We start from the raw sequence: 72,089 nt of genomic DNA, 5'->3' as shown, positions 1-72,089 counted from the left end.
AACAATAAATTCTGTGAAAAGAATTTTGCTTTCTGCAGTATGGAAAGATGGTGAAAAAAATATAAACATGCAGGAAAGGGACATTTCCACCATACTTCCCAACTTTACTAAAGATTGTGTTCATTGAGACACCTGAATATCGACATTTTCTATGTGCCATAATATGAGGACATTGCAGTTTCATAGGGCAAATTGTTGAACTTTTGATCTGACAAAGGGCGAATTCCCACTGCCTCCTTAGCACGGTTTCGGGCCACTTACTAACACAGTTTCATCGACGTCCTCCCCATGACTTCTGTGGCAGCAAACCGCTTCTACTGCTGTTAAGCCTCTGTTAATCCGCAGATTCTGGCAGAACCTGGTTGTAAGTGGTTCAGGCCCCGCTTATCGGCTACAGTTCTACGGCTGTTCCAAGGGAGGACAAGGTTTGGAACCTGAGTCGATTCCTCGCCCCAGAGCGTGACGGCGCATTGCGGTCGCAGCCAATCTGCGCTCCCCAGCAAAGCGCTGTTAAGCTGTGCACTCCATTATCGCTTAAGTTGCTAAGGGGACTGTAGGGAAACAACGGTGGAAAGTTGACCGTTTAAACGGTCGCCTGTTCACCGATTTAACGGTAAAACTTTCAGAAAATAGTTGTTATACAGTAAATAACAAGTATTTATAGAGGTTGCACTTTATCGTTCGCACGGGTTTTTTAATGGGTAAAAATGGGTAGTGTTTCTGAAGTGGCTAACAGGTCCCGCCCAACTGAACACCGACCAATCAGGTTAGAGCAATGAAGCGCGATCACATGGCTGTGGGGATTGCAACGATGCCTGCACCCAGGAATGTCTCCTGCCTGCTCACTGTCAGTGGGGAGGGAGAAACTGCGATGAGAGGACACAGATTCGCAAGGAACAGGTTTGGATCCGCTTGCAGTTTTCAAGTGGGAATTCGCCCAAAACCTCACAGAAAAAACTAATTAAATCCCACTGTATCTGTAAAGAGCCAAAGAACCAAGCTAGAATTTATCTGTAGTAATGTATAACATTTGTCTGACTTGAAAATGAAAAGAAGCCTCAAAAGATTGTAACTGGGAGCAGAGGAGTATTTATCCACATAGCACACAAACAGCTCCGAGGCTATTTTGAATGGAAAAATGGTCAGAGTGATGGAGGAAATAAATTATTTTTATACAAATCCACATGCAGCACTGTCAAATGACAAGAAATGCTACCTTTCCAACAAAAGCCTAGTCATCCTTTCTTTTATCAATACATTTATAAAATGACTAAGAATCCTTCTTTCCCATTATCACCTTGAGGTTCTCTATGTGTGATCTCTTATTAAAACGTGTAAATTTATTACTATTGAATGCCTTTGAAGATGCTTTGCCAACATTAATATGAGAAGAACTTGAAATCACCCCATGTTATCAGATGGGGCATCTGAAGGAGATTTGATGGAGAGAAGTGGCTACCAGCACAAAAACATCAGTGTGCCTTTCCATATAAGAATTCTCAAAATGATTTTCTCTTTGCACATCTGAATATCTGAATTTTCAGAGGAGGGGCTGCTGTTCAATAACAGAGTATCTGCCTGGCATAGAGAAGGTACCAGCTTCAATTCCTGGCATCTCCACTTAAAAGGACCAGGCAGCGGGTGATGTGAAAGATTTCTGCCTGAGACCCTGGAGGCTGTGTAGACAATAGTTACCTTGATGGACCAAGGGTCTGTCTCAGTACAAGGCACCTTCCTGTGTTTATGTGTACTCAGAAAAGCTAATATTGAAAGAAATGTTATTAGTGTTTATAACAGCACTTGACTTTTGTTTTGCTACCCACCTGCATATACTGATGTTTATACCCAGCTCTCCCAGTAGTAAAAAGCCAAAAGAGTTTGATTGAAGATAGCATTTATATTTGTCATGGTAAAGCCACATTTACTGTCAGGTTCTGCTGCTGTCAGGTCTGAGTCCAGGGCTGTGTCACCCTCTAACTCTGAGGTTGCTTTAAGTTAGGCAAGAACCCCAAGATAGAACAAGAGGAGGGTGTTCCTCTTTACCCAACTTACCCACTCTCCTCAGCTATTTACCTATTTCCTACTGCCTTGGAACAGGTCTGGCTGTACCTCCCTCGCTGCTACTGGGCACACCCTTTAAATGCTTTCCCAAGAGAGGGCCAACCTTGGGCTCTGCTAATCCTCCTCTCCTAATCCAGTCCTATGGAGTGACAAACCCCTGGGCCAATGAGTACTAGTGAGCTCACTGACCTTTCCCCCCTGAACTACTTTAAATAGTTGGCTACCCCACCCAACCTCCTCTGGGAAGGTCATTTCTGCTGAGCCTGCTGCTGTCAGTTGGGCTACTTCAAGCTAGCCAGTTCCTGGGTAGATTCTGCTAACACCAGGCCCTGCTGTAATCTGACAGGCACTTTCCTCCGTCGTGCGGCTTTCATTCTTCTGGGATAAGTGCAGGGGCAGAGAAATCACTCCAGACATTAACAAAGCACAAATCTCTCTGACTTTGGTAGTCCCAACCCCCAGCTAAATATGGAGTTGGGCAACGGTTTAAAATCCAGGCATGTGTATATAGAGTACTTTAAAAAATTCTCTGCCATCTCAATGGCCCAGGGTAGGCAAAGAGAAGATAGTCTCTCTAAAATCAATTGGATAAAATATCAGCGGACTATAAAGTATTGTTATTAAGTCAGATCTTCCAGAACAGTGATCTAATTCTACATGGGCCTTATGAATTGGCTCTGACATATACAAAAAGCAGCTATGTTAAATGGTCTACTCATGAATAGTCTTACATCTGAGATGCTTATTCAAGGAAGATTCACTGGCGCCTTCTGTAACTGGGCATACTAGGGATGCAGAAATCTCTGTTCACACATGCTTTCCTTGCATATATGAAAGTATCTGTAAATGAGTTTCTTAGGTGTCACATTGTTCCCGTAAGTAGATTGCTTGCATTAAAGCTATTTGCATATGCCAGCTGAGTCATAAGATATGAATCAGATCAGTGACTGCAAAAGATCACCCATCTTAATATTAGGGTTTGCTGGTCTCTTGAGTATGAAAATGGCTTGACTGATTTCCTTTGTTTTAAAAATTGGTTTGCCCTTTCTGGTTTAAAAGGAAATGTGAAACTGTCTTTGGGAAGTTTAATTTCATTAAATTTGGAATAAGATTTCTAACATGGTTTGCCGTTGTGCTTAAGAAATAATTAGACTATCTGGTGAATAAGCCTCAGCAGAATAAAGAAGATATATCTTTTTATGACCCTTAAGTCTTAAAACTTAAGTCCTAATTATATAGCATGAATAATCGCTTCTGCACTGTGGACTTTCCATTTTGCTGCATATTGATATTACAAAATTGTCTCCACTTCTCAAATCAAAGTAGCAATTTCCACCCAGTTTACCCATTAGCAATGAATACATAGCATAACCAATTCTTATTTGAACAGGAGCTGGTCTATTAACAACAGGGAGCATATTCAAATTAATTAACTTGCATGATTTCTTCAGACAGTAAGGAGAAGCAGTTCACAGAGGTTTTGCAAGGATTGGCTACATATAATTTAAATTATTCTAAGGCAAACGCTTATGTGCAAGAAGCCAATTTTGCAGCTACGCACACAAAAAAAGATAAATGGTGGGTAGGCAGGAGCAGGGACATGGGAGGCATAAAATCACTTCCAGGAATAAAAAAATGCAAAAGTGATGTCACATTGTTCCAGAGTTTATAGTGATTCCTTGGGCAGTGTGACACCATGTTATCTCCTACATGACACCTGAGGACACTGGCTGTAAAAATTCTTTTCTCCTTTCACTGCTGAGAACAGTGATGGGCAACAGAATTTCCTCATGGGAGGCCTTCAACCCCATCAGGAGGCCTGGAACACTCAGTGTGGAGGCAGGCTCATGGGAGCGAGTGGGCTGGCACAGAAAGGTTGTCAGGCTCTGCTTGGTAGATGAGAACATAGGGCCCCCCGGTATCATGCGTGCAGTGATGTCATTTCGGAGGAAACCTGGCAGTGATGACAGGTAGCTCTAGGAATCACTGGAAACTCTATAGTTTTTCCCAGAAGCGATGTCATGGCACACACACTGCCCACTGGTTTTTAATTTTTTTCTCACCATGCCACGTGGAGCAGTGACAGGCAAAGCAGATTGCCAGCAGGAGGTCTAGCACCTCTGTACCTAAGTCACGATCAACATATGCACAGTCGGCTCATGCAAGGTCGAGGCCTTCAGCCTGCTGAACAAAAAGACTTTCACAACTATAACTGGATAGAAATAAAGATTTCTATGAGCAATGAGAATGATATCATCCTTACACCTAAAGCTGAACTAGTGCTGTACGGTTTGTATTCAGTGAGTAGAATAGCAATTTCAGATCAGATGATAGTGCAGGGGTGGGGTGGGAGAGCTTGAGCGCACCTCCCTTTACAGCAGTCCTGATCTGAAAGATTGAGAAATGGCTGGAAGCTCCAGAAATGGGCACATCTGGTTAGAGCTAGAAACTCAGGTTCAGACTGGAGCCAGCCAACGAGCCCCCCCCCAAAAAAGGTGGGGGTTGTGAATTAGGTAGAACAAAGTCCCCAACATGATGCCATGGTGCTCACCAAGTGTTTTTGGAAAGTAGATGAGGCTAGCTGGGCCACTTGCCCTGTAAAACTATTGATTAACCACTGGAGAACTGATTGACAGGCAGATTAAAATGTTATTTCAGTGACAGCTGCTTCCACAGTGCTGTTTTTCTTCTCATTCCCTCCTCTTTCCCAGTGGTATTTTTAAAGTTACACTCTTTCTCCCCAGCACTTGAGTTTTCTCTCTGTGTGTGGCTCCCCCTTCTCCAGCAGCCATTTTGTGGCTGGGCCCATTACCATGTCTAAATTCCAAATGTGCTCACAAGGTCAAAAATGTTGAAGACCCGTGAAGTTGAATAAAACACATAAAAAAGGAAGAGGGTGGAAGGTCCAGGGGGCTTTTGTGCTGGCCATGATATCACAGCAGTTTAAATAGATACTAGGAATCTCAGCAAACATCTTAAACTTAATGTAAAACAGGATGCCAAATTAAATCTAGTGTTTTTGTGATATCAGAATTTCCCCCATGTTCTTCAAATATAAAATCAAAGCCTTGTGAACCTGAAAAAGGTGTTAGAATTACATTTAAATGTCTCTTATTTTTATTTTAATGCAGCAGTACAGACTAATGCAGTAGTACAGTTTATAGATTTGGATAATTCTTCGAAGACTGACAGGGCAGAATAAATTCTTCAAAACTAGGCAGTGGTACTACAGGAAGCAAGGCTAATAATAATCCTGTACTACTGAACTCAGCCAGCAAGCCACTTAGGATTCCAGTAGATATTGTTTCTGCTTCTGGGCCAACCAGATTATTGCGGATAGTATTCTCCATCTGTTCCTAAACCAAATGCCAGGACAGCTGAGATATGACAACTTGCTACTTGAAGTCACGATCAAAAGGCTTATCTGAGCCTAGGTGCCAGCTCTTTGTAGATAGAAACGAATGTTGGGTTTAGTTCAAAATTTAGACTGTATTACTTGTTTTTTTTTAATACATATCACCACTGTGGCCGTTCTGTTTGGATCCAATTACCTTTCACTTCAGTCCTACAAATGTTGTCAATTCAATATTATATCCTAGTGCTTGAAGAAAGCAAGAGCTGATAAAAAGAGTCCGTGTGTGGCTGGATGCTTTTTTCCAGTCAAGAGTACATCATGCATAAGGCAAATGAATCATCTGTAGTCTGCTATGGACACAACCTCCCCCCTTTATTTTGTGCATCACCATTGCTTCTAAAGTGGTGGAGCAATGTTTCTAAAGCGGTGGAGCAATGTTTCTGGTTGAAAATGAGTACCAGAACTGAAGTCTGTGCTCCTGACTGATACATCACAGGCTGAGTGTCTCCTAGACTAGTAAAGGAATGCAACTTTTGATGTTCTGTGAATTAGCCCGAAGATATTAACTCCAAGATTTCACAATTTCCTGTGTTCTGCTACCCATTTAGCTTGTCATAGCTGTTCTTAAGGTTGATTCACTCAGCCACTCTTATTCTGGTCAGATGCTTATTATTTTACAGTGTGATTTACAACATGCTTGTGCTTATTATGTCATCTAAATAACTGGATTTCAAACAGTTTCTAGGAAAACTTGGGATTCCTTGGAAGCTTTTTATTCAGCTCATACAAAAAATGTAGTGGGGTCAAATATCAATCAACTCACATTGGGTATGCTTTAAAACCCACAAACCATTGTTTTTGTACATAGTTCCACTGAGATCAAATGCAGTTGCGGAGCTACAAGGAGATGGGGGGGGTGCGCCGTGCACCGGGCGCATACCTGGGGGTGCGAAAAATCACCCCAGGCCCCTCCTCCTTTTCCCCGCCCCCACAGAGCCCCCCTGTAGTGCCCGCCCTTCCCACACTTACCTTAGTTCCTTTCCTTTTCAGAACTTTTTCAGGCTGCAAAAGGCCTGTTTGCAGTAAAAACGGCCTGAGGAACTGCAGTTCACAGGAGACCTTGGGGCTCACAAGGTCTCTTGGGAAGTATAGTTCCCATCAGGCCATTTTTACTGTGAACAGGCCCTTTGCAGTCTGAAAAAGTTCTGAAAAAGGAAAGGAGCTAAGGTAAGTGTGGGAAGGGGGAAGCAAGGAAAGGGGGGGCGCCGTGAGGGGGGCATGGGGGGCGGAAAATTAGAATGCGTACCGGGCGCAGTTTGGCCCAGCTACGCCTGTGATCAAATGGAAATTCTCTCATTTATGGAGCCTGTGGATCATACTATACCCTGTGGATCATGCTATACCCTGTGGATCATACTATATCATACTACAGCCCAGAAACCACACAGCACCCAAATACTATACCCTGTTTAGGATAAAGATAACAAGAAAATTCATCCTGAATTCATCATTCATTCACCCTGAGCCCTATGCGGGAAGCGAGTTATAAATCAAAGAATAAATAAATAAATCCACCATTTTCTGAACGCTTTTTGTTTTAGAATGTTCTACAATTCTCCGCTTTGTTCTAGAATGCTCTGCTAGGGTCCTACAGCCTACCTAGTTCTGTCTCCAAGGCACTAAAGGCCAAGTGGAGCATTTTAGAACAAAGACAGTCCAGGAAATGGCAAATTACAAATCTCCTGTCATCTTTATCCTGAACAGAGTATAGCCAGGAAAACAAAACAGAAAATTACCTTGCATATTGCCCTGCAAAGTATAAAAACTAATTATAAATTCATGGTGAACCAAAATGACAGTCATAGTAAAATCACAGAAAGAATATCTAAAATGATTGTCCTAATAGAGCCCTACTTTTGCAAAGTGCTTTTTTCCCCTAACAACTACAATGATTGAACTATCTAGTTATAGAAATCTTGAGGACCATCCAGTCTATGGTCTGAAATATCTGGGGTGATATCATTCCCCAGATATATTTTTCGATACAGTAACATGGTTGCCTTTGAATTTATCACTTGAGTTGGAGGAGGGCTTATCATTACTAAGTGGAATGTATTATCCTGCTTAATCTCTATTCTTCATGGTTTGCCACTTTTTATATCAGTGGTGTTCTTTTGTAAGCATGATAGATTATTCAGAATATTTATCTGGACTGGAAACAGCAGGCGTAAGGGGTTTTTTTTCCTTCTGAATTGCAGCTCCCAGTTCAGAACATGGCCTGCTTACTATGTATTCATCTTCTATCCTTGGAATTTCAATGGTTCTTGGAAAACATTTCTTTGGAACATTTGGGTAGGTTTCTTGTACATTAATAACTTACTTACCCTGTTGAATTGTCTCTTTTTCAATTCTCTTCAGGACACAAACTATGATTTCAGCTTGATATGCATGGCTGTAGATGTCTACAGTGCCAAAGACTGACCCATACACCCTTATGGAACAAATGTATATGATTGACATGGGTTTTTTTAAGTGGAAAGAGCTAAATGTTGTCAATATTTTGCAGCCCAATCTGAATCTGTTTACTTATAAATAAGTTTCATAGCTTTAAATAGGATTTATTCATGTGTAAATGTGTTTGGCACTGCAGAGTTAATTGTTCATTGAATTATAGTGGTTAAGGTGTCACAGCGGATTAAGATCTGAAAGGTCCAGATACATTTCACCATTCTGCCATGGAAACTTGGGCCAATCATACATTGCCTAACCCACTTCATATGGCTGTTATGAGGATAAAATAGAGGACAGAAAACTATGTAAGCTGCTTTGGGTCCTCATTAGCCACACAGATGCCTAAATTTAGCCCTAACCTTTGTTTTATGTCTACTCTTCATTGATTATTTTTGTTATAGTGGCATTTTCATTGGGATATCCAGTGAACATTCAACAGGGTTGATTGTGCAAGGTAGTGGAGTCTTGAGTGCTTGTGTTTAACTGGGAACTGGGTACCACTGTTACCCTTAGTCCATGGAAGATATTATTGAGCCACATTTCTTATGCAGCATTTGATGTGAGGCTTCCAGTAATTTAACTGAAAATTGATTTCAGAGCTTATCCTGACCTAATGCATTTAGACAAACCTGGGATTACTGTATATTTTGTTGCTGGCACTCCAATGCTCCAGGAGGAGATCTGCTGCACATCCTTTAGGGATGTAGAGCAATTAATACATTATGGACAACCATATTAACTTGGTTTTGGCCACTGTCTGTGCATTGACAGCAGTTTATCTGTTGCTAGGCTGTTTTCCAAATATTGAGCCTTTCAGTAAATACCAGAAAGCATGGATTGCTAGGACTGCGTTGATTGCTAAGCAGATTGCATTAAGGGTTTGGCAAACCTGATCACTGCTGAGCCACAAATGTGGCTACAGAAGATAATGAAAATGTTTGTAAAAGAGAGCTGAGGATGAAGCATTTCAAGTTATTCCATCCCTACAATGCTTCACTTACTAGGAATACCACTGATACACGGTCCCCTCTTTTCTTCTTCTTCTTTTCTTTAACAATGTGGTTTGGAGATGGTGGTCTTGGGAAAATAAGGATATTACATACTTGCCATGTGATTTTGTGAAGGCATAAATGTGTATTTATTTGACCATCATGAATTGCTTTTTTTTCTTTTGTAAACCAAGCACAATAAAAAGAGGATATAACAGTGTTTCCATTCTAATTTAAATTTAAAATAGTGTTCCTGTCTTAATTTTGATTTATTTGGAAACAGAGTTCTAATGTGGGCTGGGATTCAGTATCAAATGTTGTCCAAAATGAAAGAAAATTACACAGAATCAAAGGCTTCGAGCTAATTGTGACAGATAATGTGGCTATTTATTCTAAATGTTATCTCCTTATGTTATAATCCTGTTCCTTCTCACAGTAATATACAGGTAAGTTGCTGAACACAATCTTCAGATTTAAATAAAAATATGTTTTCAGAACTGTGGGAATGAAGGTAGCTATGCAGTTATTCAGTTACAAGAACATAATACTGTGACAGTTAATTCCAAAATAGTACCAACAATCAAATGTTTAAAGGCTCGCCTTGATTATTGTACAACTTGTACAACAGCAAGGGAAATTCACTCTTAGAAGGCATGTAAGTGTTGTTTTTTGAAATAGTCTTATGGATTCCATTGTAATTGGCTGCATCTATTTATTGGGATATAGGTACACTGAGTAGAGTGCCATGACTCTACTGTGACTCAGTGGTAGAGCATCTGCTGTGAATACAAAAGGTCTTGGTTCCATCCCCAACACATCCAGTTAAAGGTGGTAGATGATGGTGAAGAATCTTATCCTGAGGCTTGCTGCCTTAGAGAGCTGCTGCCAGTCACAGCAGACAGTGCTGACCTTGATAGGCTAATGGTCTGACTCAGAAGCCCTGTTCATATTATAGTGAATCAACATACCTTCTGCCTGTACAAACCATACAGCTGTTTGTAAGAAAGTGAATGAACTGGAGACCAATGCCTAAATAAAAATAGGGTTTATTTCACATATTCAGCTGTGCATGGGTAGTCTGTAACATGAAAATTACTCAACCACATACAGAGAAAAAGCAAGTATATACTATACATGGATTGTATGTGTGTCCACGGTAACTAACGAACAAGACTAGTAAAAGGCACTTTCATGTGTTCATCAGCTTGTGTACAGCTTGTTACCCATTATTAGATAGGTATAAGGGACTGTGTCTTCCAACATTCTTGGTTTGATATTATAGTATGACAAAGAACAATGGAAAATCAGGCACCTTCTCTTGACTACTCACCTCTGCTGAGCACGGCATGGCAGCCTTATACACAGATGAGTGTCCCTTTAAAGTGCATCCTGTAATACTATTGAACTGTAAAAATCAACAGGGTTGATTTCTGAAATAAATCATCTGAAATAAAGGCTATTTTAACAAGCTGCAAATGTGAAATTTCTTTGCAGCAACCATTTTAAAAATGTGTATTCTCTTATCAGTCATATGAACATATGCCTTATGGAGCATTTGTTGCTTTTCCTATCTTCAAATGTATATTATTGTCAAGAAATATTACATTCATTATCAGTTTGCGCTATAAACACTGAAATCATTATTCATCAACATTTACTTAGGAAAATCTAATCTTTCCAAGCCTGATCATACGATGATACAGCTGGTAATGTCCAATCTTAAACAACGAGTGGGAGGAAAGAAATGACGGGGACGTACATACATGGAAAATTGGAAGACATATTTAGAAAGAAATAAGTGATGAAGACGCAAAAAGAATGATCATGCCAGATACCTATAGGAAGAATTAGCCCAGGAAGCTGCCAAGAAAAAGGAGACCTGTTTTTGGGAACTGGTCATGTCTGGAATGGGCTGCCAACTGCATCTATTAGATGCCCAAATACCTGGGGACACCTGGTATAAGCTCTTTGCAAAAATATCTGAACCCTCCCCATCCTTTTTTCAAACTTTACCAGGGTGGCCACCAGTAAGTGAAACAGAAATTGAGAACCTGTTCTGACCCGGAAGTTACTTTTTGAGTAGTGACTAGTTATTCTGGAATTATTTTAAAGTTTTGGTTTTTTTAATGAAAGGATGAGTATTTACCATTTTTTAATATACAAATATGTCCTCAATTTTTAAAAATAATGCACAATCTACACCTCCATAACAGTGCTCTACTATTTTATATATTATCATTTTTGACAATATGTGTTCCCCTTTTCTAGCACAACAGGGATTTTCCTTTTTTAAAATGAGGTTATATATAGAGAGTATGATTGCATGCATGTATATAGGAGACATCATGTTACAGGTGTGTACTAAGCCCAGGGGAAAAAAAGCTACTTGAACCCTGGTTTCATAACTTACTACCAGGTTTTATGTAGTGCCAGTTGCAATTTAGGAAGCCATTGCATACAGTGTTGCCTTAGGAAATCCTGCCAGCAGAACTATTTTGTACCATGTGCATCCTGCTGAGTGTCACAGTGAGCATGAGCCAAACATTTTCCCCCAGTGGTTAAATGTGATTAGTGAAAACTCTGATGAGCTTTTTAAAAAGTACTTCTCATTCAGTACAAGATTTATTTGACCAGGTTACTGCGATTTGTAAATTACAGAGTTGTGCTTCCCACTTGTGTTTGGTTAACCAAAACAATTTAACTTTTATCCCAAGGCAGGTATTTCATATTATTCTTAGAAAGATGAGATCATGTTAAGCAGACAATTCAGCATCCACCTGACCTTTGAATACATCAGTGTTTCTTGGAAAAAAATATTACGGGCAGAATGCCTATAACGGTAAACAATATTAGCTGCTCCAACCCATTGTTGATTCATGCTGTGCTGTGGCTTATCAAAATAAGGGGTTGGAAATCAGCAGGGACCAGAGATCTTCTGACTAACTCCACAGGATATGAGGAACAATGTAAATGCTCCAGCCCTGGCAGATATATTTCTATATTACTGTTCCAGAGATAACAGCTAAGGTGAATCATTTCCCACCACCTACAGTACCAAATAATTTCAAATTCTGAAGGGACCATATTTATTTCATTGGTAGCTAGCAATTTACTTACCCGAAGATCATTATATTTATGTGTCTGTGAAATCCTCACAATAATTATACATTTGAGGTGTCTCTGAAGTGCTATATATATTCTCATTAGTCATGTACTTCCAAGGATATTATCATTTTTTCTCCAACAACCTTTGTGATACAAGTGGAAAGGACTCTACAGCACATGAATCTGGATTCTTATAGGCTTTTTAAAAAGCTTGCAGTTTAATCAAACAGCAGGGTATCTCATATTCACATGCAAATGCTGCAAACGGTATCGGGGAAAAAAGGACTTAAATTTTTTAAATGATTTCATTGTTGCACTTATTTAAAAACAAATCACACTGTGCAATAGGAAGGAGAGAACATGGAGCAACTTTACATTCCCTTATGCTTTCAAAGGGAGTCACAGAAATAATCTGAATAAGTTCAAAGAAACTGGCTGGGATCCAGTATTGGTTGGATTTCCGTATATTAGTGGGAAGTGCTTCTGTGCCTGTATAGGTTAGGGGTGGGGTAGATGCTGTAAATTTTCCTTCTGGCTGAACTTTCTTGTGCTTTATCAAATCTGGTTTCAGAGACCCCTTCAGCAGGATGTTTGGGCGGGGGAAGGGATGCAGTTAAGGGAAAGGAAGAAATCCTATGTCTGGTGCTCTTTGGATTCTAGCCTCTGTTTGGGTGTGGGGAAGTATTGTGGGGTCAGGGATATCAATTTCATTCCATGATGAAGCCACTGAAAACAAGTTATACGGCAGAAGAATTGTGAGATACCCTAATTAACGAACCATTTAAATGAAAGCATTTGAACTAGAATCCATGGAACTGAGCCCCAGTCCCAAATATATACACTCCTGAGGTACCGGTTTTGTAATGAAAGCATGTTTACAAAGCCTCTCTTTGCAGGCTGTCTCAGCAGCTCCATAAAGATATGCATAACTTCCTTAGGGGGCTGGCAACCCAATCCTAAATCCATTTGTTTGCAAATATGTCTCCTTTGTTTCCATGGAGCTTAGAAGTAACTTGGTCTAGAATTACACTGAATATAGATGTTTCAGTAGTGTGATGGATTTGTACATCTCATCTCCCATTTCTGATATACTGCCTGAAGTCAGAAGTGACAGTCCTCTCCCTTGGTGAGATCAGTGAGCCACTTCTTTAGATTATATACCTTAAGTGAAGGATTAGAAACCCCATGACCACAAACCACTATGCTGGAAATTCCAAGACAGTCAGGTGCAGAGTTAGCCAAGCAATTCTTTTGCGTATTGTTAGTCATAAAATAGGTTAGAAATGACTTGGATGTCTATTTTCAATTACAGGATTAGATTTTATTGTTTTACTACTTATAGGGTATGCACAGTATGTCAGCCAGGTTAACATAATAAAAAAGACCCAAGGCAGCAACTGACAAATAGTTTTAAACTAGTTGTGTTTGATCTCATATTTAGACTGTTTGTGCAGTAGTGCATAAAATATTAATATTAAAAGGCACAGTGACTGATGGGAAGAAAGAAACACAACAATTTTAGGTTCTGGAAAAATCCATCAATATGTAACATATTTGCATACTGGAATCACAAGGAGATTGATTTAGCATGTCTATTGATTTGGGTATTTTTTTGATTAATGATTAAGCTAGGACATATTCAGAAAGTGGATTGAGATTCGGTACAGCTTAAAATGGGAAAGGTTGATATTTATGCACACTTCCGTTATGCAAATGGGGGAATATTTATTAGACATTGGCTATATCAGAGCCCCAAGAACATTCTGTTGTATACTCAGGATAATTTGGGGCCATGCTTAATACAAAAATGCTGCATAACAATTACTCTCTTCTTCATTATGAATGATTTCCACTATATCACCTTGGACACGGGAACAAGCTTGAATTCCCACTGCATCTAATTTATTATTACTGCTGTAGATATTGTTTTGTGTTAGAGCACATAAAGTATTTCTAGAAACATATTGCAAAAAATCTACAGGGGAGGAAATAGCAAAATATAACTGCTTTGGAAGTTATTGCATTTCTTTAATGGATCAGCACATTATTCCCATAGTAAAGCACTTTAAGAAAATGGGCTGGACATTTTCATCAGAAAAAGCTTTTTGCCGGCACATTTTATACAGACTTTGTCCTAATGAAAAGGTACAGATATTTAAAATAAATTACAAAAATGAAGAGATTCTGGTGGATAAACTGGGTGGGATTATTGTGATGGGGAAAAGGCATTATTCATAAGTCTGGAGGCACCTTCTTTTTTAGAACCATGTTTCTAAAAAAAGAACCATGTTTCTATGATTGATCGGAACCATGTCTCTATGATTGGAAAAAATTTATGTTCGCTAGTTACGTAAATTATCTTTTGGGCTGGTGGACTCAGCTATAAAGACATGTGTCTTTTGGGTAATAAAGAAGAAACTACAGAACAGTTTTAAGTAGTAAAATTTTGCTTCTCTTTACATATGGAAATCATTAAGTTTTACTGAGCTTTATTATGAACTGTATCAGTAGTGATGGTGACATGTCAATTCAGTAGGTCAGTGGTACTTTCCTTTTTAGAAATCTGAGTATATGCTTCATATTCCATACATATCTATGGTTTTCTTGTTCTTCCTCTTTAAGTTCAGGAGGGGGAACTTGCACTTTCCACAAGTCCAAACACAAGTTACTTTTCAAAGTACAAATTCTTTTTTCATTAATTACCACTTGTTCACATTGAAAAAATGGGATCCACAAACTTTTCAATATACTAGAATGGGAAAAAATTAACAAATTTAGATTGCAGAGTGCTAGACAGAGTTAATGCTAGAAGGCATAAAGAAAGTACACTTCACTACATTCACTTGTAACATTAGACCCAAGATAAGCATTACAAATGTAGCAAGAATGCGTTTCTTTCCTTCTGTAGGAGGACCAAGATTGCCCTCTCGAGTGTGCCAAACAGCATGGGGTACTTCACATATTATATGATTGGCGTGCACTTTGTTTTGGAATCTGCTTGGGGATGAAACTGTTGGCTAATGCTGTGGAAATTTGGATTCTGCAACAGACAAGCTGCTTCTATCTGCCTTGCAACAAGAAATCACTTTTTTTTAATGATGCCATGCTCTTGGCTTTGATACTGCTTAATGATGTCGTTAATTGTTTTGCATTTCAAAATGTTGTGTAGCAGCACCCTGAGCATCTCAGCAGGGGGGACTTTTTCAAATAAAATCATCATCATCATTATTTCTGTATTTGCTGATAAACTGTACCAAACTATTTTTGAAACCTTACACAATAACTTATTTTGACATGGCATCTCAACTCAGAAGAATTTTTAATGGGCTGGAAAGTAGAATAGTGTCCTGTTATTTAAAGCTGCTTTTGATCCATCTGTACAAAAATAATGAAAACACAGTAAATTGATTAGGATCCTGATCATAAACAGGTAGGTTGTCTCATGCCAGCATAACGTATCTAAAAGGAGCGTACAATGTTTTCCAGTTCATGTTTATGAAACATTATTTGTTTTTCTTGTTTTTATCATTAATCCTGCTCATATTCCCATTCCCTCCCCTGCTTTCTACATAGAAACAGAACTGCTAATGCTGTCTCAACCTGGCTACACTAAGGCAGCAGACCAACACAAACTGGACAATCTCCACCACCACCTGCCATTTCCTCTGGCACGTTTGATGTTTTTTTGGATGCTCCTTGTCATTTTGAGCAGCGACAATATTTTCCAGGGTTCAGTGAGGTTTCATGCCTTGCACAGATTAGAAGGAGCCTCTCTGAAGGGAGGTGGGGCGGTGTTGGGATTTTGCAAGTGTCTGTCACAACTCAGTCATAAAAGGGTTAACTGTTTGTATGTAAACGAGTTGCTGAAGTCCCTGTTTATGACCTGATCTGCTGGTTAGCTATTGTTCAATGGGTAGCCATTGCTTCCATGTTCGTGAGCACATACATCTGAAGTTATTAAGTTAACTCTGTTTCTTTGTTTAAGCACACCAGCACCACCATGAACATGACACATCAGATGGGTACCAAGATGTAACCAAACGTACACTAATGTAGATGTGTAACAGGAAAGAAAAGATTTCTTATTTTATCTCCATGTAACCCTTCCTTTACAGTTACTAAACTCATATATAAAAAGCAACTGAGAATCTGTCTCTTCTGTTCTACTCTACACACACACACCCAACAGGAGGAAGAGGAGTTTTTTATTTGTTATTCTACACTGAACCCCTGCTTTGCCAGCAGCAGAAGCAGCAGACCCCTAGCCCTGATATTACACCACACTAAATAAAGCTAGGAGCCACGTGGCGTAGTGGTTAAGTGCTTGCACTGCCACTCACATGGTCAGGAGTTCGAGCCCCCTGTGGGTCAGATATCCTGGCAGCTGGCTCATGGTCAACTCAGCCATCCATCCATTCCTTGGTCAGTAAATGAGTACCTAGCACATAGCTAGGGGGTAAAGAATAGCCGGGGAAAGCAATGGCAAACTATCCCACAAAAACGGCTTGCCTATGAAATCACTGCTTGCAGTGGTACCTCAGGGTCGAACATGACTGAAGGGGAAACTTTTACCTTTTTAAAATAAAGCTGGAATGCGGGGTGGGGAGGGAGGAGCCTTCATTGAATTATATCTTCTGCTCTTCTCTTCCCCACTCTCTGTTTTTGCTCCATGAACTCTAAACTCTAGGTGGCTTACAATTAAAAACTGCAATATTTTTTTTAAAAAACAATAAGCCATTAGACAAACGAAGCATAATAACTATCTGTAAAACAGAAGCAGGACATTAAAAGGCTTAGAAGATAAAACTCCTAATTAAAATAGCTGCATGCTTGAAGCAGATGTGCTGAGATGGAATTTTTCTTTGTACAAGAACACAACATTGACAGCTAGTTATCAGAAAGCAATGAGTTCCCTACTGTAGTTTAGAGCACATCAACCGCTAATGGAGTGTTATGGGTGGGTGACAGCCAGCTGCAGCCAGGAAGTACTGATAACAATCCAGGAGACTCTGTTTATGTACTGGCCCAAAACTATCAAGAATAAAGAACACTTTGCCTTCCCATCTGGATTGTGCAGTAATATATGATATATAAAATGCTACAAAGCTGAGATCTATATCTAGGGTTCCAGAATAAAGGGTATTCCCATAATATAAAGGTGGTTTGATTGTGAAAGATGAAGTAAAATGTCAATTGATAGATTTCAATAGAAACATCTGGGAAATATGTAATAAAAATATTATCCATACATTTTTGTTAACTTCACAGATGGCCAAAATAGGGAAAAATGAAGAGCTAGTGCAACATAGGCTAAACTCCTATGCATACTTCCTAAAGAGTAACTCAGTGTGGTTTGCTTTTAAATAGGCATGTTTAGAACTGTAAAGCTAGACTTGGACTGGGGATACCTGGGCTCAAAAATGGGGATACCTGGGCTCAAAAATGGCCAAAATAGGGAAAAATGAAGAGCTAGTGCAACATAGGCTAAACTCCTATGCATACTTCCTAAAGAGTAACTCAGTGTGGTTTGCTTTTAAATAGGCATGTTTAGAACTGTAAAGCTAGACTTGGACTGGGGATACCTGGGCTCAAAAATCCATTTAGCTGGGTGCTACTGAGAAAATCTTATCCTCACAAGATAGATGATGATGGTAAAATGAGGCAGAAAATAAGCATGGATGTCACTCTGAGGTCCTAAAAGGAAAGGCTGGATAGGATATACAAGAGCATACAGAGGGTGACAGTCACTGACAAGCTTTCCACGTTTTCTAAGATTAGAAAGATTTAAAGATGAAAATACTGTCTTCCTCACCGCATCTCGTTTGACAGAAACACAGTCTATATCAAATGCATTAGAACAATAGTTCAACTTATTCCAGGCCTCTATATGTACAGTGGGAAATCTGAGGGTTTGTCCAGAGGTAGGAAAATTGAAAGCAATTTTATATTCATGCAAACATAAAATGTCTTTCCACTTTTCCAAGTATTTTGGTCCTTGTAAAAAAAAAATTGGCTGTATAAATGTTATTATTCTAGTTCTGTCGCTTTCATGTCACTCAGGTTCTTAATTTCATTTCTGTTCCAGGAAAAGAGAACAACCATCAAGGTAGAATTTGCTAATCTTAAAAAGATTCTTGTAAATTCAAACTGGAATGTGCTTCAGTATTCATTTGATATGAACATTTATTCCATCATCTGTTGATCAGGCAGTTCCTTAGGATCAGGGAGAGTACTTGTAACAGGATCATCAGGAATTAAATAATTAGGACTAGTACGGCATTCTGAAAACCATACGCAATCATTCTTAGAAGCAGGATTTAAAGCTTTGGCTCTCTCTATGTGACTTTTGGGAAATCGGCCTGGAAAGGGCTGTTCTGTGTTTGGGTATGGAACAAATGATGTTTCATACACGGTACGATAGCTAGTACTGCTCAAAATGGGTTCATGGATCAAAAAAGAGTCCTGCACATAGTGCTGACATGTCTCGCGCTTAAATTTTCTTCGTCCTTGCCCCTAAAAAGGAATGAAAAAGTATACTTCAGGAAGATTCTGTTGGTTAAAGTAAATAACACCATATCTTGTCTATGTTATAGGGCAGTGATGGCGAACCTTTTCAAGACCGAGTGCCCAAATTGCAACCCCAAACCCACTTATTTATCGCATAATGCCAACACAGCAATTTAACCTGAATACTGAGGTTTTAGTTTAGAAAAAATGGTTGGCTCCGAGGCACGTGTTACTCAGGAGTAAGCTTGGTGATGCTTCAAATGGGTGAATCACGACCCTAGGAGGGTTTACTCAGAAGCAAACCCCATTGCCAGCAACCGAGCTTACTCCCAGGTAAAGGATTGTGCCCAGGCCAGCCTAGATGTGTGTGTGTGTGTGGGGGGGGTGATTTTGCGCGTGCCCACAGAAAGGGCTCTGAGTGCCACCTCTGGCACCCGTGCCATAGGTTCGCCACTGCTGTTATAGGGCCTGCAGAAAATACCAGATTATATTAATGATTGTCTATTTCTTTTTAAATATTTTATTCTTATTTATATTTTTGAATATTTTATTCTCATATTGATGACTGTGTTTTTGAATATTTCATTCTTATCCTGTACCAGAAGAAGTAAGTACACCACTTCCTAATCTACCCACAGCAGACCAATGCACAATTGCAAACACACACATTAGGCAGCCCACAGAAATTATGTCATATGATATGGCAAATACAATGGTTGGATTCAAATAAACATAAGCAAAGCAAACCTCATGGAATGGGACTTTGATGCCTTCTCCCTCCCATTGCAGCTCATAGGGACACCCTGAAATTCTATTCCTGGGGGTCGGCCAAAGATCATGCATAAAAGTCTGCATAAAAGATCATTCCCCTAATCCACCTACAAAATGGTATCCTGCTAATGTAGTACAGGTGCCATAATGTCACTGGAACTGTATCTTTATACCCAGTCCTACATTTTTAAACATGTACCAACTTCTACTCTAATAAACATCATAGCCAGCTTATCACCTTTATAATACATATCAGAGAACAATTCTGTTGAGACTTGCTTCTAGATAGCCTTAGACTTATTAAAATTTCCTATTTAGTGCCATTATTCTGATGTTGCACAGACTTCTGTGTACTTTTAAATTCTCGAATAAGAGCTTGAGGATTGCCTCAGGTTTTGATGAAAGGCTTCTCGGAGCTCTCTCAGCCCCACCTACCTCACAGGGTGTTTGTTGTGAGGGGGGAAGGGCAAGGAGATTGTAAGCCCCTTTGAGTCTCCTACAGGAGAGAAAGGGGGGATATAAATCCAAACTCTTCCTCTTCTTCCTCTTATAGTACTGATCTGAAACTGTTATTTACACTTATGAACTACAGAAAAATGGTTACACTAATTTATTTTATTTTAATTTTATTCAATTTGGTATTCCGCCCCATCCCTGAAGGGCTCTGAACTTTTTAAAAAACAGTTACTATACAAAAATTGAACTATACAAAAACTTCTAAATAAACTCTATTGAAGGGCGGGGGGAGCTGTTTAATTCAGAGTAAAGTATCCCTTTTTACCTCAGAGCCACTCCCACATTCTGACCATACTTTCATTTTACCAAATGTAACTAAGCCATTCAGTTCAACTAAGAATTCTAAGGCAAGAGCCTTTGGTGGCAGTGAAAATAAGTAGGAAACACTAACTGCACAATCCAGATGGGAAGGAGCTGTGCTGTGTCCAGAAATGGTGCAGTGAAGGCTGTGCTGCACTGCCTCTAAACAGGCTCCAGACGGTGCAGAGAGTCTCCCAGAGAGTCCCTTAGAGCAAAGACTTACGCCACTGTATTTGTGGCATAAGTCTGAGGCTGCGCAGGGGGCATTACTGGCCTGAAAGCCCAGCGGAAGCTGACTAAAGTCAGATCCAACCCCCAAGGAGCACCCCCAGAATGCTCCCAGTGGAGCTGGTCTGCAGCTTTAGGCCATTGTGGCTCTGTGCGATGCAGGTTGGGCACCACCCATCTCCCAGTTTGTCCTCCTCACTGGTGTAAGTACCACGTGTGCCAATGGGGTGGGCAGATGTGCCAGCATGCATCCCGCCCAAGCTCAATTGAGCTGTCCAGAAGGAAAGGAGACACCATAACACATTACTTCAGAACACCACAGAGAGGTACTTTTACATATAACAGGTCTCAAAAAAGAGCAAAAACATTACAAGGGTTTTTCACCAATTGCCTCTTCCACAGCAGATCTCTGACTCACTCCTTATGCTATTCCTATACAGCCTCCTGTACCCACAAGCAGCATTTCAAGGGGAATTTTTGGCTGCTGGGAGGTGGAGAAGAAAAGAAAATCATATTCTGCTGACAGAAATTCCTTCCATTAGCAGAAATAATAGCTGGATCCAACCCAATGGATTTTTATAGAAGGCTTCTAACAAGAACCAGCTTATTTTTAAAAAGTAAAACCAAAATACTTACAGAATCCAAGTACTCGCCTACATTCAGTAAGCAATCTCTATTGTCGTGGACAGAAAATGGAAATGTGTTCACTGGTTTCTAGAAAGATATTGAATAAAAGATATTTTCCTGTGCATGGCTAATAGAACAATAGTTTTCATCTTCAAAGAATCTAGTTTTGCACGCATATAAGTATTCCCATACGCCACAGGTGAATTCATATTATTACATTGGTACAGAATAGATACTGTCTACATTTTTATTTCAAGCTCTTTAGAACATTTCTGAATCATTACATGAACTTTCAAATTAGATAAACCCTTGTGCATATGGGTATACTTTTTTGGACAAATATTAAAATCTTTAAGTGCCTCACTATTGAATCCACAGCTAATAAAAGCTGGACTTCAAATAGAAGCTTATAATTGAGTCAACCTTCGCTTTATGAGCTCAGTGCCACCCACAGAGAAGATGCTATATATTGCAGACTACATATTTAAAATGTCTAAGTTCCAAGTCTAACAAATATATGTACAGGTTTAATTTTATTACTTTCAGTTGCCAATTTTTAGTCACTCATGCTAAGCAAAAATCAAGAAACACAATCTTGCGAAGATGTTTTATAGTTAAAGTAAAAACCAAATCTTGCCTCCTTCCAGCCCCCCTTCCAATGCAGATCTCTAGCGGTGTAATAGTCCTGTTAAGAACAGTATGCTTATAAATCAAAAGCTTTAATTTAGAACAATAGACTTACAGAAGAGAAAAAGCCAAGTGATCCTGAAGCAAACTCCTCAGTTAGAGGTCTAAAAACCTACATTCAGAATGAATCAGAATGGACAATTTCTCCAATCCAAAGGTTCTCTTAGAAATGTTTCATAACCTGAAGGACTACATAGATTGCAATTTTTCTCAATGAAGCAGCATGATTATAAAAACAGCAGAGGCATAGCAGCAAAAAAAATGGCGCCCAGCGTTTTCTGCCCCCCCCCCCATGGAGCCCAGGGCAAGACCTGATTTTTCCGCCCCCTTGCTCCCCCCTATCCCCCATAGCCTACCTGTCAGGCTTGAGGGCCATCCTTGAAGAGCCATCATGTCTTCCAGATCTGTTTTGGCACACTATACTTTTTTGAACTTACTTTTCACTAGTGCAGCCCACATTTGGGACATGCCTGCCTGGACCCAGTCTCCTGTGGCTTCAGCCACCATTGCACAATCCACGGCTGTCCCCAACCACCCTGCCAGGCATGGCCAGCCCACTGACGCTGGCCTCCGTTCTAGCTCTTAAGGAGGAGGCATGGGGAGCTTCTCGCACCATCTGGGGCTGCCCCCAGCTTCCAAATGTCCTGGCGGTGTTGCCTGCACCTTCTTGCCGCTGCTGGCCTCTCCGGGGAGAGAGAGAGCCCCGGAGCAGAGGCCGGCAGGAGGGCCTCCCTAGCCATTCTCCCAAGCTTCTGGCAGTCCTTAGGCAAGTTGTGGTCAGCCTAAGCAAGCTGTGGCTGAAAAGGCTGGCCCAATTAGTTCACTCCCCAGAGAATGGGAGTGAGGCCGGAGGTTCCAGCATCAGGGCAGGGGAAGGAGGGTTGGCAACAGGGTCCCCGGCAGGAACCCTTCCCGGGGCGCAGGACACCCACAACAAAGGGGTGTCCGTGAAGGGATTATAGTAACTATTATTTCTGGGCTGGATGTGGGCGGCACCCTTCTGTGGGGTTTTGGTCCTACTTAGAGGGGGGGTTTCATAAGATGGTGCTGGGAAACTGCTGCTCTTGGCTTCTGGCCTGTGGGCTTCCACACGGATCGATCACTTTCCTTAAATTTCTTAACATTCATGTGAAACTGTTATATGAGAATGCAATTTCACCACTATGAGTCTTATTTATTTATTTATTTATTACATTTATACCCTGCCATATCTCTATACCTCAAGGAGACTTACAATAAAACAATCAAATAAGTACTATAAATATCTATATATATAAAAAGCTAACAGTGTATTTGTTGATGACAGTATACCTCATTAACTGCTGGGCCAATTCCTCTGAAAATTCCCAGCCACTATAGTCAGCCAGGCGAGAGTGTTTTTAGATGTTCACATACATGAAATTTCACACCTGGCCCAGGTAAAATGCCTTTTTCCTGGCACTCCATGGTGAAGGACATGCAGCTGCCTGTGTAACTGTCACCCTTAGAATGTTCGTGCTGCTTAGAATGTTCACTCAGATGGCCAGATAGGAGCAGTGAAAACAGCACATAGGCAGTTACTCGAGTGGAAGTGAAACACATACACACACATACACACGAGGGAGAGGGAAGGGAGGGAGAGGAAAGGGACAGAGGGGGAGGCATGCAAGGGAAGAGAAGTGAGAGAGGGGAGACAGTGAGGGGTGGCATGCAAGGGAGGGGAGACAGGGGGCCCAGCATCTTGATATGACCCACCCACCCTAGCGGAGGGAAAGGGAAGGGAAGGAGGGGGAGGGGTGGCATGCAAGGGAAGAGTGAGGGAGGGAAGAGAGTGAGGGGCGACACGCAAGGGACGGGAGGGAGGAGCCAGGCACCCTAGATTCCCTGAACACTGCAGTTACAGTTAAGAAAACCAGGCACGCATTACTCAGGAGTAAGCTCGGTACAGCAACTGTGACATACTTTGAATGGCTGCGTCGCACCCCTCAGAGGGTTTCCTCAGAAGGGACACCCATTGCCACCAACCAAACTTACTCCCAGGTAAAGGATCATGACCAGCCAGGCTAGATGTGTGGGAGGGGTGCCTTTCCATCCCACCCCCCAAGAATGCGAGCACACACATCAATGGCATTGCACAGTATCAGGCTGTGTGTTTGCATGAGCACGTACTGCTGACCTCTGCAATTGATTTGCTGCTACTGTTCCTTTTCCATTTCACCACAATAAGCCACAGCAACGCGTGGCTGGGCCCCGCAAGTAGAACATAAAACCACATAAATACATAAGTCTTTAAAAAACAGATACACAGATGGCATAAAAAACAACCCAATATGGGAGCACAAAAGACCAGAATGCACATGCCACATCTGAATGAGGACCGGAGATTATTTAAGAAAAGAAGGAAGATCTGGCTGGCTCAACATAGAAGGCCCGGCGGAACAGCTCTGTTTTGCAGGCCCTGCGAAATTGTGAGTCTCTGCAGGGCCCGGATGTCACCAGGAAGAGTGTTCCATCAGCCAGGGCCAGGGCTTTAAAAGCCCTGATCCTGTCAGTCAGCCGAACAGTCCTGAGGCCTGGGACCACCAGTAAATTCCCCTCCACTGGCCGGAGGGGTCTCCGTGGGCAGTATGGGGAGAGGTGGTCATGCAGATATTCAAGACCACTCACGCCTTAAAGGTTAATACCAGAACTTTGAAGATGACCCAGTACTCGGCAGCCAGCCAGTGTAACTCTTTCAGGACAGGTGTAATGTGGTTCCTGCTAGAAGTTCCAATTAGGAGCCTAGCGGCTGCATGCTTTACAAACTTCAACTTCCGGCTCGACTTCAAAGGCAGGGCAGTTTAGAATGAATTACAGTAGTCTAACCTAGAGGTGACCGTTGCATGGATTACTCTAGCCAGGTCAGTTTGGGAGAGGTAGGGGGCCAGCTGCTGTGCTTGGCACAAATTGAAAAAGGCAGGTTAGGCTGTCTTGGTGACCTGGTCTTCCAACGAAAGAGTGGAGTCCAGAGTCACCCCCAGGCTCTTGATGAGGAAAGGTGGAGGGCCTCATCATTCAAGGTTGGCTGCTGGAAATTCCCCAGCCAGTCCCCACAACCGAGCTACAGAACCTCAGTCTTTGATGGATTCAATTTCAGCCTGCTTGTACTCAACCAACCAGCTATGGCCTCCAAATAGTGCTGGAGAGCCTCAAAGGGGGGGGGGGGCAGCCAGCCCTCCATTGTGAGAATGAGCTGGGTGACTTCTGTATATTGATTACAACCCAGCCCAAAACTCCGCACCAACTGGGTCAAGGGACACATGTAGATATTAAACAAGCTCAGGGGAAGGACAGACCTTTGCGGCACTCAACATCTAATGGGGAACTGCTCAGAGACCTCCCCTCCCGACACCACATGCTGCTCACAGCCCTGAAGGTACGAGATCATCCAGCTCAAGGCTGTCCCTCGTGTTCCTGCATTAGTATGGTGGTGGACCAGCAAATCATGGTCCACCATATCAAATACTGTGAGATCTAAGAACTCCAGTAGCGCCTACCTGCCTTGATTGAGCTGGAGGTGGAGCTCATCCACAATGGTGACCAGCATGGTCTCCATTGTATGACCAGTACGGAAGCCAGACTGGGAGGAATATGACACTTTAGCTTCATCCAGGAAAGACTGGCGCTGCTCTCTCAATTCCCTTTCCCAGAAACGAAAGATTCGAGGCTGGGCAGCAATTGGTCAGATTGAATTGATCTAAAGTTGATCTTAAAGAGCGGGTAGACCACTGCCTCTTTCAACTGCCCTGGAAACACTCCTTGCTCAAGGGAGAGATTTCTAATTTTCAACAGGGGGTCTCATATCACATACTCGCTGGCTTTCACCAGCCAGGAAGGACACGGGTCAAGAAAACAGGTGGTTGCTTGAGCTGTAGTCAGTATCCTGTTCACTGTGGTGGAATCAAGCAAACTGAAATGGTCCAAGCACGGACTGGAAGATGGACAAGGGGCCTCTAGTTCACTTACTATATCAAAAGTGATGGGCAGGTCATGGCGGAGAGACGGGATTTTATCTGCAAAGTAGCACGCAAAAGCCTCGACATTAAAGGCCAATTCCTGTGTTTTGGGACCTATAGAAGAGGTCATAAGAGTTTGAATTACCCTAAACCAGGGGTAGGGAACCTTTAACACTCAAAGAGCCTTTTGGACCCGTTTTCCACAAGAAAAGAAAACACTTGGAGCCGCAAATAATTTTTGACATTTAAAATAAAGATAACACTGTATATATTGGGGTTTTTTTACCTTTTACTCCACTCATTTTGAGAAGGGCATGGATGCGGCCGCCCTGCTGCCTGCAAGGATGGGGCCAGCGGCTTGGCCTTGCCGGCCGCCGGGAAAGCGCCCGCCCCGCTTGAACGGGGTGGGCGAGAGGGGAAGCCCGCGGCACTGCCCAGCTGTTTCGGGCAGTTGGTGCGCCCGCCCTGCTGCCTGCAGGGCAGGCAAGGATGAAGCCGGCAGCTTGGCTCGTGGAGCCACAGTGCAAGGGCAGAAGAGCCGCATGCGGCTCTCGAGCCGCAGGTTCCCTACCCCTTCCCTAAACAATTGTGCCGGGCGAGAGCTTGCAGAGGCAATGGAGGCAGCATAGTATCTCTTCTTAGCATCCTTCACTGCCTTCTTGTAGACCTTCATAAACGTCCTATATGAGTATCTTGTTTCTGCATCACAGCACCACCACCACATTTGCTCAAGCCATCTCAATTCCCACTTCATCTTCCTCAGCTCCTCTGCATACCAGGGAGCTGATTTAGAGTGCGGGTAGAGTGTGTGTCTTGGTTCACCAGTCTCAATCGCTTCAGAGAGCCTGGTCTCCCAGCTTCCTATCAGCTCCTTGAGAGTTGCCGGAAGGTGGGGACTCCTGTAGGATATTCTGGAACTGAAATGGGTCCATAAGCCTCTGCGGGCAGGCCAAAATCCGTCGCCTAAGCAGGGGGGTGCCACCTTTTGATTCAGGCCTTAAGAACGAAGTGGTCGGACCATGGCACCCAAATAGCTGGGGATAGGACCATGTTCACACCCATCCCAAAGACTAAATCTAGAGTGTGGCCACTTTGATGCATAGGGTCTCCAGTGTTTATAAGGGAGAGGCCTAGCGTCGCTATGGATTATACTAGTTCCGTAGCCACTGAAGAGGAGGCTGATTCAGCATGGACGTTGGAGTCCCCCAGGACTATCAGTTGGGGGTACCTCAAGGCTCACTCTGCCATGACCTTCAAAAGCTGCGGCAGGCTGGCTGCTGGTGCGCTAGGCGACCAATACACCAGCAGTACAGCCAGATTCCCCAAGGAGTCCCAGCAAAGGACCAAACACTCCATCTCAGCTGTTATTGGGATAGGGGTCATCCAAAAGGGAATGGAATCCCAGACCAGCATAATTACACTGCCCCCCCCCCCCCCCGGCCTTGAGTCTGATGTTAATTGATGGCTCTGAGGTTGATGGATGGCCACAGAGCCTAGTGGGGTGAATGCATTGAGGGTCACTGTTTTTCCTTCTCTAACCCTGGTCTCTGTGACACATGCCACGTCCACCCTATGGTCCTCAAGGAAATCCTTCAGGATATTCTGGAACATGGACCTGACATTAATCAACATCAATGATGGAGGAGGGTCAATCAGTCCCCCCTTGCTACCTGCATATCATGGGATAGGACATAGGCTAGATCAGGGGTCGGGAACCTGTGGCTCCCGAGCCGCTTGTGGCTCCCCCGCCCCTTCACTGCGGCTCTGCCCAGGCACAACACAGCTGTCCAGGAGTGGGGACTCTCCCCTCCCTGGACCTCATGGAGAGCCCCGATCAGACCACGACTGCGGGCGCTCCAGAGAGCAAGAGCGCCATGGAGGCGGCTGGCAGCAGCCCTCGTCCTTCTGCCACGGTCAGCAGCGACGGGGAAGTGGCGGGCGGCCATCGAGCCCAGACCCAGCCACCTGGCTGGGACTGGAGGGAGGACAGGGCCAGCAACAGAGCCAGAGGCTTGGTGTGCGCGGACCTGGCTGGATTGGCCAGAGTGATGGGCAGCGAGGGGAGCCGTGCTCACGCAACAGGATGGCAGCCCCAGCCTCAAGGGGCGCCAGCAGGCGCCGGGATTGATGCTTGGAACCGCGCTCTGTGAGAAAGGGAAACTGTGTACAAAACTTGAGAGCGCAGTTCCAAGCGTCAGTTCTGGTGCCTTCCCGGCGCCCTTTCTGGCTGGGGCTGCCATCTTGCTGCGAGGGCACGGCTCCCCTTGCCACCCATCACCCTTGCCAATCCAGCCTGTTCCGCGCGCACCGCAGTGCCGCCACCTGCTCTGTTGCCGGCCTGTCCTCCCTCCAGTGCCAGGCAGGTGGCTGGGGCCGGGCTCAATGGCCGCCCGCCACTTCCCCACTGCTGCCGACCGTGGCAGAAGGACGAGAGTTGCCGCCAGCTGCCTCCACAGCGCTCTCGCTCTCCGGAGCGCCCACTGTCACGGTCTGATCAGGGCTCTCCACGAGGTCCGGAGAGGGGAGAGTCCCTGCTGGCTGGCTCTATGTTGGCTAATTACGGTGCGGAGGAGGGAAGCACGGCAGGGCCGAGGTGGAGAGACGGGAGCTCTATAGATTCGGCAAGCTATCCTCATTTCAAATGTCAAAAAGTATCTGCGGCTCCAAGTGCCCTCCCCTTCATGGAAAATGGGTCCAAATGGCTCCCTGGGTGTCAAAGGTTGCCGACCCCTGGGCTAGATAGAGAGTGAGCATTCCTACATCTCACTCTCTGTCTGTAACACTGCCTACGCCTACCGCCATATCTACCCTGCCCTATCACTACTGGAATCCCGGCCTCTACTCTGGCCCCTGTCTGGGTAGAAGCACACATCTGTATTGGTAACTGCTCCCCATATCAACTGGAAAATCAGTGAGTGAGAGTAAATTCAAAAGCTGCCCACTAACAATATTTGGTAAATATATATAAATTTTGATAGCTTGTTTTTATGTGTTGTATTTTTTTTAAAGAATTATTACTAAAGATCTCAAAAGCTATAAGTGGCCCAGACTATTCTAGAGCTCAAAGAGGGCCTGTTCATTATGAGAAAATGTATAAGGCCATGTCCAGTGAGATTTTTTACTTTTGAACAGCAAATCTCCTTACCATATCCCAAGTTACTTTTGGAAAGCTCATTTTAAAAGCATTGCGGGCTGCTGCTTGAGAAATGCAAGCCTAAGGCTCTTTCAGCACACAAAAGGAGATTCACAGTTTATGAGATTCTCCTCCCCATTATTTATGCATTGAATTCACCAAAATTGAACTACTTCAATATTTAGCTAGAAACTTTTCTGGGATTGCAATAAAAATAAAACAATGAGACACAACCAAAGAAATACGTAGGGCTACCTCTGATCCAGTTTAATTAATCTCACAGCTAGAATACTCCCTCATAGGGAGAGATTAGAGATAGTCAGCTGCTGCCCACGGTCAACTTCCAATTTTCTTTTACACTGAAATAAAGCTTTATTCAAAAATTGCTGAAGTAAAGCAAACTCTATCGCACTATGTTTTTATGACATCATATACCATAGAATGTCACTTTGTTCATTCAGATAACCTGGTTTTACTCCATCATCAGAGGAGCATACTCACATAAATATTTCTCAGCAGTGAAAATAACAGAAAATAAATCAATGCCATATCAGTTAGGTCAGACTATAATTGATCAATGGCTTTATAGCCATATAGCTGGCAGCATTTCAGAGGTGTGGAGTCGACCTTAATCAGCTTCCACCCCAGCTTTGCCTCATGGGACACCAGTACCCAGGGCATGGACTTACACCACCCTTTTGGGTAGCATAAGCCCAATAAGCCCTATAGAGGGCTTTTTGGTGGTGGTGGTGGTGTGTGTGGGTTGCCTTCCCGTGCTGCTGAAAAGCCCTCTGGGGGTTGTGGGGTACTGTCGTAGCAGTGGCGTTCATGGCCACCCCAGAGCTCTGGACTGAGCTGCCCAACAATAGTCAATTAAACTACAATTGCTTGACCATGAGAATCTACTAAGCCTAAACTTATTAACCATTTCCACACATGCATCCATGCCCATGAATCTGCTCAACCTCAAGCTGCCGTGGAGTTATTTATCCATTGGGAGAACCATACAGGCAACAATTGATCAACCTGTGCATTTTTCCCAATAGGGGAAACAGCACGGCCAGGAACAATCTATGATCAAGAAAAGGCTAAAGAAAATAATTAACAGCATAATCCTGACAGCACTTTCCTAGGGATAAGCTCTGTCATATAGACCTAAATAGGATTCTGAACATACTTCTTTAGGAAAACACAGTAAACCCTGATCTAGAACGCAGTAGTCTCAGTCCAGGGTGTTCAGCATCTAATATTTACCAGTAAAAATTGCTTGGAAGAACTCTCAACACTTCACCTAATTTGGTCTTCACATACCACATGAAGAAAAAATTAAGCAATTACAAATGGCCATGCACACAAATGGATCATTTAAATTAAAGTAAAATTTGGCATGTATAAATATAAACTTACCTTCTCTCTAAGTTTATATATCAGTGGCAATCTGTTTTCAATTTGACGAACAGTTTCTAGATTTAGTATCTGTTTTTGCTCACTGGCTGTAAGAGATTCGGGATATATTTGCGGCGGTGTAGAATGTTGAAACTACAAAAAAGGTTATTATAAAGATAAATTTTTCAAAAGCAAAACTCAACACTTAGTAGATACAAGATGTTTTTATTACTTGTATTACAGCAACACCTAGAGGCTCCATTTAGAATCAGGATCTCACTATATTTTCATTTTACCAACAAGAGAAACAAATATTTTATTTTCAAAATGCACATTAAATAACATACAGCATCCTTTCATAGTATTCATAACGGAGAATGATGCAATCCAGCCCCATGTCATATCACATACAGAACATAAAATAATTCCTGCTTTCAAAGCTTATGGGCAATGCAGGTAAAATAATCAAGGGTATGAAAAAGGACAGAGTTCACAAAAAAGGCTACAATACATAGCAACCATCATGGCAGGGTAAGTTCTGAAGATAGTCCCAAGAGAAATTAATGTTGGAGCAGCTTTTATAAATTCCTCAGTGTTAATGCTGTGTTCATAGCTCCCTAGAAATACCCAAAAAGGAAAAAGTAATGCTTGACCATGCTCAGCATCTTACAAGATCAGGATTTTACCAGCTGCAAACTGAACCAAAGTATTTATGCTAAATCTATGTGCACTGTGGTCTAGAATGTAACAACAATAGCAGTTACTGTTCCTGTCCATTGTGATACTGCTGGTATAAAACAAAGGTAATGAGGCATTTTCTTGGCAAATGAAAAAAATGGAAAAGCAAATTAACTAGGCTGTATAAAAGAATGAAAAGATTAAGAACAGTCTATAACTGTGGGGAGGGGAGATGCTGGAAATACACCCAGAGGAAAGTGATGCTTTGTATTTGCAACTAAAGCACCTTGTTAATAAAGCTAATGAAGGATTTAATAATATAAACAGTCATCATTGGAGGTTTGCATAATATTCTAAATGTAGTGGCTTCTGAATTTCTGGATAATAATGGCACTTCTGATCTACCATGACAATCTTTCCAGACAGTCATAATACAATATTTCCCCCAGAGGGAAAGGTGGTGTGCGATACTGGCCAGTGTTCACATTGGTTTGACATTAGTACTGCAGTAAATAATCCTGTACCTAATCATCACATGGAATTTTACCACCTGTCCCAAGTGACTCTAGAAAGTGCATACTTAGGACGGCTTCACCACGATTATTTAGAGGCACGCCCTTTCGTCGTCCTATCACACAATCAGAACAATGCAAGGAATTTCCTCCCTTTCAAGTTTATACGGGCAAGCTGTAATTTCAGTCTAGGGACTGGATGGGCTGTTATAACCTATCCACTTTTGTGAGTGGAGAAACAAGATGGGGGCATTATTCTTCTGGATTGATTCGGAGTAGAAGGATTGTGGATGTGGCGTGGCACAGGACAACGCTTCTGCCGCAAACTCTCCCGAAAGCGGAAAAGAGGGATACATACCCACCCGCCTTAGAACAAACTTCCCCTTCAGACTTAGAACAAACTTCCCCTTCAGACTAGGCGCTCAGCACACCTCCCGCCTTACCCAGGCGCCATCCCGTGCGGTGCTGGGGTTGGCTCGCCTCCCCTTGGGCATGGCTACTGGCTGGCTACTACCCCTGCACTGCTGGCTGAACTCCACGAAGAAGCCAGAGAGGAGGCAACGCTCCTGCGCTCTGCTGCCCGCCCGGTCTCGTGTTGAAGCGGCGGGCAGCTGCGGTTGCCATGGGCACTAGTAGAGCCATTCTGCAGCGCCAAGCTCCGGAACCCGGGAGCCAGCTGCAAAGACGCCCTTGCTGCATATAACGACAAGGAGGGGAAATATCCCGCTTAATGAAAGTGACGCGAGAACGCCTTTGCGTGTATTTAGAAGCTTCAAATAGACTCGTTTGCAAGGGAAATCCGTTTCGATCCGGCAGAGAATTAGGCCGTTTCCGCACGGCCAAAAGCAGCGACGCGATGACGTCGCAAATTGCGACGCATCCCAAAAAAAGCGTTCACACAGACAGGCGGAGCTGCGGGCGTCCGCAGCCGCAGAAATAATGACGGTTACGCGGGCGGCTGCGGAAGGCGGCGTCTGCGCTGGCGATTAAGCCTGCGCTTCTTGGCACCCGTGCAGGCCCGGCGCCATTTGGCGGCGACAGCTCCGTGGCGGCTGTTAGCCGCGATATAGCGGCGTCGATCTCCGCATGGGGAAAAAAGAGTGGTTTTAAGCGTTTGCTTTGAATACCCGTCTTGGCGCCGGTTTAAGCGTTTCGCTGACGGTGACCTCTTCCATCGCCGCTCTTGGCGCGAAGCGGCTCTAAACTCTGGCGCTTCTTTTCCGTTGCGGCGGCGTCATATGCCCACGTCGCGGAAACGGCCTTAGTAATTAAGCGTTTTCCCACCGTTGTAAAACTGGGGCAGTTACCACGTGAAGATTAGCAGGAAGAAATGTGGTTTTCCTAGTCTTTAAATGGGAGCGAGAACTTAACATCCAATTTTTCAGAAATCCATTTGAAGAACGGCCTTCCATTTCAAAGAGTCACAGTTCTGTGTAAGTTTTCAGTTTTAAAGTTACACCGATAGTAACATTTCTGCAATTCCTCGCCTGCCTCCCCCCCCCCCCAAAAAAAATATGCCACTGGCATGTCATTGGAACTATAAGTATTTAGACTGGTTTCAGCTTTCCAGTTCATCTATTGTGTACACATACGCATGTACATGTTTCATGCAGTTTTCCACCATTCTCCACCATGAAAGCAGCACTTTTAACTTCAGGAAAAGAAAGGTAGTTTATGCTGAGTGGACGTGATATCCAAACTCGTCCAATGAATTTCATAGCTGAGTGCCCATTTGTACTTCAGTTTTCTGTGTTTACTTTACATCCCACAATAGCTATTACTACACACTGGATCATCAAATAAATGTACATCTTTACCAATCTACTTTTTCAATTTTCTCTCAGGAAGCCCATATATATTTAAAGTTGTTCCATAATATATACATCTTTCTATCACGAGTTTTGACAGGGTAATATTTTCAATGTGCTCGTCTTAAGATTACATTTCATATACTATATACAGTTTTGACATTAAAAGTCAAAATACAATATTCTTTCATTAGTATATGAAATGTGCCCCTTATTTACTAAATTACCATTCTGAGTTGATGACTGCAATATTGTATGGCATCTTTGGCAACTTACTTGGACAATATTTCTAGGAAGAGAATGTGCAGAAATAATAGCGTAAAATAACACTTCAATATTATTTTGAAAAGCTCAAGTGAGAGTGATTCTACCATTATATTTGATCAAAAATTTCATAAGAGATGCTAATTGCTACTTATATGCTAATATAGGAAATGTTTATGAGACTAATCTGCATGGCTTGATTTACAACTATTGCTTATTTTTTAATTTTAATCTTTTCTATCCTGACTTTATTCTGACTTGGACAGTCCAGGCTAGCCCAGTCTCTTCAAATCATGAAAGCTAAGCAGGGTCACGTCAGGTAAGTATTTGGATGGGAGACCACCATGGAAGACGAGGGGAGCTATGTAGAGGAAGGCAATGGCAAACCACTGCGGAACCATCTCTTGCCTTGAAAACCCTATGGAATTGCATGTAAGCTATGATTTGACAGCAAACACACACACACACACACACACCTCACCTAATCACTCAGGCACTTACAGATAATTAAAATAATAAATAATTTAGAAAATACAATAGAATTTTAAAAACATCAACAGAAAGCCTTTAACAGATGCTCACTCAATACCAGACCAAAGCCTTTACTTTTATCCAGGCTTCAATTAAGCAGTTGAACTTTTAAAACTGTTTCTACAGTCTGCTTCTTGCTTGAGGACTGTTTTATGAGAATCATTTTAGGCAGCTAAATAGGTAGCACTCTTTTAAGGCTCTGACTGTTTTTTTAATACTTTGCTAACTTTTGTAGGCTATTTTACCCTGTTTTAATTTGTAAGCCACTTTGAGTAGGTTCTCTGGAGAGGGAAGAAATGTTTTTTAAACGGATAATGAATTCATTTGTGTGAAGAGGATATTGCAGAACTGATCCGTTGGTGGATATTCTGTGATAATTTTAGCATGTGGGTTCTGACTTCTGAGGCCTAATTCACAAAAGCAGAAAAGTGAGATGGGGGTACTGATAGTTTGTTTCACTGATAGTGCTTCTCCTTTGCATGTAGAACATCTGTACTAGGATCAATCTAGTTAGTTCAATCTGCAGCTCAAGTTAAAAGGACCAGGTAGTGGTGATGTAAGACTTGAATCCCGAGGAACAGTAGTGAGAGTAGTGACTTTGACCCCAGTGAGCTTACTCAGTATAACACCATTTCATAAATGTACATGTGCAGGAGAATGTTGAGATGGTAGAATGTACTATACCACCAAATTATTGTTGGAGAATCAAGCAGGATCACAAAATGGAATGCTCACCTATGTTAACACCTCCTTGAAAACAACAAAACTGCCAATTCCAGTGAAGAATCTGCTCTCCTTCTTTGCTATTTTTGTATTTGCATGTAATTTTTTATGCACAGGAACATTCAAAGCTGGATTCTACCATCTATTATCTGAAATGGCACAGTCCATTCTACCTGGTTGAACTTTACCGCTGTGTTCCATCTCCATTTATAATCTGGGACTAGCTGGCCACCAGCACTGTCTTCACAGGTACTTCCTCTTTTGCTTCCTTCCACCCACTACTTTCTCTTGGCTATGATCATCAGCCTTCTGACATTCTGACATGATGGGTGGCCATCAGCCTTCTGACATTATAAAGTTTTAAACTGTATCTTATTGTATTTATTTACAGTATTTAAAAATTATCTTATTGTATTTGTTGTATTTTTATTGTAAACGGGAATGTATTTTATTGATGGTTTTTAGCTGCTTTGAGCCCAGACTGGTGATAAGAAGGCGGTATGTAACTTGAAATAAATAGACAGACAGACAGACAGGATAGTACAGATCACAAGATAGCAAACTTGGAATAGAGCTATTGAAAAATCAAGGCCTTAGGTTCAAGAAAAAGTCTGGAAACTGTTAATTATGTTGAATGCAGAAATGTTTTAAGTTCACACCAAGGAAATCCCAAACCTCTTCAGTACATTCTGCTCATGTACACTCATATTCAGGTGCACCTGCATATATCTAGACCAGCTTTAGATGCAGCTAATACAGCTTGAGAATCTGCCTCTCCCTTGCCCTTTGCTGGTTCTTTTTGGGGGTGGGGGTGGGGGGGTCTCAGGCTTCACACAATTTGTATCCTCTTTTTTAGAAACATGGTGGGAACCAGCCAGATCCAGGTTGGTGGTGCCACAGATTTACTGGACGAAATGGCCTTCAGTTTGGAACAGGCTGGGAAAACTTCTCCTTTCCCTCTTATCAGGAGCAGGGCCAGTTTCAGAATCACGCCAAATAATTTTTACTGTGTTTTCAAAGCTACTCCTTTACTTCTCTGTGCTTTTACTACTTGAACTTGTACTTGGTTGTGAAACAAAACACATTGCAATGGACTGTTGATTTGATTTAATGTTGGGATTCTATTGTGATGATCCTTGTGCATGAGACTGCACAGCTCTACTCCCATATTACTTTGTTCAAAATTTTGTCGTGCACTTTACTATAAGCTTTGTATGTGCCTCCAGCAACTGATGATAACCATGGAATTAACTCAGCATGAAATTTGACATTCAGCCATTGCATATTAAAAACTGTCCTCTTGAAAGTCATCTTCAAAATGTAGTTCCTAATGCATCCTTCCACAAGAGAATTCATCTGCCTGTCTGGCAAAGTAGGATACAAATAACCAAAAGAGAGATGTAGCGGAACCAAACAAAAACCACACCAAATCAAACCCTACTATACCAGACTGTAAGCTACAAATGAAACCACCACAGTTCTGAGACAGTTACGACAGGACTCTTATGTTCTCTTACCCCTAGTAGGTCTTTATGATTTTCCTGTGCTTGCTGGCTGGCTTGCACATGTGTTAGTGTCTTCGTGTTCTTCTATTAAATATGCATGTTTGATGTTCCACACGTTATATGCACTTGTCACTTTTATAAGCTAAGTAACTACACTAATAATGCTACACAGTTTACTTTTTTTTTGCTTACTGTGCTGGTTTCATTGGTAGCCTGCAGTCTGGTATAGTAGGTTTGGGTTTTTTTGTCTGGCAAAGTCGGCAGTTTCTGGGGCTGAAACTTTCTGGGTTTCAAAATGTGTAATTAGAAGATTAGCACAAAGGAAGGAGGTGGAGCTTAAATGCTTGCAGATCGTTTCTACAATCTAGCAGAAACAGACAAACTCATCTGCAAGCTTTATGTTTGGGAGGAGTCAGAGGAGAGGAGCGAGAGCTTGTTCTCTGTAAATTTCAACAAGAGGCGGTTGCTGGATGGTTGCAACAGAGCAGGTTAAAACTGAATCCATCAAAGACGGAGATCCTTTGGCTGGGCCGCGGGGGGGGGGGAGGTGGGGGATTTTCAGCCGCTGGAGTGGGAGGGAGCTGTATTGGCACCGGCCTACTCTGTTTGCAGCCTGGGGGTCCACCTGGATTCGTCTCTTTCAATGGAGACCCAGGTGGCCCACATAACCCGGGTTGCGTTTTTCCATCTTCGACAGGCCCGGTGGTTGGCCCCTTTCCTCTCCCAGGCAGACCTTGCCACTGTGATCCATGCAACGGTCACCTCTAGGTTAGACTATTGTAACTCGTTCGATGCGGGCCTCCCCTTACGTCTGCTCTGGAAGCTGAAGCTGGTCCAGCATGCGGCAGCGCGTGTTCTCACAGGTGGTGCCTTTAGAGAACACATTCAGCCTGTGTTGTGCCGCTTGCATTGGCTCCCAGTCGAGTTCCGAATCATTCATAAGGTATGGGTGCTTACCTTTAAGGCCTTACGCGGCCTGGGACCTTCGTACCTTTGGGACCCTCTTACCCCATATGTCCCTGCACGGCCTCTACATTTGTCAGAGGCCAACTTGCTGGTGGTCCCTGGCCCCTCGATGATGCAGCTGGCCTCTACCTGGGCCAGGGTTTTTACAGCCCTGGCCCCTGCCTGGTGGAACACCTTACCACCAGCTATCCGGGCCCTGCGGGATCTTGGAGAGTTCCGCAGGGCCTGTAAGACTGAATTGTTCCACCGGGCTTTTGGGGAGGGCGGCCACTGATGTGCGCCCCTTTCCCCTCTTTACACTCTGGGCCCTTAATACTTATGGGGGCCCTCCACTCCCTTGTTCTGTTTCTTCCCAGGGTGGGTTTATGAAGTTTTATGCTGAACGCCAATGTAATTTTGTTAATTTGCTGTTTAATGGAGTTTTAATGTAATTGTTGTTTTATTGTGTTGTTCACCGCCCAGAGCCCTTCGGGGGAGGGGTAGTATACAAAATCAATTATAAATAAATAAATAAAAAATAAAAAGAGCAGACACACCTCTTTTGCAAAGTTTACTTTGCACACTGAATTGTGGATTGCTTTGTTTTCTGTGAAATCCAACAGCTGCAAAATTCACTTGCAAGCTTTTAATTTAACTCCGCTCTGTGTTTAGTAGAGGCAAAGTCCCCATCTCATGTGTATCATTTCCTTCACAACCCCAACACATGGAGCTGTGTGAGGTCTATTTAGTGTGTTGGACTAGTGTTCATTCTCCAAAGCAGCCATTTTCTCCAGTGGTATTGTTCTTTGTGGTCTGGGGATCAGCTGTAATTATGTGAGATCTCCAAGCCACAGTAGCAACCCTGAATCCCACAAACCTGTTCACAAATAAAGGAAAGGCACAACATGCAGGATTATACCACTTGCAGGTAGAGATCATGGAAGATTACAGAACCCTGTATTCCTGGGTGGTTTCCCATCCAAGTATTAATCAGATCTGACTCTTGTGGCTTTTGAGATCAGATGAGATTGGGTGTGTTCATAGGCATTTATGCTGGCTAGATTTAACATGCTACCATCACCTGAAGGACAATACAAAAACATTCCATCAAACTGTAGATTTTGTCCTTGCTCTGCTAACCTGATTGAAACATTAAAAATGTAAAATAAGTTCCTTTGTGCAAGCACCAGGTCATTACTGATCTGTGGGGTGACGTCACATCAAGTTTATTAGCCTGACAATGTTTACAAGGTGAATTGCCACTGCCTTCCCCAGTTGTCTGCACTTCATCCTCAGCAAGCTGGGTACTCATTTTACCAACCTTGAAAGAATGGAAGGCTGAGTCAATCTTTAGCTAACTGCCTGAAATGACTTCCATTGGGATGGAACTGAGGTCTTGAGCAGAGCTTTGACTGCAGTACAGCACTCTGCACCATTTTTGTATTGTACATTTTATGTACAGGCATGCTGTAATTTATTGGAACATGTTTATTTTATGTCTATTCTGCTTTTCTAAGCAATGGGCCCCCCAAAACTGCTTACGTCATTCTCTTTTCTGCTTTATCCTCATGACAATCACGTAACGTAGGTTAGGCTGAAATGATGTGTCACTGGCCCAATGTCACCTGGCACTGTTCCATGGCAAAGTGAAGATTTGACCTTGGATTTCCCAGACCCTAGTCCAGGACTTTTTACCACTATGCTACGTTGGCCGATTAAAAAAAAGAACCAGATCTCTGAGCAGAGCACTTTCAAAATCTCATTGGCAAGAACTGACCTGTTAAGTTTCTGGTCTCTACAATGAAAAAATACTGGCTGTGATAATATCCTGTGCATGAAGGACTCATATTCTAACTTTTAAACTCGGGAAACGAAACTATGCATGCTGAGATTAATTAAATGTATTTGCATTTTTTTAAAAAATCCTGCTGTAATAAAGATTGGTTGACTGATTATGGAATTATGCTCTCCTATGTTAACCTGCCTGAAAATAGAAAATCAGAACAGTAAGCAGAAAGAAAGGGGTAGAACTTCTCGCCTCCTAGTGCATGCATTTCTATTTGCACTTTTCAAAAACCGTACAGGATCAATCGAAGGTATACTCCATGACATAGTCTGAACTCTCTCATCTTTAAACCGGACCAACATTACTTCGACTCCGCCTGCACACTCAGTTTTAACAGACTAAGGAGCAAAAGGTTCCAACCCGATCTCGCGAGAAGTTTGCGCGATCTCGCCCGTTCTATCAGGAACGAAACGTGGGTCCCAAGCAAAACAGTGACGACATCGAGGGGGCGGGGTCTACCCGCGTGCATTCGCTCCGGGCTCTTTCCGGTCGTTTCTAGACGCGGAACCGCAGAAAGGATTCTGTACTTCCGGTTGTTTCGCTGAGAGTCGAGCGTATGCGATGGGGGACTCTCCGGGAGCCGAGGTCGGACTGAGCGGCGCGGGGGGAAGTGAGCCGGTGACCCCGGAGCTTGGCCCAGCATCGCTGACGGGAGAGCGGGAGGACCCTAAGCAGGTATTTCAGCCGCGGCGACTAAGTTTTGCACCCACTTTTCTGACTCTTTTCGGGTATCTCGATAATGGGCCAGTTCACAGGTGACCAGGTGTTGCGAGCCTGCATGGAAGTGGGTCAGGTGACATGTTAACGCGACGCAAACTTAAGCGTTCAGCTGCAGCCTGTCTCTTTGTATATATCGGGTTCTGTCAGTAACCGGTGCGAAATTGGCCATGCTATTATCGAGTTTCCCCTCTTGGCTCTCCATGTCTCTTCCTTTTTAGTTTAGTCTCTTCCTTTTCTGTCTGCTGTCGCCAGCAGCAGAGAAGACACTTTGCAGTGCTTGGCATGAGATGATCACAGCAGTGTTCATGGGGATGTATGCATAGATGTTAAGATTATTTTAATGTTCTTCCTCCTGCCATACAAGGAGCCTCCTTAAGACATATTCATTGGTAGCTGTCATTTTGCTTTTTCCTCAGTGATACAGATGTGTGGGGATGCCACAAAATAATCTTGAGGATTCATCTGCATTCACTGTTGTAATGGCCACGAGGGTGCATCAGGAAGCCTATCCAAATGATTGCAAATGGTTTTCTGTTTGCTTTTAGTCAGATAAGCATATTGTGTACAGTTATTAAAATGGTTAAAAGTCTGGATTCCATGTCCTATGAGGAGAGGCTTTGGGAACTGGGTCTATTTAGTCTGGAGAAGAGAAGGTTAAGGGGTGACGTGATAGTCATGTCTAAATATTTGAAGGGATTGCATGTTGAAGATGGAGTAAGCTACTGGAATCGACTCTTAACCATTCGGCTACAGACCAACATAGCTAGCTACCCTCTGAAACTAGATTTGTGATTGAACTTCCAGGAGATTCTTAATGAAGACTGTATCTACATGGGTATAGTTTATTTGTGCTTGGTTAAATGTCCTTTAGAAAAATCATGCACGGCCTGTGAACAATAGTGTCAGAGTGTGCTTTCAAAGCATCTTTGAAAGATTATTGCATTGTGTATACTACAGTGGAAAGACATGGCTGGGGATGGGGGAGTGGAACCTGAGGCCAGAGGGGACTGCCTCATTTATCCGTGGTGAATTATCAGCCTATGTGGCTTTTTGTCCATGTGGATCCCGTGATTCCAAACATGGCTTGGGGGGTCAAAAGCGGCCCCCTGCCACCTTCTTTTTGTCCTAAAATCACAGCTGACTTATGGCGACCTCATAAAGTCTTCAAGGCAGGAGGTGTGCAGAGATGGTTTGCCATTGCCTGCCTCCATATCATGTCCCTGGTATCCTTGCTACTCATTCCAGTAGAAGAACTGATAGGCTCCATCCCAGGAGTCCTCATTGTAATGCAGTTGACCTGCTGGGTTGGTGCATGGAATGATATGTAGGTCCCTGTTCCACCATTCTGGACTCTTTGATTATCAAGTGAATGTACTGGGTTTATGAAATGTCGATTGGTATCAGTGAGGGTCTGCTTGGATGTTGAGACCTGCCTTGTAGACTGTACTGTATCTTGGTTGCACTCTGCTGGAAAGAAACTGGTGATATTTGTTTCTGAGGTGTCAAAATTGCAGTGGTAGGGTTATAGTATACTGAATTTCTCACTTCTTATTTGAATGGAAATTACAATTCAGGCAGTGTATAATGATACCCGTTATGAGAAGTGATAGAATTAGAGTTACTTTACTAACAAAACTCTTCACTGTTTTATGCAAACCAGGGATCCATCTTATTTCTTGGAGGCAATGAAGTGAAGAGCAGTGCTGTGGTGAAATATTCGTCTGCTCCGCCACAACCTGCATTTGCCCGTCTCCAAGAGAAGACTGACCTAAAACTGCCCCCTGCAAACTGGTTACGTGAAAGTGCCAAATTGGGACCAGCAGGGGCAACTATTCTTGGCAACAGCAAGAAAAGCAAGCCATTTTCCAGGTATATATTGTGATTCCTGTTTATCCCACTACTGTTATTTATGTAGTACCATCAGTGTGTGTGGTTCAGAAGGGAAGGGGAGAACAGAAGTTCCTGCCCGAGGCATTTACAGTCTAAAATTTGACATGAAGAAGGGGAGAGAAGTTTAGATGGGTAAATGAGGGAAGACTATGCATTCATTCCACTTGCGGTTGTTTAGTTTCAGAAAGGGAAGAAAATAAACACATAAGAACTGTATCCATATTTGATATAAAGTAATGAAATAACATGGCAGGGTGGTTACAAGACTTACTTATTTCTATATTTTTGTAATAATTTCCTTTCTGAAAACATCAGATTGTTGTACAAGTTTTAAATATTTTAGGTTTATAATTAAAACTTACATTTAGCTGATTTGTAGAGTTACTAATTATTCATGAAAATTTTAAATCTTACATGGATAATGTCCTGAGGTAACAGGTGGAAAATTTGTTATGGGTAGATGTATAGAAGGACATATTTGGAACCTGGTAAAACCATTTCTTGAAAGGCCCTGCACTCTATCATTATTTCCTGGCATGTAATCAAGAAGTATTTTAGATGATTTGACTTGTTAATGTAACTGTATGCTATTGGTTAATAATTGGTTTTGAACATACAACAAAATGCTAATTGTTGCTTTGAATGTTGTAATTAAAATAACTTGTGTTTTTTAATAGCTTTGGAATGGCGTATGATTTTATTGACTCAATTGGAAATGATGTGGATGTTGTGTCTGATTCTGAGGTATGTATATTTTGCACTAAAATAGTGTTATAACTGATTGGAATTAGCTTCAATTTGTTTTATTTTATTGATCTTATTCTTTTAAGAAAGCTTCTTGCTGAACAGCGATAATGAAATGATTTTGAGAATTGCATTTTATTTTTATTAGACAGTCTTACTTGAGAGCACAATAAATGTGCTTGCCGTGTATTTCTGTGTATTATATGGTATTTCAAAAGAACAGTGAAGTGTTTTCTATCTAATTGAGCAAATAAGCAAAATCTAAAATAGTGCACAGCATTTGGTACAGTAAACTGTACAGAGCAATTTTTCCCTCCAAACTGCTTAAGGGTATGAATGGACATCATACTGTAAGAAGCGTTTTGAAGTTGTTTGTATATTTCTGCGTTAGAAACTATGTTGAAATATACTGTCCTTTTTTTCCTCACATTATATCAGTTATAATTTTTCATGGCGCAGTCTTTGAAAGAACAGGCAGTGATTTAGAGCACTTTACCAGACCTGGTTGCAGGATATTCTGTTAGGCTAGCAAATATGGTAAGTTGAAATACTTCCTTGAGTCACTAGATTGCATCTTCAAATAAGACATTTTTCATCGCTGGAGAGAAGTTAGAACACAGCTTTTTCAGCGATAGTTCAACCATCTATGTGTAAAGTGCTTTCACACAATTGGGCTTGTGGAAGAAACAAGGTGTTCCAGTCTGATTTGTTTTGCATCATGGGGTATCATCCAAAAGCCAGAGCAGAAAAACTGAAGGTAATGTAGACAATACAAAACAAGAGTATTAATGGAGCAAACTTAAACAGATGTTCTCAGAATCCTACTCAAGTCTATTAAAAGAGGCTGACTCAGAGAAAAATGTGTTCTTTTTAATTAACTTATTTAAAATATTCCCAGCCTTTCCTCTTGGACTGTAACGCCACTAAAAGTGTACTCCAGTCTTCAGGTTTCACACCACACATGGCTTATCCCAGACATAAGCTGAAACCATAGTTTGTGTTCTGAATGATCAAGCAAACTATGACTTAGCCTTCTTCTGTGCTTTGATTTTTTTGTTTGCTTAGCACTTTAAGTTCTAGGTTCAATGGCTTCTAGTGCCATAATTTCAGTTTGTCAATTGAGATATAGTGTCAGACCTGACTTGCATATCCAGTTGTTCATGGTTTCTGGTTCTGATTTGTTCGTTGATATCTAACCATGGTTTGCCAAGACAGACGTTGCGTCAAAGTATCAGAGTTTCCTTTACCATACTTGGATATCATAAGGTGAAATGGTTAGAACAGTGCCTGAGACTGTTGGATGCTAGAATCTAAATACTGGTCCTGTTAAAGTGACTCCTGCTTAGAATGCAGCTGGGACTTCCAACTTTAGTGGGGGGGTTGAGGGGTGCCTAGCTGCCTGCATATCGGGCCCTCCACTGTTGCATTTGCCCCTTGCACTAGCAGGGCGAGTACCCATGCTGGCACAAAGCTGCACTGGCTCCACAGGTTGATCCCCCAGCTTCTAAAACGAACTGAAAGGTCTTTCTCTCTGTTTCTCTCTGCAGAACATTAAAAAGCTGCTTAAGATTCCTTACAGCAAATCACATGTCAGTATGGCTGTACATCGGATTGGGAGAACACTTTTGTTGGATGACCTAGATATTCAAGAACTCTTTATGAGATCATCACAGGTGATAAATTTGTTGAAATTATGTGTTTGGTCATGGGGTATTATTGTTCCATGTGTGCAGTCTCTGTTCCCAAGGACATTAGTTTTGAGAAGCATGACATTTTCTGTTATGGAGGTTGCTATAATAACTATTAGACAGCAAGGTACATCTTAGCTAGTGATACTCAGTGGTGGGATTCAAATAATTTAACAACTGGTTGTTTACAAGCACCATTTTAACTACTGGTCCTGTCAAAGTGGTGCGAACCTGCTGAATCCCACCACTCATGATACTGTTAAATTGCCTTCATTGTTTTAATTTTTGTACTGCCAGATTGGTTTATGAACAGTTTTCTTAAGATGGAAAGTAAACTATCATGGTGGTCAGGGGTATATTTAATTGATTATATAGTAAAACAATGTATTGTATTGAATGTTCGAGCTGTAAAAGTGTTAACAGTTGAAACCGTTCATGTGCCGTCTAGTTTATTTAGTATCTTCCACTAAAGCACTTCATTGTTATAATAGTAGTTGTATGCTTATTTATAATACAGACTGGAGATTGGACATGGTTAAAAGAATTCTATCAGAGACTAATAGATCAGAAGTGGCAAAGAAAGAAGAAGAGCAAAGAACACTGGTACCAGAAAGCTATACTTTCCAAATTTCTGTATTACAGGTATTTTGTGATTTTTACGTAAGTTTTAATCTATTACATTGAATTAAAATTAGTCAGTCTGCTACTTTATCTTTGATAAATACATGAAACTACACCCGGAAGGGAAAAACATGATTACATTTTAAAAAAATGCCTCAGGTCTCGTCCCCCCACTGTAAGGGGGCTATAAATGACCTATGTGACTATCCTTGCGGAATTTGATGTAAGGGTGGCATAAGTCAGAGCCCTGGACCGCAGCGTACCTGCCTGTGAAGCTGGGGTGGAAACCGATTAACACCAGTGCAGAGCTGTGGTGGCTCTGACTTCCAGGTTTCACTGCTGGGGAGCTGAGAGGCAACTGCCTGCTGGTGCCTTTGCATCTTCTGCTGGTGGGGTTGCCCCTTGCACCAGCAGAGGCAACAAACACAATGACATGAGGTCGTGACCCCATAGCTTTTTCAGCCCCACCCCTGGATTGGGCTGTAAGGAGAATTGTGGGAGTGAAAAGATTTGGCTTAACTTCGTACTGTGCTTTGCAGCAAAACAGCAAGCTGATGAGCTGTGTTATTTGTGAATCATATACAATGATAGTGGAATACCTGCTCAGGACAATATACCTGTATTGAAAACGGGTATCAAGACTGGCCTGATCCATTGGCAGATGCAGATTTTTGTGACCATCTTACCCTTTTCATTTATTCACTTTATTAAGAAAACTTTAATAACCTCCTTTCTAGCAGCATTGCTCTCAAAGTGAGGTACTCGCTAAAAACAGAATGATCAATACCCTCAGTTAACTGAAGCAACAGGAAGTCTGAGTAACTAAAACTGCCTCAAACATTATCTGACAGAAACAGTAGCCTGCAAAGGTCGGAATAACACAGATGGATCTTTAAGGAAGGCCTTTTTAAAGCGATTAGGACGCTGGCCCCTTCTGCACACGCAAAATAATGCATTTTCAAACCACTTTCACAATTGTTTGCAAGTGGATTTTGCTATTCCGCACAGCTTCAAAGAGCACTGAAAGCAGTTTGAAAGTGCATTATTCTGCATGTGCGGAACGAGCCGCTGTACCAAATAATAGGTCATAGGATTTAAGAGGAGCTTCCCAAAATGCCTGTTAAGATGTGACCACCTTCCTAGTATAACTAAAACTGTTTCAGTGTTGAATCTTAATGAATATAAAGGTAAGTACAGAAGAAAGCACAGATATACTGGGGCCAGTATTTGGATCCTGTATAAACAGGAAGTTGTTGTGTGGGGAAAAACATTATTTGGCATCTGGATGTTCCAGCAGTGTGTACTTCTCATTGAGCATGTAATTGTTGCTTTTTGACAGTGCTGATCATCCATGCATAAGCTATGGAGATAATGTTCTTTCCCCTGTATTACCTCTGAAACAGATACTGTGCTGCAAGATGATAGTAGTATAATGTTTTATGCAGGGGGAAATGACTGTACGCTATCCTGTATGTATGTAACCTGTTTTTGTTCATGAAGATTATTGCCTGTATACGGCCTGTTTTTGTTCCCAAAGATCACTGTGTCAATGCCCACATGTATAATTGTTCATAAAATCATAGAACTGATGGCATTAGACTGCAGGGGTTTAGCTTTCTGTTCTTGATACTACATGTGTGATATTGAATGTGAAAGACAATCACAAACCTGTTGCCTTCTTTCTGACATGTGGCTGCAGATACACAAAGATGTGTAGAAACCTGACTTGTTGCTGATCTTGCACACACGTGCTTCCCTTTTTCATGCCAAAAATCGCAGTACAGCATTAATTCCAGTTATTCATGACATATGGGTTTTGTAGATCATGGGTAACTAGAGTTCATGTTTAACTGTGAATCTAGGTGGAGCTTCTTGGTATAAGAAAGAGGAGGGAGGTCTGTGCACAAGCCTGTTAACAAACTAGGCTCATGTACATCTTTTCTAGTTACATGTGACATCTGAATACAGTAATGGAAAGATCACCAGTGGTTAACCTGGTTGTACAATAGTCTTGACTTTACACAAATATTGTAAGAGTGTTAGTGATGATGCTTTTTGGAGGGCTAACAGCCCTGCTCTCAAGTATACCTACCAGGAGCCTGCTTCTGAGAATCGTAATGTGCATTGGAAAATTAGTTCTGAATAAAGTTGCAGCTATTGACCGGTTTAGTCACTGAGACAGAACTAATATCCAGCATATTAAATTGTAGGATTTGGGAAAGGATTCTGATTTAAAATGTCAGTGTCTGCTTTTGTCAGCATTAATGGCGATGAAGCTGCTCATCCCGTTCCTAACCCTGAAGAACAGCATGAAGAAGAGGCAGCTGAAGATGAAGCTGGAAGGGTTTCTTGGCCAGCCCCCTTTGAAATGCCCTCGTCGCTGTCTGAAGATCCAAGTGCTTCTAATCAGGTTAATGTAGTCAACGTTTTACTTAATCTGCCAACAAATGTGGTGGTGTGCTAGAAAGAGGGGAAAAAACTAAATTGCTTGATATGGTAGAGCACAGTGACTAAGGGATAGCGAAGTAAATAAGAAAATTTATTGAACTGTGATGTTCTTGATCCAGTTTTCACCTTTGCCATAAACAAGGTAACCTTAGACACAGCATGATTTTTCACATTTCTCCCCATCTATAATGTGGAGGTTTTAATGAGGTTTTAATAGGTTTTGTTTGAACAAACACATAATTGTTTTAGCATTTCATCAGTATCTGATATTTTGACAGGGGTGTGTCGATATAATTCTCAGATCTGGTATTTAATTTGTAATTTGGTTCTGAAGTATTTCAAAATGTTGTGAATCTTCCCAACTTCTGAATTATTTATGACCTGTTCATGTGAAAAATCAAAAGTATGAGAAAAGGCATGAAGACATGAACTCCTAAGAGTTGAAGAAAGTTCTTTGAAACAGTCAAATGTCTTGTTCTAAATAGACCTGGTTATGTAAAACCACTGATCTGACAAACTGTTATTTCTGTTTCATCACTGATCTACTTAGCCTCTTTCTTTAAGTTTTAAGTGATTTTCTATTCCTATCTTAAAACTTTGGACTACATGCCAGTATGTCTGACCCCCCCCCCCTCTTTTGTGCCTTCTGTTCTCAAGCTTGTGTGCAGTTTAATGGATGTCTTTTCCCCTTTATGTTCCTTGGAAAATCCTTAGTTGACAAAGCTATTGCACTTCCATTGCCTTCTTGTTTTCAGGTCAGGTCTGTCCAAACCATTTAATTTGACAGTTCTTGTTATTTCCTTTTGTTTCCAGCAGATTATAGGATCTCTGAATAGACAGTGCAGTGCATGCTTTTTCTATACATCACCAAAACCATTGATAGTTCTAAATCACTGCCTGCTAAGAATGCTCTATGCTCCTGTGAAATTGTCTAGTTCTCAGGCTATGGGGACCAGGCAGACTGTACTATGAGTGGTGAGAATAAGAAGTTAGCTAAGTGAAAGTAAAGACTTCCTTGATAACTGCAGGTGGTTACTTGAAAAATGCATAATGCTGTTAAATGTTTTGTTCTTTGTACAATATTCCACTTAATTGCTGCAACTAAATACTGCTTATCCAGTAGGGCTGATGTATTTGTAGTTGGGTATTTACATAATATGCTTCTGAGGGCAGACCAATATCATTACAGGAAAAAGTCTCTCTTCAGGAAGTAGATGATTTTTAAATGCCACACTTTAGCTGCAAACTTAGATGAAAATTGGTATTTACTACTGCAGATAGCCCAAAGAACTCCTGTTGTTTCATGCCTCAGGTGCAGTATTCCACAGCTGAGGCTCTGAAACTGACAAAGGGATGAAGGCGCTTCCACTGCATGTGATATCCATTCTTTTTAGGATGAGCAGTACAAAATAAAATCCCCCAGATCATCAAATCACTAACCTTACAGAATTTAACCAGAAACTATTTTCCGAGCGTGTTTTCTGTACTTGCCAAAGACTTGCAAAACTTTATTTTACAATGGTAATGTGTTTAAGTAGTGGTGGATTAAGGAACAATTTAATGCATGTGATGAAAAAAGCTTGCAGAAATATGTGTGTTTAATGCACATGTGATTGCTGTTCAGACTTGCAGAGTACATAGTTTATTTAAACTGACATTTAATGTCTTTAATAGAATCACTTTTTAATATCCTTGTGCTTTTCACAGGGAAGTGTGCCTCTTGAGCCTTCATATGTAGTGGGGCATGTGGCCTCAGCCCCCAAAGAACAAAACCTTACTTTGTTCAGTGCTGGGGAAAGCAGTCAGGTATGGTTTTATGTGGCAACTGAGCTAAGAAGTTTAACTCAATTTGATCTATAGTGCTACTCAGAGAGAGAGAAAAAGTCACTTTTATCAATTGCTTTGTGGCCTCTGTGAATGTGTAGCATAGTTTTCATGTGTCAACCTTTATTTGCGTTTCTTGCCCTTTGCTTTCTTGTATATCTTCAGGCTGTGTTGCACTCTCCTTTTTAAAGAGATACGTGAATTACAAACATGTTTCAAATCTCTTTTCCAAATGTAAAGGGTCTTAAAAATGACTTTGTTCGGAACATCTTGTGGACATTTGAAGATATTCACATGTTGGTGGGATCAAACATGCCTATATTTGGAGGAGGAAGATACCCTGCTGTGAGCTTGCGTCTCAGGTGAATTTCTAGATATTTGAAAACGGGGCTGTGAAAGAGAAGAGTTGCACGTAGAGTGATATGCACACTATTCATTGTTGATCACTTCTGTGAAACTACTTTGCCCCCCTCTGCTCTTGAGTTGAAGGAGACATTAAAGATGCAGCATATTTTCAAAAGATTGATTAATATGTGTTTTCCAGTCTATATCATGGATTTGTTCATTGGGAATACCAGTGAAGAGATGAACATGAGTGGAATTCATTTTTTTTGGGCATATTTATCTCTATAATCTGAGACAGTGAATTCCTTCAGAGATCACCCAACAAGTTTAAGCAGCTCACAGTAACTGTGAAGGCCAAAAACGCTGATAAAAATAAAGGCCTTACTAGGGTGCTGTGTGGTTTCCAGGCTGTATGGCCGTGTTCTAGCAGCATTCTCTCCTTGACGTTTCGACAATACATAAAGGCCTTAATTTGTACTTGAATTGCCTACTTGATGAAAAGAAATAACATTGGTGTTTTGAAAATACAAGGTTAAATTAGGCAGTGTCATCTGCTAGAAATTTAGGTTATCCATAAATAACAAGATATCTTGTTAATGGTGACAGAATGTGAGCTTCAATTTATTGTTGATGTTGTATAGTCTTGTCTGTGCAAGAATTCTGTTCCTACCGCAGTTCTTGTAGAACCTGCATATCCTTATTTGGGAGAGGGGTGAGTAGTTTGGGTGAGACTCATAGATTCTAAAGCCCAAAATGTTTTTAGTGCAGCATAACAACTGCTGCTTGTATTTTCCTTCTTGTGTCTGAGGAAGGGAGCTCTGACTCTTGAAAACTCATCCCCTGAAAATCTTATTGCACTGAGCTGCTACTGGACTAGAGACTAGTCAGTGGTGGCGAACCTTTGGCACTCCAGATGTTATGGACTACAATTCCCATCAGCCCCTGCCAGCATGACCAATTGGCCATGCTGGCAGGGGCTGATTGGGAATTGTAGTCCATAATATCTGGAGTGCCAACGGTTTGCCACCATGGGACTAGCTCTTCTGGTTGTGTTTTGAATTTGTTTTATTTGTTTTATTCAATTTGTATCCTGCCCCCTCCTAACCAAAGTTAGGCTTGGGGTGGCATACAACAACAAAAAATCATACAAGTCATACAAGATAAAATTTTTAAAACAGTAGCATTATACATGAAATTATCTAAAGACAGCGTAAACAGACTAATCATACCAGCTGGAGGGAATGCTGATAAACGAGATTTCTGTACAAGATGTGCATGCAGGCTGTCCATAGAAGATGGTAGATAGTGGTGGAAAGCCAATAGAATGCAACCAAAGGCCCAGTGGGACATCTTCGTATTACAGGGCCTGCATAACTGAATAAAGTCTCGCAGGGCCCTGGTGTCTGCTGACACCAAACTGGAGCCAGAGCCTGGCTTTGGTTAAGGCCAACCTAATATCCGTAAAAGCCAGGGATCGCCAGTAAATTTCCTTCAGAGGAGCATAAAGCCCTCTGCGGACAATATGGGGAAATGTGGTCCCTGAGATAAGAAGGGCCCAGACTGCTCAGGACTTTAAAAGTCAAAACTAACACCTTTAATCTGATCCGGAATTCAATCGACAACCAATGCAGTTGGCGCAGGATGGGAGTGATGTGCTCCCTCACTGTAGCACCAGTGAGGATCCTAGCTGCTGTATGTTGGACCAGCTTTTGTTTCCAGATCAGTCCCGAGGGCAGGTCCATGTAAAGCACGTTACAGTAGTCTAGCTTGGTGACTGTTGCATGGATCACTGTGGCAGACTCGGTACAGGATAGGTAAGAGCCAACTGCCTGGCTGCCAAAGATGATAAAAGTCCACTTTCACTGTGTGCGCAACTTGGGCCTGTGTAAATAAAGAGGACTCCATAGTTACACCCAGACTATTAACAGAAGAGGCAGGTTATAAAGTCACTCCGTTAAATAGCGACAGATGGAAACCCTACACTGCCCCTCCCAACCCAGCTTGCCTCACACAGGACCTTCGTCTTCAATGGATTTAATCTCAGCCTACTCTTTTCCAACTTGGCTCTAGACACTGAGCCAATACATCTGGGGCGGCAACCGGCTGTCCTTCTATCAACAGAACAAGCTAGGTGTCGTCTGCATATTGGTGACAACCCAGCCCAAAGCTCTGGACCAGTTGTGCCAGGGCCGCATGTAGATGTTAAAATATGGGGAAAGGAGGGCCCCCTGCAGCACTCCACAAATAAGTGGGTGTCGTCGAAACATCTCCTTCCTGAATGCCACCTGCTGTCCCTGGTTCTGGAGAAATGAGGTCAGCCCTTAAGAGCTGTACTCGAATCCCTGCCTCAGCATTAAAAAATTCCAGTAGCTAGAATGCTAGTTGTACCTCCTAGAGGTTGTTTCTTTTAGCTTGGTCCCTGCTATGGCCATTAAAACATTCATAAAATAAGTGTTCGTGGCAAAGTTGTCAGTAATTTTTCAGAAGGCATTGAAAACACCCAGAAGTTTTTATTTGGGCTTTCATTGTATTGAGCTAGATTAGTGAGATTTTTGTATGGTGGTGTTATTATTAATAGTCTTGTTTTCTGCCTTTCAAAAGATTAGCTGTTATATTGGCTAACAGCAACAGTCTAATTTTTTTCATTGGATATATACAGAAAAGGGTGTTAGTGCACGATCTAATTTGCCAGGGGGATTCTTGTGGGAATAGGTGGTCCTTTAAGTAACCTGCCTTTGAACTGTTTTAGTGCTCACCCGAGTTTGAATTGTGTGTGGAAGCAAATAGGCAACCAGGGTAATGCTTCTAATACTAGTGAGAAAGCTTCCTGATAGATCATATCTGTCAAAAGAATAGCTGCTGTGTTCTACTTCAACTCAAACGTCCAAAGAGCCTGTTGGTAGAAAGTTATAGTAGCCCACTTTAGACATTGTCAAATTATAAATAACTGCCGTTGAATCCTGTTGACCACAGAACAGCTACACATGGTGCACTGTCGAAGCTGAGTGCTGTCACTGGGCACCGCACAAGTTATCTCAATCTCCATTTGCAGTCGTGGATCTGATGATACTCTCCGCTTGCGAACTTGTTGGTTCAGGACTACTGCAGTTCCTCCCTCCTGAACAGACTGACTTCTGAACACTTGATAATATATATTGCTTTATCTGTATTTAAAAGAACCTTGTAAATAGTTTTTTTGGGGGGTGGGGGAAATAGGGTATTTTCCCCAGCTTCTGTTGTGGGTGTTTTCCTCTGTGTGCTCAATGACCTGAACAGTATTTTGTTTTTCCAAGTGGAGGAAGCCAGCACTGTATAGTCTGTGACCCTCTCTCTTCTGGACCTTAACACCTTTTCGGGAGACAGTTTTTTTCTGCAAATATGCCAGTTGTTGAAATGTAGTCTTAGATTTTCTTTCCATGCCAAGTTATTTTTGTTCATACTTTTAGTCCTTTCCATAATTTCCAAGAATCTGTTTTGTGGAAAGGAACTCAGATTCAAAAGCCATGGGCTTTGTGGCTGTTGTGTATCTTCCTACCCTCCTTATGTCTATCCTTGGAATCCACCCTAATCTATATATATAAAAATCTACCAGTGCGTTTTTCTGCTGACAGGTAATCTCCCAAACTACTGGAACGATTGCTTTGAAATTTTCACACAACGTCGCATTCACGTGCTGCCAGGTTTTTATACTGTTTCCACACCTCCTGTTGTGTATATGTCACAACTGTGCCAGTTATTGTGTACATGCCACACTTGTGACAGTTGGAGCAACAGTTCTGTTCTGTAACAGCGCCATCTGCTGGCCATCAAAGCAACACCCTCTGATACAAGGGAACCAACCATGCCTTCCTTGAAAACCACTGCCTTATGGAGTGAAAGGGATGGGATGGGCTATCTGCACATGGCCCACCCACCCTAGCGGAGGAAGGGGAAGGTGAGGGAGGGTCCAGGGGTTTGCTGGACCAAACGCTCTGAAATTTGAACACAACGTAGCTCATGCCTCCCAGCGTTTTTTACGCTAGATAATTCGCCTGCAAGGGAAGGGAGTGAAAGGGACAGGACCAGCCCACCTGGACATGGCCCACCCACCCTAGCAGAGGAAGGGGAAGGTGAGGGAGGGACCTGCAAGGTTGCCATGCAAGGGAACGGGAGAGGGGAGGGGAGCTAGGGGCCCCTTGCCTCTCCCCTCCCTTGCAAACATTGCGCAATGACACATGTTCGAACCATTCGCTTCCCCTTTTCTTCCTTTTCCACTTCACCAGACTCAGCCACAGCAACGCGTGGCCGGGCATGCTAGTGGCTTATATAATTTGTCTGTTCTGTAAATGTGGGGCTCAATTGGGAGAAGGGGGGGGGGTTTCTTTGTGACTTAACTATTCCTATAATCAAAATAATACTGAAAATATTGTTGTAGGGATAACAATAAGCCCATTAATGTGCTGACAGGCATTGACTATTGGCTGGACAACTTGATCTGCAACGTGCCAGAACTTGTAATGTGTTTCCATGTCAATGGAATCGTCCAGGTAAGCTTTTGACTCATAATTCTGATCCCTTTTTTATTTTGGTTAGTGTAATGCAGTGATGTTCAGAATGGTTAAGTCAGGGCCTTCAAGAATTCCTTGGCATTTGGCCAGCTGGGGTAATATTGACTTTTTGCCATATAATGAACATCTGGCCTCCCGTGAGTACAAGTAAGGGGGAGGGGGGGGGGGCTGAAGCGATCTGTAAGTTATAATGGTTCTTATTAATTGGATATTGGTGGTTGTAATTTGTTTTAATTGTTTTTATGGCTAATGTTGGACACCGCCCTGAGCCCTTCGGGGGAGGGTGGTATATAAATTTGATGAAATAAATACATTAATAGAATCTTAGTGATATTTCTCTTGAGACGTTGTGTTACTGAATAGAAACTGAATATTGCTATATGTGTTCATTCAATTAAAAGCATCCATACTCTGCAATGCTACAAATACTTAGTGTCATATTAGTAATAAAAATCTTAACTGCATCAGGTTGCAAAATACTTCAATATGTGAAAAGCTCCTGTCTAACTGTACATTTTTCGTGTTATCAAAGCTGGATTGTTGTTGTTGTTGTTGCAGAAATATGAAATGATTAAGACAGAAGATATACCCAATTTGGAAAACTCTAATTTCTCTACAAAAGTAATAAAAGATATTGCTCAAAATATTTTATCTTTTTTGAAGTCTAACTGCACCAAAGAAGGGCATACGTATTGGCTATTCAAGGGTAAGTGTTTCCTTGCAAAGGAGTCACCACTGGGTGTATGGGCTGGGCTGGAGGATGGCAGGCAGAGCACTGTTGCTGCATCTCCTCCCTCCAATGGCTTCTGACAGTTGGGGTACCTGGCAATGTTCAGCATGTGGTGGCAGCCTGCTGTGTTGGCTGCTGCCTTGGACCCATGTTCCACTAGTGCAGGGGTAGGGAACCTGCGGCTCTCCAGATGTTCAGGAACTGCAATTCCCATCAGCCTCTGTCAGCATGGCCAATTGGCCATGCTGGTAGAGAGCTGATAGAGTACAATTCCTGAGCATCTGGAAATCACTGATTCCCCCTAATCTGCTCTAGTTCTCCAGATGTTCATGGACTACAATTCCCATCAACCCCTGCTACCATGGCCAATTGGCCATGGTGGCAGGGGCTGATGGTAATTGTAGTTCATGGACATCTAGAGAGCCGCAGGTTGCAGACCCCTGCACTAGTCAAAGGACAGCAAATCAGGTGATTCAGCTTGTACAGGACAAGCATGAATGTGGGAGGAAATGAATGGACCAGGTTGGGGAAAGGACATGATTTTCTTCTGCTCATTGCTTCTTCACACCTTGTCCAGCTTTTTTGCCCACAAGCTAAGGGTGTTATAGTTGGAGGAGGGACTTCTAAAACCTCAAATACAGGGCCTACCTGGGAGCTTTGCTTTCTTTCCGTCTGATCTTGCTGCTGTATCCAAAAATGCTAGTGCTCTTATGTAGGATATTTAGGACCTATAGTTTTATTAGACTGATAGAATAACTTCTTTTTTCCCCAGCCAGTGGAAGTGATATTGTAAAGCTGTATGATCTCACAACTCTCTGTGAAGAAACAGAAGATAAATACCAGAACCCTTTTACAATGCCTGTAGCCATTCTTCTATATAAGTAAGTGTGACCTACTGAGTTCAGTATTTAAGAGAAGGAGACTGTCCAGTAATAGTTAACATGAGAATACCAGTTCAGATTTATGCGCTGCAATTAAGCCACAATGGACCCTGGGTTTGGGTGCAAGGCTTATAGCTCTGGTACAAGGGGATTTCTCCTCTTTCTGTGTTCTGGGATGGTAGTTGTAGCAGCTGTCAGTTTCATTGTAGTTATACTGACGTGAAGCCTAATAGCTGCTGAGTAACCTTTTTTCCCAATGCAGCAGTACACAGTATTGTGCAGAATGGGGCTTGGTAGTGATTCCTGGCACTTCGTTCTGAAGTCGATCATGGCAGCTTTGTCTCTTTTGTATTAAGGTTAGAGGTGGAATGGGGTTAGAGTTAGGACATGTAGTCTTTGTTTGAAGAGTATAGCTGAGCTCAAAGGGATGACAAAATATGCGAACTATTTTTTCCATTCATTTTCTGTTAAATAAGTTTTCCTACAGCAAGAGGTCAGTTGCTGTTTTAGTTCTCCACTCAGATGTCTTAAAGCTGATGCTCTTACCCTAAAATAAATGTGTGTGCGTGCGTGCAATACCCAATGATATTGGTTAGCTCTAGAGCCCCCTTCAGCCAGGGGTCCTTTGACTGGGAGAGTCTCAGCAGGTTGGTTGTCTTGCCTTTTTCATAGGGATTGGTTCGATTCCAGCATCAATTTTCCGTCTATGGAAAAATGCTGTTTCGTATAACCAGCACAACATTGATTGAAAGATTGTTCTGTTTACCTGATTCTATCTTAGAGTTGCTTGCAATATGATGCTGAAAAAAAATCAAAACAGGAAACATTATGGTACTATCAGAACATTACTCCTTAACTGTGTGAAGTTATTGGACAAGGGTAGACATCCGCAGGTAAGAATTCTACCCTAATACAGTTATTACAATATTATAATGACACTTGTCAGATAATGTGGGAGTGGCAGATCAAGCTTGTTACAGCTTTAAACGCTGGGTTTTCAGCTTCATTGAAAAGGTATCTCCATTGTCAGGAGCTCTGTTGAATTTACTTTTTCTTTCTTTTCTGTTAAGATTATTGCTTCAGCAAATTACATGCTCTCGGAACTGTTCCAGCTGGACGAGCCTAAAAAAGACGAGGCTGGTGAGTTTCCCTTAAATGGCAATTCTGATGAAAGCTACAGTGAAGAAGAAGAAGAAATGCCCGACAGTGATGAAAACGGATCCTATAGCACCAGCTCGGATCCTCCTGATGACAGCAAAGCAGTTGCCGTAATCAAATCTGTTGGAGAGTTGTCTGTACCTGAAAAATACAAATCTACTCATCAAATACGTGTAAGATGACATATGTGTCTGTGTGGTATTGGCTCAGCAGAGTGTGATCAGCTTTTTATAGCAATGTGGTAGTTCGTCTAAATGCCAACAGTTTTAAGTGACAGATTCCCCAACGCAAAAGAAATTTAGCATGAAAATGTCTTCATTTTTTCTTTTTTCTGCAGCAGGAGTTGGAACTCATAATGAGCATGCAAGCATTCTTTCTCAGCATAACCTTCCTCACAAGGCTCATATGAGGATAAAACTGAGGACGGGAGAACCTGGGAGAACTCACAATTGTTTGTGTCAATTTGGTTGATCTTGAAAAAAACATTACTTGAAAGTTGTGTTTAGATTATTCTTGGGTTGACACAGCCACTTTGATGGAACAAGTGGCAATTCAAGAAAGGGACTTCTTAACAACAAAGATAAAATAATTATTTTTTAAAAAGAAAAAAAGAGACTTCTTGGTTTTGGCCCCACGACTTTGGAACTTCCTCCTAAGGGAGATCCATTTGTCTCTGTCGTTTTCCACCAGCGGGTGAAGACTTTTTTCTATTGTATTATTTGTGAGGTTTCATTAACTCCTAGTAGCTTTCCCCTGTTTGTGTGAATGTGTTTGTGCTTTTGTGCTTATATTAGGTTTTATTTAATGGTGTTAAATGTTATGCATAGTTTGTATTTTAAATACTTTTTAATGTTTAGGAAGCATTAAATGTTTATGCCCTTGGGAATCCTGAATTGGGGTAGAATTTTTTAAAATAAACTCACTGAAGCTCTCTGGCCACAGAGTTTTATGGAAGACTAGGAGTCCCATGGGCACATTTGGAATTGTGACGCGGCATGGTGGTCGCAGCAATAAATTGGCTGCCCCGAGATATCTGCCACAGGAGGCAAAGCCAGCCCCAAAATGTTTGCTACAACTTAACTTCAGTAATACAGTGCAGATCCTTCTGCTGTGGTGGCAGCTGCTTGCAAAACTATGTTTGGAAAGATCTGTACAGCCAATCAAAAGCCTTGCTGGGCAAAAGCACGTCCTAGCCGTGTCTACTTCCTAAATACACTTGTAGGGCAGCCAGAGATGGTGACAGCGGGCACCATGGTTTCCACAGGCATTGTGTTTAGGAAGACTATGCTATGGAAGACTGTTCTTTAGGTTTGAAATTCTGGAAGAGATCAGGTTTCAAGCCATATAAAATGCAGCAGGTTGCAAAAAATACTTGTGGCTGCAGAATTGTGCATTTTCAAATGTTTTTAGTCATACACTGATAATATTGAAATTATAAGCCTTTATCACTCTTAAGCACATTTTAGAGAATGCATACAAATAAGTATTCGAAATGATTGAAAAAAGTTTGTTGAATGCCATTGATTCAATTAGATTTCATTTAATCTTTTTTTTAATTAAGCCTAGCTGTGCATTTCCTGTTTGTCATGACACTGAAGAACGATGCAGACTAGTACTCAGCTATGCTCTTGAGGTAAATTTATTAAATGAATCTTGTTGTACACTGATATAGCTTTGTAGTAAATCAGCACACTATATTTATACATGCTTCAAAATATAAATTGTAATTGATTGGGAAGCTTTTTCTGCAGGGCTTAAAATCAGTTGACAGAAGCATCAAGAAGGAAAGTGATCTTCCTGCAGCTGACCCCAGCACCCCTATTCCATTAAAGTATGAGGATGAATCAACAAGTGTTGGTCCTGAATGCCTTGAGAAACAAATGGCTCTGTTTTTAGACAAAAGTAAGTTACATTGTTGCACAAAGGAACCTTTCAGTTAAGGCTATTGATAAATTGTTTTGATCCTCTGAATAATTGATTGGTAAATTATTGCTTTCACTTGAAAGCAATATCACCATCATTTATTGGTGGAGTCAATGACTAGACAACTGAAAGCAATATTTTATTTTAAACTTGCAGTAATTTGAAGTTGAGACATGTTGGGACATAAAACCAATCTTTGACACATAGACTCAGATCCATGGTGTTTTTCCATGGGCAAAAGGATTTCTTTTTATGGTATACAGTTTTCTGAACTCCCCCTACCATAGTAGTTTAGAATGCCCCAGCAGTCTTGTTCTTTTTTGCCGGGGGGCAGAGTGGGTTCTGCTCTCCCCTCACAAGCAGGACTTGAGAAAAGATTTTGGTATACTATGAGAGGGGAGAGACAAGAAAGCTGGTGTTCCATAAGAGAAAATCCTTGCAGCCATGGAAAGCCTCTGGTGGATCCAAGCCCTACTATTCTTCCAATATATCCATTGGAAAATTGGCATGTTCCTCTATTACAGTGGCTCCCAACCTGGGGTACATGTACCCCCAAGTTTACACAGCAGAGCATTTGGGGTATGTGAAAATTACATAATGGATTTGCTAATATTGGGGGTACAATTTTAGGGAAATGGGTTGCCAAGGGTTACATGAGTGAAAAAAGGTTGGGAACCACTGCTGTATTAAGTACACTTCTCAAAACTGGCCCTGGAATCTCCCATGTTTGGCTATTCTGGACTGGCGTTGTGTGTGAATGTATTCACTAAAATATTTGTTTGAACTTGGTTGGAACTGTTTAATGCAGTGGTAAGACCTATATAATTGCTTGTTCTCCTTCATGTAAAACTGTTCATAAATTCAGATTATTTCAGGAAAATGGAAACAATTTGGGCTAAATTTAACTATGAAGGTAATAAAAACTGACTGTTTCATGTTTTAATTGCAGTGGGGTTATTTCGGGAAGTTAAACATTCTAGTCAGTCAGGAATGATTCCAGGTTCCTGGCAGCACAAAATGAAACTTCAACTGATTTTGAAATCGTCGAAAGCTTACTATGTTCTCTCTGATGCTGCTTTGAGTCTACAAAAATATGGGAGAGCATTACGATACATTAAACTAGCTTTGCAGTGTCATGGTAAGTTGTTGGAATATTTCCAATTTGGTTTTAGAATGTTTTTTTATCTGGTTCTAGTGTGGTTTTTTCCCCCTTTGAGCAGGATTTTGAATTTGATTACATCAGTTCTGTGCGCCCAAATTGTGTGACAAACAGCTCTGAATCTAGGAGTACCTAGAAGGTTGTTGAGGGTTGGCTCATTAATGACCACAGGCGTGAATCATGTTTCTCATTTTAAAGACCGTTTGATAGGCAGGGGTAGAATATAAAAAACAATATTATAGAATGCTTTAAAAAAACTGACCATCTTTTTGAAACTAAATATTCTGTGGTAACAGTAAAACTCTGAAATGTAATCAGTGTGACAGTATTCTCTGGGAAGCATAAACTGTGTTTGTGTATGATAATCTCTTGTAGATTCTTGCGTCCTTAAATACTGTAATAGAAGCAAATTACCAATGCAGTCCCTGTCCATTTTTGACATCTTGAGTGAACCATTGGGACTGTAAAATATGTTCCATATAATGCATAAGTACAAAGGAGTGTAGGCTTGAGAGTAGTTTTGGCCTAGAACCCAGATATTGTATATGACAGTTAGAATTGAAGGTCACAGCTATCCTTAGTGCTTGGCACCCAAGTCAGCAAGTTTGAAGTTGGGGCAAGGAGTCAGAAGTAACATGATGCTTTGATGTTTGGGAATGCATCTACATGGATACGTCTTTTCTTTGTACAGCTTCATGGCAAAATGGCATTCTGGCTCTGGTTCACTCGTTTCCTTTCTTTTCCCCCAACTAGATACATACTGCTGCCTCAGCACGAACATGCTTTCTGAAGTACTCCTGTTTCTTTGCCAGTGTTTGAGTCTCTGTGGTGATATTCAACTAATGCTGGCTCAGAATGCAAACAACAGAGCTGCATATCTTGAAGAGTATAACTATCAGACAAAAGAAGATCAGGAAATACTGCATAGTCTACATAGGGAATCCAGTTGTCAAGGTGCGAAAATGGTCTGGATACAGAAGATAGTGCTGTTATCTGTAAAGCTGGTTTGAGCATACCCTTATTGATTTGTTGGGTGGGGAGGATAGCTTTGCAGGTTCCAGAAATGGCATAATTCAATCTGTCTGTAACAAATGGAAGGATAGATGTGCAAAAGGAGAATAGTCTGTGCAAAAAAAGTGTCATGCTGAACTTGTGAAGAGGGGCAAGTAAGAATTGAAGTATAGTAGTTTATCAAAACCTGTTTTCATTCTTAGCTGCATTGACAGAATGAAGAAATGGGCAGTGACTTGAATACTGGGCAAGTCCCTTCTTGCAAGATGAGTACTGGTGTTGGGAGTTGGTTGATAGGGAGACTTCTATCTCACAGTTAGTTGACACGTTCTAATAGGTAACTGATACCAGCTCAACAGTGTTCCAGCAGTAGTCCAAATCAAAATGATCCCATCTAGTTGGGGAGGGAATTGGATTTTCTGAGCAACAAATATAGTTTCAGTGCCTGGAAGAATCTGGAATTCCTGAAACCGAAGTTTTTCCCTTGTCCGAATACATTAAATAAAAAAGAGGAATAGCTGTGCATTTTTCGCACGGTCAAGTAATCCTTCGGAAAGGCCTCATGTGATATTTACTTTTTACAGTTTTATTTTTATTCATTTAGCAGGCTTGATGTGTTGGATCCTAAGAGCTCTGCTTGTAGAGTAAACCTTTCTAGCCTTCCTCATTAACACTGTTGTGCTCCCTGAAATGTGGAATTTTAAGAACTGTAGGGGTGCAACATGAATGTCTGCATTGGAAGGTGGGACTTAGCGATTTCTCCCATCACACACAAGGAATTGCTCTTCCACTTGCAGAGGCCAGCTTAGGATTCAGCACCGTGCATTTTTGCTTGTAGCTGGAATTGCTTTTGTAGCTCATTAAAGTTGAATATCCTTCTATTGGCCCCAGTAGTCCTTGTCAAACTGCTTGACACACTTTCCTGCATTCTAGCCATAGCTCATAAATAATGTGGTATCTTAACTTTATTTTTTTAGTATTTTCCTGGGCGACTGATTTGTCAACAGATTTGGAATGCCAACTTTCAATTAGCTGCAAATGTTATGAAGCAGCTAACGAAACCTTGCTTTTTAGTAACTTAAAACAACACAATCCAGAGCAATATATACAAGTAATGAAGAGAACTGGTAACGTTCGAAATGAAATTGGAGTATTTTACATGAACCAAGCTGCTGTTTTACAGACTGAGAGAGTAGGTAAGTATTTATCTTTTGAAATCATCACTTAATTTATTACCAGAAAAGATAATGCAAACATTACAACGTATGTGTAGTGTATGCCTTATTAAGTAAACATAATGCAGATGCTATTTGCGTTTTAAAGAAAATAAGTTCCATCACTCAGTGTTGAGTTAAGATATGATGAAGAGGTTGAGGACAAACTGGTGTGTGTGTGTGTGTGTGTGTATTTCTTTGTCCTTCCATGGTACTTTTCTTGAATGCCAGGATGATTTCAATTCCTTGTAAAAATGGAACCCTGATTAGTATCTACTACAATTAATAGCATTGATTATATAGCACAGCTGTGGCAAAGGAATTTACACTGGAGAGTGGAGAGGCTGGGGGAAGGAAGCTGCCACCTTCCATAGTCCTAATCAAGCAACAGACTTTCCAACTCTCCACTGGCCTTTGCAGTTGAGTGCAAACATTAGAATACAAGGCAAGGATCAGCTGTATCTTCTAACACAACAATTTAGAAAAACTGAGATCTGAATGTTGTTCATATCTTCCGCATTTCTATTGAAAAGTATGGCTGGTCGTGTTTGCAGCATGTTCGACAGATTCTTTAGAAGGGTAGAACAAACACTGTGCTTCAGCCTTGAATGAAACTGGCTCTGTTTTGTTCCAGAGAGCAGAACCGTATCTTCAGCTGAACAGCAGCTGTGGAAGAAGAGCTTCTCTTGTTTCGAAAAGGGAATTCAAAACTTTGAATCCATTGATGACGCTACTAATGCTGCTCTCCTCTTATGTAACATGGGAAGGTTGATGCGGATTTGTGCTCATGCCCATTGTGCTTCTGGGGGAGATTTTAAAAGGGAGTTTTCTCCTGAGGAGGCCCTTTATTACAACAAGGTAAACTTCCGGATTACAATTCCTATATAGAATAGGCTTGTGCAGCAATTTCTACTGAAGCATAGGATAGAGGTATACAATTATTTAAGTTGTATGTTGAATGTTTAAAAATAGTATATATGATTGGGGGTTCTGTCGCAAATTCAAACTGATTTTTTCAGACTTGCAACATTTTTGCAAGTAATGGGTTAACAATAACAGTTACAAGTGATATTGAACCAGTTAGGTTTGTAATAATGTTCACTTTTAATAACTTCTTTACTGTGCACTGATTTTTTTTAAGGCTATTGACTATTATCTGAAGGCCTTAAGATCACTGGGAAAAAGAGAGGTCCATTCAGCTGTCTGGGATTCTGTCAACTGGGAACTGTCTACTACATATTTTACTATGGCAACTCTGTTGCAAGACTATGCTCCATTATCCAGAAAGGCTCAGGAACAGGTAGCCAATTTTTATTTCCTGAAATCAGCTAATGTACTAGCATTCGCATTTGATGGAAAGAGTCTTTCTTGTGTAACTGTTGAAATATATAACTTAACTGGAAAAAGTACAACTTACGATGGTACTGCTTCCAGAATGGTGTAACAAATGGGTTCTCAAACATCTCATGCCCCACAGCCATATTTTCTTGCCCTTGCAAAATATACCTCCATGCTAAGGATGGCAGTTTTTATCCTGGTCCGCCGGATTATCTCTTTCTAGAGCCGTGGTGGCGAACCTTTGGCAGCGCCTCAAGATGGCCACTTATGGACAGCGCATACAGATTCCCATCGAGTCCCGGGATCCCAACGCATTGGCGGTGAACAACTGGCAGGGCTGACTGGAGAATTGTAGTCCATAACTTTATTACTACGGCGGGCCTAACAGGTGCTCACCACCACTGTTCTAGAGGAAGAATGCTTCCCTTTAGTTGAAATATAGCCAAATAAAGAAGAAAGGCTTCTCTGTGATGTGTAGAACCTTTACAGCAAGAAGATTCTTCCCTTAGGGCATTGCATGGTACAGACCCAGGTTTTTAGAATACTTGCTGCATTTTTGTGAAGTACTTGCTAATATTTTATTCTGTGAATCATCAAAATAAATGCTGAAGTGCCAGAAATTTTCCAGTTTGGGATTCACTGATATATTATAATAATATTTTACAGTATATTTAAAATCAAGACTCCACCCCCCAAAAAAAGTTAAAATGCATATTATCTAGGCTCAACCTGTCACAAAGCTCTCATTGCTAAAATATGATTCTGACAGAAACTGAGAAAAAAAGGTGAATATAAGAATAGATTGGAAAGTGATTCAGTTGTGAAGATTTCAAAAATTAATAGCTGAAGCCAAATTTTTTCACTAATCATTGGAACTGGAGAAAATGCAAATGTAATGCAAACTTTCTCAAATGTATCTAATAACTTCTAAAATATTCTGGCAATGTAAGATGCATGTTGGTTTATTTATCTGGACTCTATGGCAGTGCTTAAAAATCTAAATATTTTTCCAAAAAAAGGGTAAGTTGTTCCTAACATTCCAAACCACCCTGGAGTAATCCTTCTGGGATATTCTAAAAATAAAATTAAAAAATATGGATCTTATAAAGACTATTTTAACAGCAACATAGTAGCACAATATTGGAAGCAAGAGAAGTTACCTAATATGGAGGTTTTGTAAAAAATACTATTTATTTATAGTGTTCTGGAACAAGATAAAAGTGTAAATGGGCAATAATTTTGGTGTTTAGAATAATCGATATGGACTTCATGCTTTTTTTTCTTATTTATTTAAATATAGTTTGTTCTGTTTGAATGCACACTAATGGAGAATAAAAATCAGAAGTGTTATTATCATATGTATGTAAATATAGTTTGTTGTATGAACAGTTAGGATTTTTCTTTTTCTTTTTTGTGTCTTTGCCCTTTTAATTAGTATTTAAGATTTATGCCTAATAAAGGTTTTCGGATTGTATTGGATTGTATTTAAGAGTTATAAACAAAGTTTTTTTAAAAGAAGTTTAAGGAATAACTTGCCGCCTTTGTCTTGTTTTTTCCCCCAGCACCTTGTCATTAGAAGTATATTGTCTTTCATGTTGGGATTTCTAGTTGTAATATCTATTTATCAAAATGTCACAAAAGGCCTGATTGAAACCTTAGTTTTATGCAAGCTCCTCATGCATAAATATTTTTCTGGTACTGTACAAAAAAATGGGAACTTAATGGGACTGAAGTGATGTAATCACTTGTTTTGCCATTATAAGCCAGGCCTACGTTGACTTTAATTGACCTCTTCCAGGTTAGATTAGCTTGACTGCAGAAGGAAGGATATTATTCCTGAAATCATATTATTCCTGAAATCATCTGGTTTTGGAATTATTAGTTATAATTTTGAACTGTTGTTCTGGATGTGTTGTGTTTTAGATAGAAAAGGAAGTTAGTGAGTCAATGATGAAATCTTTGAAATACTCTCGCGATAATGTTCGTCGGTATCTACTTACGACAACCATTCCTTATATGCACCAGTACGGGAGACATGCTACTATTCTACAGGCGCTGGCATCCATGTATCACAGCTGTTTGAGAAACCAGGTAAGTGCCTAGAGAGATACTTCATGTGCCTTTCTATTATGGTTCCTAAGCATAATTACCTGGACAACATTGTAAAGGTTGAAACAGCTGTGTCTCTAATACTATATTGGCAGGGACATCTATTCATTTTTACTGTATGAAATAATGTATAGAAATGAAAAAGTGTCTATAAAAATGAAGCACCAGAAAATTCACTGCCTCCCATCTTTGGAGGGTTCTGCTTTTTTAAAGTCTCCTTTTTCTACATAGCAATTTTGGATTTTTGGGAAGACAAAGCTTACAAATTACTTTTTGAAAATTTAAGCCAGGGTACCTGAAACTAGGATTGTGTAGGGAAAGGTAGCTGGCCTTTTTTCATTTAGTGCTAATGAAGGATAATCTGAATCCCTGAGCAACAAGTGAATGAAAACAATGGCTTGGACCCAAAATCCATAAAAGGAGTTTGCAGAAGTGATCATTGATAATATTTCCTTCCTGCTGGAGTTCTGCTTGGGTCCTCAGATTTGGGGAATGTGTGACACAGTTGGGGGGTGGGGTGGGGAATCTGTAGAGTCTCCTTTCTCCGCTTGCTGTCTTGGCACAAGTGCTTGGGAGGGTGTGATGGCCATCTGAAAGAACAGCATACTGGGAAGCAGGCTTTTAAAAAGATCCCTTCCTTTAGTGCCCTGTTGTTTGTATCCAAGCTTGTGTTCATTGCATGATTAAGATGATTGTCTGAAAATGTTGCAAGGGGAGAGCTTTTCCTTAAACTGTGAATTAGGATAAGAACAAACGGTAATTGCTTAGCACTCTGCCAGGATGATGGGACCACTCCAGTAAAAACCTGCACATATTTAATAGCAATCTGTTCTAAGAATTAACCTTGTAAACAGTCATAAAGAAAGTCCCATACCATATGCCTTTTTCTGAGCACCTATTTTCTGTACACATTTATGCCACTCTGTAGCAAGCGTAGGGCAAAGTGGGGTTATGCTTTCTATTCTTCCGAAAGAACCTCAAAACGAAAATGATTTTTTCCTCTTCAAGGTTGGTGATGAACATCAGCGAAAACAACACAGAATACTAGTTGATCTTCATTATGGTAAAGCTGTGAGGTTTTTCCAGCTCCTGAAGGATGCTCCATGTGAGCTGTTGCGTGTGCAGTTGGAAAGAATAGCATTTGCAGAATTTCAAATGGCAAGTAAGTAGGACAGTTGCCATGTGAAACATAACTGTTGTCCAGGTTCTTTGTGGGGAAAAAACAAACAGTGATCAGTCGTTGGGATACATCACAATTTGCTGTTGCTTTGGTGAAAGCTTGCATCTGTTTTGCATTAAAAGGAAGTTCTTGTAAGTATTTTTGGATAGGGAGATGGTAAGCATGAAGTGTTTAATGCTTGTTTCTTTCTGATCCTATTTTTAGGCCAGAACAGCAGTAGTGGAAAGTTGAAGACTTTACATGGGGCCTTGGATATCATGATACAGACCCACTCTGTTTTTCATTTCATGAGAAAGGAACTGGTTGGGGAATGTGAGCAGGTAACTAGAAAACATGAGCTTGTGATCTGTTGTTCTGTAGTGGTGCATGGTTGGTCACATCTGGCCACTCTGAGTTCAGTCAGAAATATTAGTTTGGTATTTGTATATTTGGTAACTCCATTGTAACAGCTTGTTTTGTTTCTAGAATGGAAATATAATTTCATAAACCTATGTGAACTGGGTATGTTCATTTTATCTATAGTAACCATTTTCACACATGTTCTGTTTTTAGGGACTTGAAGATGGCAAAAGCAATGCTGAGAAAATATCAACCGAAAATTCTTCTGTTAGCCTTAATAAGGAAGAGGTATCAAAGCTCCTTAGTATATTTGAGTCTCGATTATCTTTTCTCCTCCTCCAGTCCATTAAGCTACTTACATCAACAAAAAAGAAAATGGGGTAAGCGTTAGCTCACAATGCAATCTTTTTTTGTGTTTGCGTATTGGTAGGTTTCTCTAAAATTATTCCCTTTCATTTTGCTGCCCTGTTTTAGATATAGGTCTGGATTGCTCATTCGTATTTATTTAAAATTCTTAAGTATACCATACATCATTAAATTATTATGAATACTTTTTCCCCTTTTGTGCATTTCATCCTAAGAGTACGTATGCATTTCACAAAGAATATATAACCACCACCAAAATCCAATAGTCATTTATGATCTTGAAATTAATATCAAAGTCAAAACTAACCTGACAAAACTACAGGAGAGTTGTGCAATTAAACAGATAATCAAGTGCAGCTCTTACTCTCCAAACTCATATGTAGTTCTCCAACCCTCTGAAAAAGAAGGCTTTTCAGTTGCCTTGTTAACCATGATCACTGGCATGCTTGCTCAGATACTGCTGAGAAAATGAAGGAAAAAGTCTCCTTAGTATGTGTATGCATGCAAACCATATCACAGGTTCTACTGTGATAGAGAGGCACATTCAAATTAAGATTGAGGTTGCTACAAGAAAGGTATCAGGTGTATGTCAGTACGTGCAAGCAGGGGGCTGTTTACCTGTACTTAATGGCAACTGCTTGGAGGGAAGGTGGGAAATAAACACTGTTATTTGTGAGTGCTATTCTTTGTTAGAGCTGGAATACTAGACTTGGTGTAACACATCAAGCCCATCCTTCAGCATTTGGATTTTGTTAGGTGAACGCATCTAAATGGAAGAGCCAAAAGAACTGTTGGACTTTGGCTTCCGTGTTAGAAAAATTAAGGATAAAAGGAGAAACTTGAAGAGTCAGTCACATACTATGCAAGAATTCTCAGGCTTCTTTGGATGCCTTTGCTGCTGTGTGCTTGGAAGTCTAACTACTTACTAGCCCCCCTGTTGAACAGCTTAAGAGTTGGGGGAATAATACAGAATAACAAGCTGGAATAGTAGCAGAGAGGTTTCAGTGCTTCCAGTTTTGTCGTTAACTGTTACACTAAATGTTTAATTCTCCACAAGGTGGCAATATAAATACAGAATACCAAAATGCAGTTCCTTTCTCAGACTAATTTCTTGCTAATCCATTAGCTCCACTGTAGTAGTGTATAATACAGGCTTAGTGAAGTCAATAATCGCATGCCAGAAAATTTACTTACACTTCCTGTTCTTTTCTTTGAATCACTATCAACATGAGATGGATTGACACTATAAAGGAAGCCATAGCCCTCAGTCTGGAAGACCTGAGCAAGGATGTTCTTGATAGGACATTTTGGAAGACATTAATTCATAGGGTTGCCATAATTTGGAAGCAACTTGACAGCAGTTAGCACATACACAATTTTCTTTGAAGACTCTGCATGTACACTGTAGCCTAATTATATTCTAACTTTTTAAAACTATGCAAAATGAAAGCATAAAGCTGTTGTAAGCACATTGTTGTAGCTAATACTATAGTGAGGTCATATGATTTAGCAAAGCTCCGCCAGTTGCCTCAGACTAGGCTGCTGACAACTTACACCAAGCTCCGTGGTTCTTCCATCAGCTTAAAACTCAAACGACCTGGCTGATGTGGGTTTTCTGGGCTGTGAGGCCATGGTCTGGTAGTATTTGCTGCTAATGTTTAGCCTGCATCCATGGCTGGCATCTTCAGAGATATGTCCTGGCAAGATGTATTTTTCTTTGTGGCACAGTGTGACTGACTTCTGAAGATGTCAGCCGTAAACAGGCCAAATGAGCAAAACGTTAGGAGCAAAAGCTACCAGACCATGGCCACGCATCCTGGAAAACCCACGTGAGCCCATTGATTCTGGCTGTGAAAACCTTTGACAGTACCTCAAATGACATTTTTATACACTATGCTGTTATGTGCTTGCAGCATCATTTCAGTAGTTTCTCTTTATTTCCTTCGTTTTTTAAACCTTTTCAGGTAAGGACAAACCTAAAGGCAATTGAGAAGTAGAACTGTTGGACCTGAGTGACGGGGGGTGGGGGTGGGGTGTAACATTTCTTGACTAATTTGCAGAGATTCTGTACTTTTTTGGACAGTCTTTCTTTTCCCTCTTTCCAGAGGTAACATTGAAGAGGAAGACATTCTCAAGGCCAATAAGAACATTTACTCACTTCTCCTGCGATCAGTGGCTAACAAAAACCTGACTCTGCTAGAAAGAATAGAAGTTATTTTAAACTTACTGGAACAGTTAACCCAGGGCAGCGAAGGCTAAAATTGGAGTATTCACCGATTTAAAACTGAACATTGGCATTTCACAGAAGTTGCTCTGGAAGTGATCTATAATTCTGTTCTGTAATCTGTTTTTTATTTATACTGCATATTTAAATGGCACAACAGAAGTTTTTTATATTTAAAGTGATAAACACTTGATGAAGGTGCAAGAAATGTACAGTTTTACCTAAATTATAGTGGATTTAGTATTGCATAGAGTGGTTTTTGCTACATTAATTTGTTAAGACTCTTTTTGCTGTTTTTGTAAATATTTTGGTAAGCAAAATCTCCATGGTAGACATCTCTACCAGTAATATTAATGAAAACCATCAAGCAATTCTATTTATATATGCAAACTATTGTAGCACCTACCATATTCCTAAAAAATGTGCCTTCTCACTTCAGCGTAACAGTTAGTTCAGAAGCTACCCTAAAACAAAACAATGGCTTCCTTTCTATCGTACCACTGGTTTTTTTCAAGAACTGAAACTGTGAATAAACAAAGTTGTATTTTGAAGAAATTTATTAAATTATATATATTCACCTTTTGTTAGTCATGTGTCATGTTCCTCCTTCAAAATCCAAGTTCACAAATACATTTGAGGATATAAGTCAGAAACATACTTTCCACTAAACATAAATTGGTAATCATCATGCCTATTTCATTCTTTCCTGTGTGCAACTAATATACCATAGTGTATTTTGATGTGCATCTTTCACAGATTTTTAGCAACTCTGTGTGTGTACATGGTTCAGCAAGGTCCGATAATCAGTCTAAAACTTCAACATAATAGCCAATAGTTTTCAAATCATATTTTGATTCATGCCAATTCACTGAATAAAATACAGCATTGTAAGTATATCTGCAAGGCTGTGTGGGCCCCCTCCCTGCCCTCCCTTGTATGCCACCCCTCCCTCTCTCCCCTCCCTCTCTTCTCTTCCCTTGCATACCACCCCTCCCCTTCCCCCCTCCCCTTTCCCTCGTGTGTATGTTTGTGTATGTGTTTCACTTCCACTCAAGTTGCCTATGTACTGTTTTCACTGCTCATATCTGGCCATCTAAGCCAACATTCAAGAGTGACAGTTACACACAGGCAGTTGCATGTCCTTCACCATGGAGTGCCAGGAAAAAGGCGTTTTACCTGGGCCAGGTGTGAAATTTCAGGTATGTGACCATCTAAAAACACTCTCACCTGGCTGACTATAGTGGCTGGGAATTTTCAGAGGAATTGGCCCAGCAGTTACTGAGTTATACCATCACTAACAAATACACGGTTTGCTTTTTATATATATAGATTTTAGTCCCTACTTTCATTGCTGTCCTCTTGCTTGGCACATGGAAGATAAAACAGGAATATATTGATTGCACACAAGCATGAAACAGCACTAAACTACTGTGAGAAGGTTTGTGTCATTCCTGTTTTTCTAAAAAGAGAGAAATACCCTCAAAGTACTATTGATGTATTGTTGAAGGCTTTCACAGCCGGATTCTGGTGGGTTTTCTGGGCTGTGTGGCCATGGTCTGGTGGATTTTGTTCCTAATGATTCACCTGCATCTGTGGCTGGCATCTTCAGAGGTGTATCACAGAGAAAAGTCTGTTTCACACTGTGTCTAAGTGAGAAGGGAAAGTTTAGTGGACAATATACTATTTTTGTTTTTCCCCCTGCTTAGCTTAACCTATGAGAAAAGCAGAAGTAAGATAATGTAAATCTATACAGCATGTCTGCTAACAGCAGTATTAAGATTCTCTATGTTCTCGTTTTGATACTGTACATAGTTGAAGCCAGGGAAATAACTGAAACTTTGAAGTTCATCTTTTCAAAGCTGTATTTTAGTTGGCTCATCTCAAAGCGACATCTCTGTGCAGAGAACGTGGCCTATGGGAAAACTTGCAATAGCTGATTAAGGTGGATCACCACACTTTTCCCAATGTTCCCTTTCTAAGTGGTTGGGAACTGAAGGCTTCTTGTTAAGGAAAGAACTGGAAGGTCTGCATCTGTTCCTCCTGCATTACTCCCTGCTGTAAAATCAAGGCTGCAGCTTACTATTCTGGGACTTCCATCTGAACAGAATGTAAGCCTTTGTTGATCCAAGGATTTTAAAATATCAAACACATTTGTAACCACTGAGCTGAGGGATTGACTTCATTCTACAAGGTCCGACTCCAGCAGTGTGGATCTTACAGTTATGCTGACCAGTGACTGCAAAACAGCTGAATTGTTTTAGTGCCCATAAACTCTGTCCCTCACGTTTTATAAGCAGCAATTCTCTCCCTCTAGCCTCACATTTAATGCACTTTGGCATCAGAGAAAAATTACACAGCAGGAACTGTCAGGACCCAAGCCAGAGCACTAAATAACCGGTGTAATGTACCTTTTATTTTGCTCTGTACTGAGATAGTCAGACATCCTGCCTACTGTCTGAGTAAATTAGGAGGTGATGCTGATGCACTGGCTTCATGCTATTCCTTGGCCACATGCTATGTGGCAAGACAGAACTGGTGCAATTTTTGTCTTGTTCTCACTCTCCTATCTGTAGGACAAATTTTCTGAAATCTATTTTAATACGCAATATAATTTTGGCTCTGCATTATAGGCCACAGTACAACCAGACAAAAAAATGAGCTGTGCTAG

The 72,089-nt window shown here is 41.3% G+C and overlaps 2 protein-coding genes across 4 annotated transcripts; one reads left to right on the top strand and one right to left on the bottom strand.

The window, feature by feature from the left end:
• Positions 1-18,204: 18,204 nt before the first annotated feature.
• Positions 18,205-31,892, bottom strand: TEX36 (testis expressed 36). Its single transcript, XM_048506884.1, has 4 exons — positions 31,784-31,892; positions 30,172-30,303; positions 20,980-21,057; positions 18,205-18,534 (listed from the first exon to the last, which is right to left on the bottom strand). Exons 1-4 carry the CDS (start codon positions 31,832-31,834, stop codon positions 18,205-18,207), a joined length of 591 nt encoding a protein of 196 aa, XP_048362841.1. The 5' UTR covers positions 31,835-31,892.
• A 7,574-nt stretch (positions 31,893-39,466) lies between these two features.
• Positions 39,467-69,999, top strand: EDRF1 (erythroid differentiation regulatory factor 1). 3 transcript variants are annotated; one of them, XM_048505779.1, is made up of 25 exons: positions 39,467-39,637; positions 41,343-41,551; positions 42,250-42,316; positions 43,864-43,989; positions 44,522-44,607; positions 46,885-47,035; positions 48,781-48,879; positions 49,138-49,259; positions 53,657-53,768; positions 54,348-54,495; positions 55,292-55,400; positions 56,182-56,293; positions 56,471-56,731; positions 58,120-58,191; positions 58,310-58,460; positions 59,431-59,619; positions 60,394-60,594; positions 61,629-61,847; positions 62,500-62,723; positions 63,007-63,165; positions 65,127-65,294; positions 66,321-66,474; positions 66,697-66,812; positions 67,045-67,211; positions 69,303-69,999. In XM_048505779.1, exons 1-25 carry the CDS (start codon positions 39,524-39,526, stop codon positions 69,454-69,456), a joined length of 3,690 nt encoding a protein of 1,229 aa, XP_048361736.1. In that variant the 5' UTR covers positions 39,467-39,523; the 3' UTR covers positions 69,457-69,999. The 3 variants fall into 3 exon arrangements, with proteins under 3 accessions (XP_048361736.1, XP_048361735.1, XP_048361737.1); XM_048505778.1 differs by having other exon boundaries at positions 44,522-44,646; XM_048505780.1 differs by lacking the exon at positions 48,781-48,879 and having other exon boundaries at positions 44,522-44,646.
• The last annotated feature ends 2,090 nt before the right edge of the window (positions 70,000-72,089 follow it).

This window comes from Sphaerodactylus townsendi, linkage group LG08, assembly GCF_021028975.2.
Source record: "Sphaerodactylus townsendi isolate TG3544 linkage group LG08, MPM_Stown_v2.3, whole genome shotgun sequence".
Classification (NCBI taxonomy): domain Eukaryota; kingdom Metazoa; phylum Chordata; class Lepidosauria; order Squamata; family Sphaerodactylidae; genus Sphaerodactylus; species Sphaerodactylus townsendi.
The sequence above is the reverse complement of the archived record's forward strand: the minus strand, read 5'-3'. Positions and strand labels throughout refer to the sequence as shown.

Coding starts and splice junctions, on each gene's coding strand:
- TEX36 (XM_048506884.1), bottom strand. CDS start 31,834: ATGCCCAAGGGGAGGCGAGCCAACCCCAGCACCGCACGGGATGGCGCC. Junction 30,304..31,783: donor CCGCACGGGATGGCGCCTGG/GTAAGGCGGGAG, acceptor CCTTTTTTGTAG/TTTCAACATTCTACACCGCC. Junction 21,058..30,171: donor TATATAAACTTAGAGAGAAG/GTAAGTTTATAT, acceptor ATATCTTTCTAG/AAACCAGTGAACACATTTCC.
- EDRF1 (XM_048505778.1), top strand. CDS start 39,524: ATGGGGGACTCTCCGGGAGCCGAGGTCGGACTGAGCGGCGCGGGGGGA. Junction 43,990..44,521: donor TCTTTATGAGATCATCACAG/GTGATAAATTTG, acceptor TTTATAATACAG/ACTGGAGATTGGACATGGTT. Junction 56,294..56,470: donor ACAAGGGTAGACATCCGCAG/GTAAGAATTCTA, acceptor TTTTCTGTTAAG/ATTATTGCTTCAGCAAATTA.